At 47.7% G+C, this 70,184-nt stretch overlaps 2 protein-coding genes and 1 long non-coding RNA gene across 11 annotated transcripts; 2 read left to right on the top strand and 1 right to left on the bottom strand.

The window, feature by feature from the left end:
• Positions 1–3,816: 3,816 nt before the first annotated feature.
• Positions 3,817–15,627, top strand: FAM110A (family with sequence similarity 110 member A). Of its 5 annotated transcripts, XR_005653028.1 has the most exons (5): positions 3,817–4,084; positions 10,615–10,740; positions 10,890–11,025; positions 11,391–11,501; positions 11,583–12,413. XR_005653028.1 is itself a non-coding variant. In XM_039863957.1 (4 exons), exon 4 carries the CDS (start codon positions 14,149–14,151, stop codon positions 15,034–15,036), a length of 888 nt encoding a protein of 295 aa, XP_039719891.1. In that variant the 5' UTR covers positions 3,835–4,084; positions 10,615–10,740; positions 11,391–11,501; positions 14,052–14,148; the 3' UTR covers positions 15,037–15,627. The 5 variants fall into 5 exon arrangements, 4 of the variants coding, with proteins under 4 accessions (XP_039719891.1, XP_039719890.1, XP_039719889.1 ...); XM_039863957.1 differs by lacking the exons at positions 10,890–11,025; positions 11,583–12,413 and adding an exon at positions 14,052–15,627 and having other exon boundaries at positions 3,835–4,084; XM_039863956.1 differs by lacking the exons at positions 11,391–11,501; positions 11,583–12,413 and adding an exon at positions 14,052–15,627 and having other exon boundaries at positions 3,835–4,084.
• An 18,390-nt stretch (positions 15,628–34,017) lies between these two features.
• ANGPT4 (angiopoietin 4) lies at positions 34,018–65,675 on the bottom strand. 5 transcript variants are annotated; one of them, XM_039863949.1, is made up of 10 exons: positions 64,852–65,674; positions 57,794–57,949; positions 57,111–57,232; positions 54,250–54,482; positions 50,437–50,552; positions 48,232–48,333; positions 46,748–46,914; positions 46,144–46,182; positions 41,441–41,571; positions 34,018–40,723 (listed from the first exon to the last, which is right to left on the bottom strand). In XM_039863949.1, the coding sequence occupies exons 1-10, from the start codon at positions 65,158–65,160 to the stop codon at positions 40,563–40,565; spliced, it is 1,536 nt and encodes a 511-aa protein (XP_039719883.1). In that variant the 5' UTR covers positions 65,161–65,674; the 3' UTR covers positions 34,018–40,562. The 5 variants fall into 5 exon arrangements, with proteins under 5 accessions (XP_039719883.1, XP_039719884.1, XP_039719887.1 ...); XM_039863951.1 differs by lacking the exon at positions 34,018–40,723 and adding an exon at positions 43,005–43,117 and having other exon boundaries at positions 64,852–65,675; XM_039863950.1 differs by lacking the exon at positions 46,144–46,182 and having other exon boundaries at positions 64,852–65,672.
• LOC120603493 (uncharacterized) lies at positions 52,395–54,282 on the top strand. Its single transcript, XR_005653027.1, has 3 exons — positions 52,395–52,918; positions 53,564–53,645; positions 54,171–54,282. It is a non-coding gene; the product is annotated as an uncharacterized LOC120603493 (long non-coding RNA).
• Positions 65,676–70,184: the final 4,509 nt, after the last annotated feature.

The raw sequence follows: 70,184 nt of genomic DNA, 5'->3' as shown, positions 1-70,184 counted from the left end.
AGGGTCAGTCAGGGTGCCGTGCCTCTCATAAGCCTGGTTAAATCCCATTTTACAGGTAAGGAAACTGAAGCTCAGAAAGATGTGCTTGCATCTACATAGTAGATCTCAAAAATATTTCTGGAACAAATAAATGAATTGAGAGATACCATTATTAAAACACAATATTAAAAAAACCTTTCCCTATCACTTAATATTTTTCAACAACATCATTTTAATGGCTGTATAGTATTCCATTCCACTGCCATGTATCATTGCCCTGTTGCCAGGAAATTGGGTCATGGTTGTTTCCTTTTTTTTTGGCTATTCATAGCGATGCTGTAGTAAATATTCTCTTTAAATCTTTCTGAATCTCCATTATATAGTTAGGGTCAATTTCTAAAAAGATACAGCACAAAATGTCTCCAAAGTTTTAAAGAAATGTGACTGTTTTCTTCCTAAAAAAGTATTCCAGTTGGCCTTCTCACCTGCCATATTTGAAGGGACATATTTGGGCTGAGTTGTCTTTGAATTCACTGCCTCATTTTGTTCTTGCATAGAATATCCTTAAAAGTGTTATTTATTTTTTAAAATAGATAATACACTTATAATGTAAAGAATCCAAAGCTACAAAAAATATTTTCTAAAAAGCTTTTCTTCTTCCCCTGTTCCTCAGTCAGCCCAATGGCCACCACTGAGACTGGCTTCTGGTAGGTCCTTCCAGAAAAGTTCAGATGCAAGCAAATACGTAGAGAGAAAATATCCTTTAAATGAAATGAAACAAAATAATAAAGCCATGGTATGCACAGAAGATAGGGAACTGACATCTGAAGCTGATTTCATCTTGGTTTCGAGCTGAGTGCAGAAAACATTGTCAAGGTCAAGGTGCTGGAGGAGGCACTGAAACAGCCTCAGGCCTGTGTACAGGGTGAGACGTTATTGTTGCTCATGTGCTGAGTCAGGAAAGGTCATAAGGATTGCCCAGCCCTCTCTGATGTGGGCACACTAATGAAAACTTGTCCACTTTCTTCTCCTCCTCTTCCTCCTCCTCCTCTTCCTCCTCCTCCTCCTCCTCTCCTCCTCCTTTTGATTAGTTATTTATTGATCAACGTTTGGGCTATTTCCAAGTTTTTAAAAAAGGGTGCAACAAATACTTGAGTTCATCACTCCGTTTAGGATTAATTTCTAGAAGTAGAAGTTCTGGGTCCAAACCAAGAATATTTTGAATTTTAATTGATATTGCTAACTTACACTCTAAAAAGTTTGTACCAATTTACAAGGCCCATCTACTTATTCTTATGGGCTCTCCCTCCCCACCCTTATACGGTGAGGAAGAGAAGTGACTAAGATGCTTTCAATTACTCTAAATTGATTGGTATCAGGTACTTATAACCCTTGAAAATAAGGGACATCACCAATATGCTTTGGCAGGTGAAGATTCTCTGAGTTCTATAATCTGAATGTGTGCCCAAATGATTTCTCTTCATGTGGCCTCATTTGGAGTCCAGAGGAAGTTCCTTCTGCCCTCTGCCTCACTTTTCTAATCTGAAATGAGGCTCAGGGTTTTTATGTCATTTTGTTTTAAACTCTAGGGCATGCAGGGCAGAGGAGAGCTTTGAAGACTTAAGGATCAACAGGCCCTTTACCCAGGCATCTCAAATATCTGGCCCCTCAACCCCACAGGTGTAGATCTCAGAGAAGAATCTGACCACTGTGCTGCTGTCGTCATTCTTGACATTAACGTGGAGAAGCTGATGTCTGAGAGGCACCCTAGCAATGTGTTCTCATGGTCATATGCTTCTGCAAACTCTACTAAATCAAGGTATTTTAATTGCGCTGTTAAAACCACCATCTCCTTCCACTCTTACTTCCCATTGTGTCAGACAATGATGAAGTAAGGGTTAGCATTTTGGGGATCTGGCTAAGAGGACCTTGACATTTAGTTTGGGTTTAGTGGTTTTAATTATGTTGTTTCCAGTCACCTTTGTGAATAAATTATTACCAACTGACCTGGTATAAGGAATGGCTTCCAGAAACACTCCTACCTAGCACACTGAGCTGGCTCCACTGGCACAGAGATGTGAAGATGTAGACTCACAGGTCATGTCTCAATAGTTATAGGGGTCTTACTTGCTTGCGAAAAGTATTATGGAGGTATGTCAAACAGAAAATTCATAAAAGTAATTTTATTTTTCTGAATTTTGTAACATTTGTGGAACTTGTCATTTGTTGTGTTTTTAATCTTTCTAACCCAGAAAATTTTATTTTTATTACCTAATTTTGTAGTTCTTTTCTTAAATAAGTCTCCCTAAATTGTATAAGCCTCAGGAAGTACAAAGTCTTCATCTGCTGCTGTTGAGCTTTCTCTGTGTCTTTTAGGATGACAGACTCCTCCTTGCCTTTCCTCACTGCTACTGCCAAACGGGTCTTATACATTTACATGGGGATATGACAGAGTGGTTGAGAGGACTCCTGCTGGATCCAGACAAACCTTTGTTTTCTCATCTATAAAATAGGAATATTAGAATCTCTCTTCTCAGATAGTAATGAAGTCAATGAGAAAATGTCTGTAAGGCCTTGAGCACAATCTAGCAGAGGACACAGTTAGTGACAGGTTTGATATTTAGCTGGCCCTTGCAGATATAACCAGACTCCCTGTTCATGACAGTGTCTGTTCTGATTTGGTTGGTGCCCATGTCAGATGCACAGTCATTATTAGCTATTGATATATTATTAGTCTCCCTCCCCATCTGCCCAAGGCATGTACATAGTAAGTGCTTAATCACTGGCAATCCAATCCAAGAATTTTAAAAACACTAGATGAATACAAAACAGAGGCTGGTTCTAAACTGAGCAATGTCCTAGACCCAAACAGTGACTCACAGTGATGAAATTTCCTCATATCAAAGAGCCCTCCAAGTTAATTTATTCTAATCCTCTTAAAGAATGATTTTTTTCCTGACATGTTTAAATATTGGAAATCTGGAAAATCCACAAAAGCACAATACAAAAATTAACTGCTGTTATTATAAATGATTATAGATATACATGTGATGTTATAATTATGTATTTAATACATATTTGTTGTACATAGTGTATTGAAACACACTTTAAAAAATCTAATACTTCCTAAGCATTTCTCCCATACTTTAAATATCTTTTAACTGTCATTTTTAATGGCTACATAATATTCCTCAACTGAAAGTGGGGATAAATAAAGGTACCATCTCAAAGGGATATACCATGAGCAATGACAAGAATTATGTCATGTAAAGCTGCCTAGCATGTAAAAAGCTCAGTAAATTTAGCTCCTACACAGAATAGATTTATATAATCAATCCCTTTTCGCTGGGCATTGAGGCTATTTCCATAATTTTGCTATGATAAATAACACTAGGTTATATTAATCTTTGCTCATATCTTCGATCATTTCCTTAGTAAATTTCGGGACTGCTGGATAGGCACATTTTAAAACTAACCCACTCATCGTTGTGCTGTTAGGGGAATAGAGAGGCAAGGGGGCTTGCCCGGGCTTATATAGCGAGTTAGCTGCGAAGTCGGGACTAGGAACCGTCCCAGTGACCCTAAGTGGTGGCTCACCAGCTGGGGACTGAGAGAAAAGTCCTGGCTGACTAAACTGGGCACCGGGACTAAAGCGGTCTCCGCAAGAACAGGAGGCCTGCGCGAAGGGGCGGGGCGGGGCGGGACAGAGCGAGGCGGCCAAACAGCGGCGTCCATCCGCTGCGCTCACCTGCGGAACCAAAGCTAAACGGTCGCCTGGCAACCCGGGCGGCGCGGCATTCGAACGGAAGCGAGGAACCAATCAGGATGTCCGGGGCAAACCATCCCAATGACGGGGGGGAAGTGCATGCCCACTTCCCCTTCCTCTTTGCCCCGGGACCTTCACTCCGGTGGAGGCCTTGGGACAGTCAGATACCCCCGCTCAACTCGGGTGCGGAGGGCAGCTCTGAAAATGTCTCTGCGGGTTCTTACGTGGGGCTGAGCCCCCCGAGTGGCGTTGGGCGCGGCCATTCCTTGCTCGGGTCAGAGCTGTCAGCCTCTCCAAGACCCGCAGCGGAGGAACCAGGACTGGCCTAGCAGGCTCCAGGTGAGGGCGCGGCTGGTCTGGGGCGCGAGCCCTGGTCTGGGTGGGAGGGCGATGAGGGGTATGTTAATCGACCGCCTGCGGTGTGCGTCCTCCACGGTCGTACCTCTGAGGAGGCGGTGTTACTACATGTCACAGATGAGAATGCTGAGATCTGAGAGGCAAGTGTCAGCCTGGCGAGGTCTGACAGAAAATCCAATTCAAGCCTTTCTGCTCCACCTCGCGGTCTCTAATCTAGGTAGATCTAGATTTGCCTTAGAGGCTTAGTTAGGCAACTGGTAGTCACTTTTTCAGCCTCCCAGCAGCAGGGACATGGCCCATGGAGCCTTGGCTGGATCACCTCCGTTCTCCCCCTCCCCGACACCGCCCTCCTGGTGCCCTTTCTGCCTCTGTCCTCTCTTCTTCAGAATGCTAAGAGTTGGACTCAGAGCTCATTTGGAGTCCTTCTGACTACGGGGTTCTGAATTGCAGTGCTGTCTCTCTCAGAGGGCCGCTCTCGGGGGATCGGGCTGGACTGACATTTCTGGGCTAGATGCCAGGTGGGCAACAGGTGCTCTGATTCCTGGAGTCGCTGTTGGACTTTTGAGAATCTGGCCCAGGTTGGGGGAAAGAATAGAGGCAGCCCTTCAGCGGAAGCCACAAGAGACGGGAGTTGCTGGTGGGATGGGGAATCCTCCTGGTGGAGCATCTGACCTAGACCAGGCCCTGCCTCCTGCTGATGGCTCCTTCTTCCCTCCAACCCCTCAACTTTCTCTTGTTGGTTTCCTTCTGTTGGTGGGGAAATTGAGATTCTAAGAAGATAAGACCCTTGCCCCAAATCACACAGTCAGACTTGGCACTGCTGGGGTTGGCTCCCAGTCAGTCTGGCTTCACTCTTAGAATCCTAGACACTCAGAATCCATAGCATCTGAGAATCTTGGATTTCTTCAAGGGGAGTTACTTATCTTCTTTCCTGGGAATCCGCCTCCTGGCTCTGGGGAGAGGAGCTCTGGGAACTCAGAAAGAAAACAACTCTTTCTTTCATTCTTTCAACAAATATTTACTGACTTCATATGCCTTGCCCTCTCCCTTGTCTATTTTGTTTTTCTCAGTAGCATTTACCCCATCAGTATATTTTACTTCTTATGAGTTTATTATCTTCCCCAACTGGAATGTGACACAAGGAGGGGCTAAGATGTGGTATTCACCTCCAGTGTAAAATTGAGGGGCTCCAAAACCATCTGTAATTGAATTAACTAAAGTTGACATTTATTGACCATTTGCAGTGTGTTCTGCTGGTGGAAGATCAACTCATATGGCCTCTGTGGAGCCCAGTCCCCACCAGTAGTTACTTAGTAGGAGCCGATGAGCTCTTTATATACTGAGGTGGCACAACATATATTAGTCAATAGCATATATTATTAAATATATTAGTAACATATTACAATTAATAATATATTAATGACATGTTATTGAGAACAACATGTATTATTGAATAAAAAGAGTAAGGTGAAAACAACACAATCATTTTGCCTTATGTATAAAAACTAGGAAGCATATGTTGCTTGTATCTGCCTAAAATCTCCCTGATAAAACCCACAACTGTCTGGTTACAGTGGTGCCTGCAGGGAGGGGAACTGGGTGGCAAGGAACAAGAGTGGGAAGTTTATTTTTACTTCATTCTGTTTATAACTCTTGAATTTTGAGCCATATGCAAATATCACCTGGTTGAAAAATTAGCTGCCTTAAGGTTTATCCAGGGCATTGGTGGCCATGACAACATTTCTGCACAAAAATTTTTAGATGCTGTGAAGCAGACTGAAGATAACATGCTTTTCTATACCATATTCTGTTTTTTTGAGCAGCAAAACCAGCGTTTGTGAGGGAACCCTAATTTCACACCAGGAGAACACTGTGAAGAACATGTTGCTTTTTTCAAACAGGTTTTTGGAGACCAAGCTCTAATGAGACCTACGACGTTCTGAAATCACTCGCTCGTTTTTTTATACATAAAAAATATGTACAAAGTTAGTTTATTGCATTAACAAAGCTCTTTAAACTACAAAAAAGAAAAATTATGTATATTAGATTATATATATAATTATATATAATATATATATATATTAGATTATATATTTAATCAAAAGACTACTACCCTGTCCGATCTATAACTGACTTGCTATGTTACATTGGGCAAGTTTCTTCACATCTCTGGGCCAAGATAGGAAGCCATGATGGTGAGCTCAGGCCTGAGCAGAGGGCAATCCAGGACAGGAAGTAGACTTGGTTGTAGGTCTCCCACAACCCCCACCTTCCCCATCTTGTGTGCCAGACCCTAAAGCTTTGCATGTGGCATCTCTCACAATCTCTACTGCAAGCCCCTTGTCCCTATTTTGCAACCTCAGGTGCAAACGGAGGCCCAGAGAATTGAGTTGGTGGGGGTGGGCCTTCCTTTGGCCAAATAAGAGGTTGTTTATTTGGTGTCTGCCTCACATCCCTCCTGCAGCCTACTTACCTCTCCCTTCCTGAGGTTTGTGCAAGGCTACCCTGGGCAGGGCTAACTCTGGGTAAGGCTGATGGCAGGCAGGCCAGGGCAAGTCTAGGGAGACTCCAGAAATAGCATGGGGCTTGGTGTGTCCCTAAAGGATGCCCAGCTGGGTGTCTCTGACCTGGACAGCTGAGTTGAAATCGAGCTGGGGCTACCCTACTGGCTAGCCCCCTCCCCACTGGCTGGAGCCTTCCTGATCCTCCTCCGGGGCAGGTGAGGGCCTCCCCGTCTCTACCCAAGTCTGGATACTAAATAGAAGGAGAGAAGCAGGTGGAAGGAAGGAGTGAGGGTGAGGGTGTAGAATGTCCTGAAAATTATATAAACATCAGAAACCATACCTTCTGCCCTCTCAACAAAGAATGAAAATCACTAACGCATCTTGAGCACTCACTGTGTGCTAAATACTTTATAAGTATGAACTCATTTAATTTCCTCAATATTATGATGTAAGGTAGTTACCACTATTATCATTTCCAACTTACAAAGGGAAACCGAGGACAAGAGAGCTTTAGTAACTTGTACAAGTTCACCTAGAGCTGGAATTCGAATCAATGGAGTCTAGCTCCAGACTCTATTCTCCCTCTTTTTCTTTTTGCTTTTGGTAAAATGTATATAAAATAAAATTACTATTTTAACCATTTTAAGTGTGCAGTTCAATGATGTTAAGTACATTCACATTGTTGTACAACCATCACCACCATCTCTTTCTAGAACTTTTTCATCTTCCCAAATGGAAACTCCATACCCACGAAACACTAACTCCCTATACTCCCTTCCCCCAGCCCCTAGTATCCACAAGTCTACTGTCTCTATGACTTTGACTACGCTAGGTATCTGATATAAGTGTAATCATACAATTTTTGTTCTTTTGTGACTCGCTTATTTCACTTAGCATAATGCCTTCAAGCTTCGCTTATGTTGTAACATGTATCAGAATTTCCTTTCTTTAAGGCTCAATAATATTCCATTGTATGTTTGTACCACATTCACTTATTCATCCATTAATGGACTCTTGGTTTATTCCCACCTTTTTGCTATTGTGAATAATGCTACTGTGAACATGGGTATACAAATATTTGGTCAAGTCCCTGCTTTCAGTTATTTTGGGTATATACCCAGAAGTGGAATTCCTGAATCTTATGGTAATTCCATTAAAATTTTTTTGCATAACTGCCATACTCTTTCCATGGTGGCTGTACCATTTTATATTCCCAACAGGGTACAAGGGTTCTAATTTTTCCATACCCTCACCAACACTTGTTATTATTTATTTATTTGATAATGCCCATCTTAATGACATGGTATCTCATTGTGGTTTTGATTTATATGTCCCTAACGATTAGTAATGTTGAGTATTTTTTCATGTGCTTATTTTCCATTCGCAAATCTTCTTTGGAGAAATGTCTATTCAAGTGACTCTTGAATGTTCCCTGAGAAGCGGAACTTCACAGCTCACACTTTGGTGGCATTTGTCATGCATAGGCCTCATGCTGGGAGGGAGGCACTGTCAAGAACCCTGTTTTACAGTTGAGAAAACCAAGGCATGGAGAAGTTGAGTATCTTACTCAAGGTCTCATAGCTGATCACTGGTGGAGCTGAGATTTGAACCCAGCAAGGTCAATTTCACAGTCCATGCTACAGCGGTGGCCAGGGAGATAGAGTGGAAAAGGGCATAGAGGTGCTAATGTGTACAGAGGTTTAGATGTGGCATCTGGAGGTTTGGAGACAGAACAGGGCTCAGCAGGAGGTAGCTGGAGCCCAGCTTAGAGGGGTGCGACTTGAGGCTGGAGGAGGAGTGGAGCAGGTTGGGGAAGTCCTGGGGCAGGATCAGGGGTTGGGAGGAGGCTTGGTGCTAAGGGGCCTTGGCTTTTGAGGTGGCCTAATTCCAGTCCTTCTACTTGGTCAGTAGTGTCCCCTCTTTTGTTTGGTCCCTGGAGGAAAAAATATGGAAGAGCGCGAGTTCCCAGCCCAGTGGGGAGATAGGAAACAAGTGACAGATAAGTGAATATCTGAAATGACAGGGTGTGATGAATGCTTGGAAGGGAACACATTTGGTGAGATAGTGGGCAGGAGCCTCAGAGTATTCAGGGAGGCCTCTCTGAGTAGGTGACATTTGAAATGAGACCTGAAGGAGGTGAGGGAAGGGGTTCCAGGCAGGAAACAGATAGTACAAAGGCCCTGAGGCAGGACAGATGGTGTTTCAGGAACAGCAGAGAGGGCTATGTGGCTAGAACAGAAAAGGTTGGAGATGAGGTGGGAGAGGAGGGTAGGGGCTGGATCCTGGAGGGTCTGAAGGCTGAGTGGAGAGTCTGGATTTTATTTTAAAGTGTTGGGGAGCCACAATGGTGAGACCTGGTTTCTGTTGGGAAAATATTGCCATCATTGCCCCCATTTTGTAACTGAGGAAACTGAGATCCAGAACCATAGCCAGGGAGTGCTATCTGGCTGATCTCCCTCTGGAGTCAAGAAAAGGAGGCTGTAGATTCCTGAGGAATCCCCTGGTGAGTGGCCAAAGCCCAACACTGGAAACTTGATCCCATGTTCCCCTCCCTGCCCTATGCCTGTATTCAGATCTTGGCTCTGCCATTTATTAGCTGTGTGACTTCTGGCAAGTGGCCCCAACTCTCTGTGCCTCAGTTTTCTCAACTATAAAGTAGGCATAATAGTAGTACCTACCTCAAAGGTTGGGTGTGAGGGTTAAATGAGTTAACATATATAAAGATCTTAGAACATGCCAGGTACAAAGAAAGCACTCAAGAGTTCTTACCTATTTTATTATGAAAATTGTTATTGTTGCTTTACTTGTACTACTCTTAGTGCCTAACAGAGTCTCCCCCTCCCCGTTCCCCCAACCCCTGCCCATTGTTGCCTCAGGTGGGGACCCAGCAGGCCACTGTGGAGAATGATGGTCTTGTAGCCTACCTCATTCCCATAAAATCAGGCCCCAGGGCCTGGAGGAGGCCTCAAGGTTGACTCACTCCCAAGGGGAAGAGAGCTGTTCTGAGTCACTTCCTGTTTCCTCATGCCCTCCATCCCAATCCTGATGTAGCCCCCACCAGACACTGACATGGAAGTGGGCCCTCTTCAGCCTCTCTAGGGTCTAAAGCTGGGAGTGCTTCCTTCTCTGGGCCTCAGGATCCTGGTGGAAACTGACCTAATCAAATGTGCCACCTGAAGTAACATACCAAGGGTTGGGGTGGCAGAGGAGACAATCAGCATCCTCTTGGGAATTCTCTCCTCATAAATGGGGATTAAATAGTTCCTCTCTTGGAGGTGGGAGTCCAGAGATTTCAATAAGTACAGAGCCTGGCACTTAAAAATTGTAGGTATTATTATTACTATTATTGCTGTTGTTACTAATGTTTACAGCTTGCTCAAAGCTTCTACAGGCACTCTCAGGCCCTAAGTACTCACACTGACCTGGTCTGGAAGGTAGGATGCTTTTCACTTGACAGAGTAGAGAGCCAGAGAAGTTCAGCAAGCTGCTCAGGGACACACAGCTAGAAAGCAGTGGCATTAAGGCTTGGTTAGGAGGGAAAGTGCTCAGTTTGGATTCCTCAGGGTGACTTTGGTTAACTGACTCAGCCTGTCCTAGCCTCAATATTCCATTAGTCAAGGGATAATAATAGAGCTTACCTCATAGGGGTCGTTGGGAATATTAAAATGGATTAATTAATACCAGGAAAAGCACTTTCTCATGCCTGACACAGTGAACATTAACTGGTAGTCATTGTGCCTGTGAGGGACATGGACTCAGTTTTCCCATCTCCAAGATGGGTGCACTTGCCAGAGTGGGCCACGGGGACTCCATGCACCAGATGTGGCGGGTGCGGCTGTGGAATGGAACCGCCGTGTCTCGCGGAAGAGCTTCGTGGGGTGGGGCGGCGGGGTGGGGGTGGGGCGATCGCGGTAAGGACGGCTGGGTCAGGGTCTTGGCGTTGTTGTGCCGACTGCCAGCTCATCTGGGCTCGGGTGCTGGCTGCTGCCTTATTTTCGTTCTTTTCAGGTAATACCTGGGCCAGCGGGTTCACCTGCCTGCAGCCAGCCGCCGGAAATTACGCAAACGCGTGTTACCTGAGCCCCAGGTGGGCCGGGCCAGAGGAGTTCAGCGTAGCGGCGCGGGCGCGGCCAGGTATGTGAGGGCCCGGGTCAGGGGCGCCTGGCCTGGTTGGGGGGCGGCCTGGGCACCCCTCCTTCCCCGGGGAGGCGGGGACGGGGTAGGGGCTCACCTTCCAGCCTGGATGAGGCCGCATGAGTATTGCTGTCAGCCCCCTCATTTAGGGGCCAAGCCAACGCGGGCTCAGAGAGGGGCGGCGAGCAGCCAAAATCACACAGCGTAACGCCAGGCTTGCGGCCTCCTCTGCGCTTGGGAGTCCCCAAGATTGCCCCGAAGTGGAGAAGGGCAGAAAGCAGACCGGTAATCCGAGCTGCCCTTACTCCCTCTCAGCCTCCAGAAGCTGCCTCCAGGGAAGCCGGTGGGGAGGGGCAAGGTGGGACTGCAGGCCCTCGGGATGCCAAAGAGAAAGGCCCAACGGGAAAGGGCCCCCGCATTTGGGGCCATTTGTGGGCAGCGTTTGAAATTCATGGGTGGGGCATTGGGTGATGAAAAGAGGCTGCAAAGACAGAGAGGACGAATCCCACCTGGGGACTGGGACCCTGATTTCAACTCGCAGAAGCTGCCGCACCTCCGTTTGTCCACCTTGAAATGGAGCTTGTTTAGATCAGCTACCCGATTAAGCCTCTCTCCTGTGCCTCTTTTGTCCACGGCCTCGGCTCAGACAGACCCTTCCGGAGAGTGCTTAGAGACCCCTGCCAGGGGCACGGTCTGCGGAGTTGTGTCAAAGTCCTAAGATAAACAAGGAGCCCTTTTCATGGAGCGCTGCCTTTTGCCAGGTGCTGAAGAATATCCTCGACCTGTTTTCTCTCTCCATCCTTTCGATGACCTGGAGGCTCAGGGAGGTCTATTTTTAACAGCATTTCACAGATAAGGAAACGGAATCTGGAAGAGGCGCGGCTGCTTGTACAAGGCGCACAGCGGGCGGGTGGGCGAGTCCCAGGCAGGTGGGCCAGAGGCTCCAAAACCCGGCACCGCTCCTCACATCTGTCTCGGGAGACCCTGGGACCTGCAGGTCGGGCCAGAGGGGTTAGGGGCCCGACCTGGGGGCGCGCGGGGCTTTTGCCCTGGCCCTGCCCATCTGACCTTCTTCCTCTCAGTTTCCCCGGATGGTGCCTGGGAGGGAACAACCTCTGTCAACGGGTTGGACTGGTTTGGGAGGCGGCGGCCCCGGGGGTGTGGCAGAGTCTAGCTACCTCGATAAGGCTCAGCAGGACTGCCTTTCCTGCCAGACCCTTCCCTCCTGAGGTCTCCTGGGGGTCGGCTCTGAATGGGGCTGCCTTCCTTTCCCACCTCCTCCATCACTTCTACCTTTAGAGCAGCTCTGGCTCTTGTCCAGTAGCCCCCAAGTTTCTGTTCTCAACTTGCCATTGCAGCAGAGGTCTCAAACTGGGGCTAGGGGCCAGATAGATGGAGGGGAGGGTATGGCAGGTATGTTTGCAAACATGTTTTGTTTGCCCCATACATGTAGTGTTTTTAAAATTATTATTACTGAATATGCTAACATTTAAGAATCTAGAGTTTTCCTGCTCTTCTGGATTTGCAGCTTCCTAGAATATTCTACACTTACTACCTTGGACCTATTGCCTGCAGTAGGCTGGGTGTGCCCTTCTCCAATTTATCCCAGGTCTGCCCATTCACGTTTGGCCCCCATAGGCATTTCAAATCAATAAAAATATATTGAATACTTATTATGTGTTAAGAGCAATATCTTGAAACTGAGATACAGTGAACAAACCAGACACCTCCCCCTCGCCCCCCCACCGGGGAGCTGATATTTTAGAGGAATGGGAACAACAAAGAGTAAAACTACTATAAACATAGTAGATGAGTGAATTATTTATCTGCTCTGGGACCTAGGTTGGTCACTTCTCTGAGCCTGTTTCTCCACCTGTAAAATGAGGACAAGGATCCATCTCAAGGGCTTGTTGGAAGATTACAGGAGAGGATGGTGTCAAATGTCTAGCACACAGTAGAGATCTCTGCCTCCCTACCCCAATCTAGATGCTCCCTACTGGAATTCCAGATTTCTAGGTGGGACTCTCCAGGATAGCTTTCTGCTTATGGATGGAGATGCGCTAATCTGTGCTGCCTATATTAGTGACCACTAGCCTCAATGTGGCTATCAAGCACTTGAAATGTGGCTAGTGTGATTCAGAAACTGAACTGTAAGTTTTTGTTTAATTTGAATTTAAAGCTAAGTTTGTGGCTAGTGGCTATTAAATTAGACAACACAGCTCTAGATGGCCTGTACTACAAGTCCTCTTGGGGATGAAGTCTTCCTTCCCCAGTTAATACAAATGAGAAAGTTCAGGACTTGGTCTACAGGATTTTTTCTGGCCCATCTCTAGGGAGACTTGCAGGGGCACTTTGTGGCCCCAGCCCTTCCTTGGAGAAAAGGACAGGGGTGGCCTGGTGCCTGGGGCACCAGGCCCTGATGCCTTGGTGACCATGTGGATAGATGGGCACCCAATCCCATGTTATGGCTTCTGGCAGATCCAGAGTCTGCTGGATGCCCCCAAACAAGGCTGTGTGATCTTGGGCGTTTTCGGCTGCTCTCGGAGCAGCATAGCTGAGGGCTGATGTTTCCCTGTGACAGGCATCCATGGATCACTGTGGGCCTGGCATAGGAGACCCATACTGGAAGCTGATGGTGTCTGGACTCCACTGGGGTGGGGGTGGTGATTTTCTACACTCCTCCTCCACAAAGCTGTGCTGCTGTGCCTGGGGCCTGGCATGTCTAAACGGGTGGATGGCACAGGGCAGCTTCCTGCCATGGTGGATGAGGGATCGAGGTGGTACCAGATTCCATGTGGGCAATCAGAGTGGAATTGGAGCTTTTTCTCTTAGTCACTTAACCCTAAGACCCCTGTACCAGCATCTCCTTGCTTGGAGGCAAGGAACAGAGCTACCAACTTGCTAAATTAGCTTAATTAAGTTTGTTTCCTCCCTGGGTTTCAGTTTCCCCGTCTGTAAAGTGGAGCTGTTGAGAGGACCCACTGAAGTTGAGCCACCTGGTGCCCAGCACACAGCTCGGAGCCCGCTTTGCTTCCTTTAAAGTGCCTTGCCCGGTCTTCCGCTCAGGCTGCTCGTGTCTTTCTTTGACACCTTTTTTTCTCTGCCTTAGCTGAGCTGGGTCCTCGAAGGGGCGGGGATGTGAGCAGAGCCACAAGCCCTTCAGCTGGCGCTTTCTGCCTTCTGATTGGCTCCCTGTGAATCAGGGGCGTGGCCTTCACTTTTAATAGGAAGGGCGTCTTCAGCTTCTTCCAGTCTTTGCTGAGCCTTTGTCTGAGAGTGTTCAGCTCCTCTCTTTCTTTCCTCCCCTGCAGCCGTTGCCTGCGTCCAGCTGCCAACTTTCTGCCTGGATCTCTGTCTCCTCATTTCTCCAGTCTCCTCATACAGAAGCCTTTGGGGTATGTAACAGCCATGCCTGTGGACACACTGTCTCCTGGAGCCAGGGACACCCCTTCCCTACCTTTCCGCTTGCGGACCAAGGTCCCGGGCTATCTGCTACGGAGACCAGCAGATGGTGGAGCTCGGAAACCTAGTGCTGTGGAGCGCCTGGAGGCAGACAAGGCCAAGTATGTCAAGAGCCTGCATGTGGCCAACACACGTCAGGAACCTGTGCAACCCCTGCTGTCCAAGCAGCCACTCTTCAGCCCCGGGACTCGCCGCACAGTGCTCACTTCTAGCCGTCGAGCCCTGCCTGGCCCTGGCCGACGGCCCCAACTGGACCTGGACATCCTTAGCAGCCTCATCGACTTGTGTGATAGTCCTGTGTCTCCTGCCGAGGCCAGCCGTACCACTGGACGGGCAGAGGGAGCTCTCCAGGCCTCCCCAGCCACCCCTCCACGCCCACCGCCCAGTACAACTGCAGTCCGCCGAGTGGATGTCCGTCCCCTACCGGCCTCACCTGCCCAGCCCTGCCCATCACCAGGCATTGCTACCGCCTCCAGTCCTGCCCGGCCCTCTGGTTTGCAACGCTCCAAGTCGGACCTGAGTGAGCGTTTCTCACGGGCAGCGGCTGACTTGGAGCGATTTTTTAACTTCTGTGGCCTGGACCCAGAGGAGGCACGGGGCTTGGGTGTGGCCCACCTGGCACGGGCCAGCTCAGACATCGTGTCCCTGGCAGGGCCCAGTGCTGGGCCAGGCAGCTCCGAGGGGGAATGTTCCCGTCGCAGCTCTGCCACTGTTGAGGAGCGGGCCCGGGAGCGCATCCCCTATGGTGTGTCCGTGGTGGAGCGCAACGCCCGTGTGATCAAGTGGCTGTATGGGTTGCGGCAAGCACGGGAGACCCCAGCGGCTGAGGGCTAGTCCTTCACTGGACTCAGCACTCCTCACTGGACTCAGCACTCCTCAGCAACTGGCCCCTCGGCCCCTCCTGCATCCATTCCCTGGTTTGGGGTAGACTAGAGGCTACTGCCTGTGTGAGCTTGGTATGGAGGCAAAGCCTCAGAGGCTGGACCAGGATGGATCTGGCAAGGACTGACCTTGGAGAGAGTTGCCTCTTGACCTTGAACCACTCCCTACTCCTCATATGTAGGGGTTTTTCAGCATGAGTGTACCTCTGCTTGGTTCCTCTCATGGGTTTGGGTATTTGGCCCTCCCCACTGAGAATGAAGGGCCAAGGATCTCACCAGGTCTGTCTACCCAGTAGCTCTATTTCTTTCTTCCTTCTTTGGCCTCTGTCCTTTGCTGACTTCCTCTTCCTTACCCAGTGGGCCCTAGTTCCCTGGGAACTCACCTTGGGGTGGGGAAAGGGAAGAGTGGTCTATGCACTGTTCTTCCCAGGTCTTGACAGCCTGGCCTAGGTGGGTAGACTACTGGAGGGACTGGTAGGAGTTTGCACTGCTCTCTCTGACTTACCTCCCTTTGATTAATAAACACAAATGCTTGTTTTTCAAGGCTTGGGTCATCAGACTCTTCTATGTTCATAATGGAAAGAGATGGGAAAAGTCTTGGGGTGGGACCTTCCAAACCTAGTAATTGTTCACCTGAGGATCTCGTGGGGGCATGAGGACAGTGGTTGTTCTGGCCTGAGGGATCCTCACAACCCCTCTGGGAGACCAGTAGGCCTCTTTCATAGAGGAGGAAACTGAGTCCAGTCACCAAATGAGTCGGGATAGAGCTGGGACTGGGGCCTTTCCCCTGAGTCAGGAAGGGGAACTGCAGGGGAAAGACTGGACCCTCCTGATCATGAGTGTTCTGATCTCCCCAACCCCTAGCCCAGTTCCCAAGGGGGCAGGAAGCTCAGAGAGGGCAAACCCTGAACTTGAGGTCACATAGACCATAGAGTGGGGTGTTGGAAGTCTGAGTTCTTTGAGGAAGAGGTACTTGGGGTGGACAGCACAAAATGAGTGGACTTGCCTCCAAGTCAGGGTGACCCTGGACAAGGCAGTCTCCCTCTCTGGGCCTCAGTGGATGGGTTGGACAGCACAGTCCTCTTTGGGCTGGGGGAAGGGGAAGGAGACGGTTGACACTGGGCTTTGAGGTCTCAACTCCTTCGCATCTCCTTCCAGGTTAGTTACCTGCTACGAGACCCTACTTTGGCTGGTGGAGCAGCCAGTACTAGGGCTGGGGACACAAAGGGTGAAAGCCTGGGTGGCCTCTGCTGGCTCCTGGGTTTGGAGGGGGAAGGGCTGGGTGGTGTTTCCTTTCTGAAGGCTGCCTTGGCTGCAGCACTCAGAAACAGGAAGCCCTAATGGGGGCCCTGGTGACAGGTTTGATGTAGGTTTTATTTTAAGCATAAAGAGGAGATTTCCGTTGGGCTGTTGACAAACATCCAGGTCAGCCCAGCTGTCTGTCTGTCTGACAGTCTACAACCAGCCCCCAGGGGATTGGGCTAGGCCTGGACAGTTCAGGAAAAAAAGGTGAAATTGGGTTATAGAATAGGATGCTATTTGAGCCCATGATAATGAAATTCACACCTTTGTGATACAGGTGAAGAACAGAGAGGGCAATGACCTGTGCACTGGCACCCAGGAGCTGGACCTCCTGGTCCCCATGTTAAAGGAGTGATAGGGTCAGAAGGATAATCTGGGTAGGCTCTGCAGAGGTGGTGTCCTCTGAGGTGTCAAAGACCAGCCCTTCTGGGCAACCTGACCAGAATTCTATGCTAAGTGTTGCTCCTTTCCAAGACCTGCCAGCCTGCAGAAACAAGAAGGTAGATGTGTTGGCCGCATTTGACATGTGAAAAAATTGAGGTTCAGGACATAGGACTGATGATGGGTGATGGGCTGGAAGGCCCTCTGTTCCTGGAGGAGTCTTAAGTGCTGGGCTCAGATCCTTCACACTCGTCCCATCATTGAATCCTCAAGGTGATCTTTTGAGGGTCACTAGAAAATCTTTTGTCTTAGAGCAGGAGGGGTAGTGGCTTGTGGGCCGTCCCAGAGCAGATCTGCCCTCCAGCTTGGGGTCATACCCTGGACTGTGGACACCCCAAACTCAGCAGCACTCTGGCTCCCTTGTTATCCTGACACATGCCTCACCTCTTCCTCATCCTGGTGAACTTTCCTCCTGGTTACTTTATTGAGCATCTATCTACTGGATGCCTAGCCAGTCATGGGCCCTGCCCTAGTCTTGGGGTAAGGAGAAGATAAGCAGCTAAGCAGGAAGCACATAGTCATATAATGTGGAGCAGATATGTTTAGGGACTTCAGCCCGAAGATCAGAGCTATTCCAGAAGCAGGGCTTGGGGTAGCAGAGAAGGGTATTGGTAGGATCTGTTGGAAAGAGAGCAGGGAGGCATTCTTAAAAGTGAGGATGGTTCCAGTCTGAGCCTTGACTTCTCCAAAAGAAGTTTCCTCATTCAGAAGGGCTTCCCCTCTGGCAGGATTTTGCAGTTTACCATAATCTCATGTGGAGATCTGTGGACTGAGTGGTTGGGGGCTTCTGCCACTCCCCCTTACCAGCCTGCCAGCCTCTGGGATCTGCAGAACAGCCCCTCTATTGTTCTGCTTCCAGTTGGAGTATGAGGGGCAGTGAGTGGCAGCCTCTGTGTTTCAGCCCTTCTGAGGGCCTGCAGCTGCTGCCCTGTCCCCTGGGGCTGCCTGGCCCCTATAGCAGCTCTCTCAGGCCAGACTGGCCCCAGCTGCCTAGGCCCTAATTAGGCAGAGATGAGATCTGCCCCCTGATCTGTTTCCCACTAGCTAATTATATACATGCGGGCTTGGGAGATCAGCAAACTGGCTGCTCACTTCTGTGATGAAGGTGTGATGGGCCCCTGGGAAAGGCACCTGACTTACCAGCCAGTCTCCAGTTTACCATCTTGGAAGAGGATGGGATGTAGCTAGAAGGCCCTGTTTCTGTCCCTAGTGAAATGGTTTTGGTTTGGCTACTGAGGCATTCAAGGGGACCAGGGGTAGGAGACCCCCATTTTGCCTGACATCCAGGGGGAGCTGGGAGAGACTGAAAAATTAGGCTATAGATCCTTTTGATTATAGGATCCCAGGATAGGGTGGAGACATAGATGAGATCATGGTGACAACTGTCACCGAGATAGATGTGCACACAGGAGGGCTTAAGAGTTGTGTGGGTCCATCCAGGCCCAAGACAAAACCCCATTTAGGTTTTAAAAAATGTATTATTTTTCAGATAATAGTCATATTTCCTCCAACACTTTATTAAGAAAAATTTCAAACTTAAAATTTGAAAGAATTATACAGTGAACACATATACCTACCTACTAGATGCACAATTCTTAATATTTTGCTAGATTTGCTTTATCGGGCATCTATTCATCTATCCATCCCTTTATCCATCTATTAAGACAGCTTATTTTTGGTAAGATTTTCAAAATAAATTACAAACATCAGTGCACTTCCCCTTAAAGGCATTTTAGCATGCATATCCTTAGCTTTAGTTTAATTAGCTATAGTTCAATACTATTTGTTCGCAGTTCTTTTTCTTTTTTGTTTAGGAGGGGGAGGTAAAATTTACACACAGTGAAATACACAGATCTTAAAGATACCCTTGGCTGAGTTCAGATAAGTGCATACTGTACCTCAAACCCCAATCAGGAAATAGTGCATCACCATCTATACCGAAAGTTCCCTCATGTTTCTTCCTTGCCAATTCCTGTCCCCACCTCATGGGTATATCTCTATATCTATATAAATTAAATAATACTAATAAGCATTCTCTTGCCTTGTCCTTCTCTCTCTCAACCCTGTTCCCCAAAAGCAGCCATACTCAACTCTTTTAACTATTTCTTCTGGTACTTCTCTCCACATTTCTAAGTAGCATGCTTTTCCTGCCGGTTGCTTGATTAATTTTAGACAAATGTTGACCAACTTTCCAGTCTGATGTCTTCACAGTGTGGCTTCTGCAGCCTGACTGCCTGGGTTCGAATCCCAGCCCTTGCCCTGATTGACCATACGACCTTGGGCAAGTGACTTAAACTTCTTATGCCTCGGCTTCCTCATTTGTAAAATGAGAGTAATAAGACATTTAAATTGTTGGATTGTTGTGAGGATTCAACATGTAAAGTGCCTGGAATAATGCACATTACCCAGTGAGTGGTCAAAACTTTAAAAAAAATTATTATTAGCAAGGAAGATTTAACTGTTCTCACCCTCCTCTCCTTTTAATCTACATTTATCACAATTTTCCATTAAATGAATATTCAGTATTATTTATATTACAACTATATCAGATTTGTTTCCTGCCAAGCCAAATGTTATGGTTACATTTCCTTTCTTATGAAACTTTTTTTCTGTTTCCTGGAATTACTACCGGCTTTGTTTTTCATTCCCTTAGTTTCCTCTTAACTCATCCTACTTCTCAGACATTTTAAATTTCCCCATAGTTACACATAGAGGATAATTTATTGGAAACAAACAAACAGTGGAACCAATTCTAAAAATAGATCTCAAGCACAAGTACAATTTGTAAGATAAGCATTTGTGAGCTTCCATGGTATGTCCCTGCCCACATGGGTCTCCAAGGAGGATAAAACCTGAAGGTATGGCCCCTACTGCCAAGCCTGTCCATTTGCCATGGGAAACCCTCAGCACCATCTGCTCACTGGTGCCAACCTTTGGCCCATTCTGTGCCCTTTGCTTTATTCATCCATTTATTCAACAAAAGTCAGCTGGGTCCTTTTCCATGCCCTGCACTGTGCTGGCCAGTGCCAGGGACATAGAGCTTGGGCCATGTCAACCCACCCATCTCCCAGTTGGCATTTTTATTAACATGTTAGCAGCCAGGAGAGTGGTTTGAATTGAGGCGTGTGTGGGGTTAGGTGATGGCTGGTGTATGTGTATGTGACTGTAAGGGGCATGTGAGCGTGCGTTGGTGCTGACAGATTTTCGATGGAAGGCCTTTTGTGTACATCTATGTGCATTGCATAAGTTAATAGGTATTGTCTGCACAGTGTGTATTCCCTAGGCATGTGTATCAGTCTTTGCTTGTGTAACAAACCATACTTAACCCAGTGGCCTAAAACAACAACTTATTATTCTATGAAATGGCAATCTGGGCTCGGCTGGGCAGTTCTTTTGGTCTTACCTAGGCTCACTCACGTAGTTGTAGTCAGTGCAGCCCGGGTAGTCTTGGAGGGCCCCCTCACATGTCTGGCAGTTGTCAGGCTGTTTGTTGGGGTGCTTCTGTTCATTTCCCAGAAGCTAGCCTGGGCTCATGCACATGGAAATCGTAGGGTTCCATGTTCGGTAAGAGAGGACCAGCTCCAATGCCTCTGCTTATGTCATGATCACTAATGTCCCAGACAGAGTAATATGGCTGAGTCAGATTCAAGGGATGGAGAAATAGCCTCTGTCTCTTAGTCACATTGCAAAAGGGCAAGAGTATAGGCATAGAGAAATTATTGCAGCCGGTTTCCGATTGACCACAGCCTGTGTGTGCCAGGAAAAGTATTGGGGAAAAGTCCCAGCTTTGAAATCAGAAAAACCTGGACCTCTTGGTACTACCACTTACTTGCTGTTTGACCTTAGTCAAGTTGCCTCACCTCTGTGTGCTTTGTAAACTGGATAACATTGAAAGAAATGAGACAATCTTTATAAAGTGCCTATGATGTTCATTAATGCAACACATTTATTAGGGCCTACTGTGTGTCAAGCACTAGCCACACCCTGGGGATATAGGAGTGAACCAAAAGAACTAAAACACCTGCCCTTGGGAAGCTCAATCCAGGTTGTAGATAGACATTAATCGATCATCTCAATTTTGTGGTCCCTAAGATTGGGTCCTGATAAAAAGGTAGTGTTGCTGATCTGGCCAGGGAGGTCTGGAAGCCTGAGATATCTGAGCTAAGATATGACGGATAGGTAGACGTTAACCAGGAGAAGAGGGGATAGAAGTGGAAAAAGATATTAAATTAATGGAACAGCATGTGCAAAGATCCTGTGGTGGGAGGAGCAGATTCTAGGAACAGAGAGAAGATAGGTGGGGCCAAGTCCATAAGGGCTAGACCATGTGAGGTTATGGGAACCTCTGAACAATGTGAGGATCTATCTTGCCAGGCAACCTGAACTAAAACCCAAAGGTTTAACTGCTCTGTGAGGCCCTGATGACCTGGATCCCTATTACTCCTCCCACCTCACCTTTACCTACACTGCTACAACCATGCTGCTTCTTTAATGTTCCAGGAACATACCAAATGCATTTCTACCTCAGTGCCTTTGCACTGGCTATTTCCATTGCCAGTATCTAGATATCCACAAGACCCATTCTCTCTCTTCATTTAGGTCTCTGCCTACATGTCACCTCCTCAAAGAGGTCTTCTCTGATCCACCCATTCACTGCCCTCCCCAGCTAACCCATCCAACAGTCACTAGTTTCCTACCCTGATTTATATTTCTTGCTAGAAAAATACACGTCACCCCCTGGCTTACAGTAAACAGAGACTGCATTTCTGTTTCTTGCCTTTGTTTCTCACTAGAATGCAGCTCCAGTAGGTAGGGACTTGACTTTGCTCTAGGCTGTGTCCCATCCCTTGGAGAATAGTAGATGTTCCATAGCATTTGTTGGATGAAGGAATAAGTGAAAATGAGTGAGCAAATGGCATGCTGGAAGGAACTGTCTCCTGGAAATTGGAAGGACTGGGTTCAAGCCCCAGCTGGGCCACCTAGATAAATTGTTTGCCTTTCTGTTCCTTGTTTTCCACAGCTGAGGCATCTTTGGTCTCTAGATTGGTTCTGGATTTGGAAAGGAAGATTCCAGCCTGTAAAGGAGACAGTTCTGTCTCCTCCAGGGAGGAAGGGAGCTGGGGCCCTGTCTTTGACCCTCCTGGGGATGAAAATAGCCTAGCCCAGGCCCTAGGTAGGCCCCCACCTCACTGTGGCATCCAGCTGGAGCCAGGGGGCTCTGTCTGGAGCCTGCCAGCCTGGCGCTGGGTTGGGATAGAGGTCACCTGACAGCTGGGCCTGGCAGCCCTGGGAAGTACTTAAGGGCAAACTGGGCCGGTCGGATGTCCCTATCCTCCCTCTCAACCTATTCCTCCTCCCTCAGTGTTGTCCACTGGTGATATAAATCCCTTAATCCCCTACATGCCCATAGCCTTTGCAGCTTGCAAAGCTCTTTCTCAGTCCGTGTCTAATTTCACCCTGCATGGTAGCTGCTTTACTGGCTGGGACACTGAAGCTCAGAGAGGACAGTTGCCTTATTGGAAGTTACACAGCTAGGACATATACATATATACTGTAGTTACTACTGGAACCCAGGTCTAGCCCAGGCCTGCCCTGCCCGTGTGTGTGTGTGTGTGTGTGTGTGTGTGTGTGTGTGAGGTGTAAACCTCAAACCTCCTACTACCAATGCCCTCCCTTTACTGCCAACCCTCTGAATCTCTGGTCCCACCTAGTAGCACCTAGAACCAGGCTACCTGGGTTCAAATCCCACCTTTGTTGCTTCCTAACTGGGTGGACTGTTGGGTACCCATTGTCTCTCCATCTCTGTGTCTGCCTATAGGACAAATCCCTTAATCTTGGACATTATTAATAAGGTGAAGCCATGTGCCCAATGTCACACCTCCAGAGACGACAGAAGCAGGGAAGGAGGTGAGTTTTGGGGTGGCTGAGACCCTAGCACTCACCCCTCTGGGCTCCTTGAGACCCAGTGGCATTTATACAAGCAGGTGTGTCACTCCCTGTCTGCGTCTAGGTGTCTCTCCTAGCAAACAGGGTGGGCAGTGGTGAATGGAGAGGGCTTGCCTGGCTCAAGGGGCAGTGGGAGCCCTGTCTCAGCCAATCCTCCCAGGATTGTGGGCTCAGTGGGGCCAAAGCTTATGAGTTCTTAGGAGAATAAAGATCTTGAAAAAAGTTTAGTATGTTATTCTCACTGTTTAAATGTAGGCAAGTAATTGTTTAATGTAAAAATACCCCCATGTGAAGAGTATAATGTTATTTATTACACCATTGATTGTAATAGCAAAAGGTTGTAAATGTCCATCCCTGAGAAGTGGTTAAGTCAACTCCAGCCCTATCATGCAATGGAATTCCACGTAGCCATTGAAAAGACACCCTGTGTGTGGTTGATGTGGAATGGCATCCACGGTGTGCTATGTGGAAACGGGAATCTATGTCCATATACATTTTTCCCCACTAAGGGGAAGGTAGGGAGAGATGGGAATGGGAGGAGGGGAATGAAACAGTCAGAGAACCCCTTGTTTCAGCTTTAAGTTTGGGTAACCCATGTGTTGCCTATTCATAAAACAACCCTTCCCCCAACCATCTGCAGTGTGGGGCCTGCACTTTTTTTTTTTTTTTAAATTTTTATAAGAGTTTATATGAGTCAAACTGACGACATATGCTGGGAAGCAAGATCTCAAATACTCCCCATACGCTCTTGTTTGGCAAAAAATCCTGTAGAGGGAATAGCCAGCTGGAGCCAGGGGTGTGAGGGAGACTCCTTACTTTTTGTACCTTTTGAGTTTTGAAACATGTGACTATATTATCTGTGAAGAAAAAATAAAAATAAATGTAAAATAAAGTGAAATAAATAGACCATAAGAAATCTGAAACAGACAAATACTAGGCCTGTAGTCCCAGTCAGCCCTCCCCCCTCCCCAACCCTTGGGGCAACCACAGGCCACATTCTGGGTTTTTGTCTAGCTTGTTTTTGTGGTTCCACCCTCTACGGTAATATTTTGGTTTTCACACGCACAGTACCCATGGGAAACCCCAGCCAATGTGGGTCAGGTTCCTGGCTGGGCTGCCTGCCAAGGTTGGTGGTGGGCATGACACAGCCCCAGGAATGGCGTTGTTCAAATGCCTGAGTGATGACGCAGCCTCTGGATGGAATGATGACACTTCCCACAGTCTCACAGGCCCTGCTGGTCTGGTGTTTGTCTTGCAACCTCCAGGTAGGTCTATAAACACTTCAGTCATCCCATAAACTAGCTCTGAGCCTTCAGGTACTGAACCCATCCATCCATTCATCCATCCATCCATCCATCCATCCATCCAATCCATCCATCCATCCATCCATCCATCCATCCATCCATCCATCCAGTATCCATTAAGTACCTACTATGTGCCTTCTGTTCAGGTTTCAAATTCTCAGGAGAGACTCTTGCCCGCCCAACCTACAGTCAGGTGTTTGTTAACACCAGTGAATCAGCTACGGTCAGAGGATAGCATGCATAAGTCAAACATAGTCAGAGGGGACGTTGTAGTGATGCTTATCCCAGTTTGTGTCTGACACACATTCCCACCTCCAGGTGTTTGCACAAGCTATTGCCCTCCCTGTAGAGAAAAATGGGAGGTAGTTCCTAGACCTGGGAACAGAAATAAATGTTCTACACTAAATTAATGTAGGCCAAGGGTGGTTGGAGATGTGTCATCCCCGGCAAGTACCTTAGAGAGGACAGCCATAGGCTCTGAGCCCTCAGAGACTCCCGAGGTGTACTCATGCTGGGGGTTTGCTCTTCTCCCATCCTGAGAACCCTTTCCCATAAATCCACTGCTGGACTCATAGGTTAGTCATTTTCTGGTGTCTGCCATCCAACTCCCATTGGCTGATGTGATGACTGGGGGAACAGAGCATTGTTGGGGGTTGAGGGCAGACTGTGGAATGGAGTGGTGGCCCCTCTGGTCCACAAAGGCAGCTGTGGGGTTCTTCTGCGCAGAAAGCACGTTGGACTTGGAGTCTGGTTCTCTATGACTTATTATCTGTGTGACCTTGAGCAAGTCATTGAACCTCTTTGTGTGGTTCAGTGGGATGGAATCAGGGGTTCCTCAATGAGCAGATGGGAAACTGAGGCTGTGATGAGGCCTTTACTTAAAATCACATGGCAGGTTTAGGATAGACTCTGGAGAGCTCCTGGGTCTCTTAAATCCCAGCCCCGAGGGGGCGGTTCCTGGAGTAGGAAGTACATTTCTAATTAGTAGCAAAGCGTTTCCCCCAGATGAACCCTAGGTCTTTGTGAACTTCACAGATCACAAATTCCTTTCCCAAACAATTGTCGTGTTTGGCCTGGTAATAGTATCACAGTCATATTTTGGAGTTGAGCAAACTGGACTCAGAGAGGGACAGGGACTTGTCCGTCATACCACAAGTTCATAGCAGAACTGGATGGAATTCGTGCCGGATCTGAAAAGCCTGTGCTTTTCAAAATAGGTTTCTTAAACTGATATCTAAGGATAAATTGGGGGTGGAGGTTAATGAGTTTTCTATAAAAATTTTAAAATTGTTTGCTTTCATTTTTATAATAACCCTAAGAAAGTAACTCAAACATACTATGAATCATCTGCATGACCCCATGTGAGTCCTACCTGAGCTTGTATTTGGACTTGGGATCATACAAAGAATAACATTATTGAGAACTAAGTGTGGGCCAGGCATTGTTCATTAACTCTCACGAAAACCCTGTAATATAGGTGCTGTTATATTATAGGGTTCTCATCCCCATTTCACAGATCAGGAAGTTGAGGCACAGAGACGTTAATTAACCTGCAACAAGGTCAACAATGAGTAAGGGTTGTAGCCAAGATTTTGAACTCAGGCTGCCTCCAGGGCCTGCGATCTTGACCACTATGTGTTACCGCTGTAACTATCTCTGAGTGGTGAGAAAAGGGCAGAGGTGGCCTTGATAAGTAAAGATTAATTCCTGCTGTGTAAAGGCCAAGTGATGCAGAAGTAGAGGGTGGGAAGAAAGTGTCTCCATGGGTGAAATAGAGCCAAGTGGTGGGAGAAAAAAGTCATCAGAGCACAGCGTTGGGTGGGAGTGTGAGATAAACCTGAAAGAGATGGCAGCACAGCTGAGTGCCCCACATTCACACTGCTAGTGACTATGCAGGTTAGCAAAGCAACATCATGCATATCAATAAATTAATGTTGTTACATTGATGCTATGGCAGCATATTTTAGTAGTTAGGGCCATAGGTTTAAGAGTCATGATTTCTGAGTTCAAATCCATCTTCCTTTTTGCCTAGTCTTTAGGTTATGGGCAAGTCACTCAATCTCCTTGAGCCTTAGTTTTTCTAAAATGGACTAAAATAGCACCTGAATGACTGCTAGTTGCCTAACAATTTCCCTCTTTAACTTTTTGGACCAGATCCTGGTTTTTTTTCCTTCGTGGTAATGTACCTAGCTAAACAAACAAACATTCTCGGCCTCTCTTGTGGAGACTGGTAGCCAGTGAATGGCAGTTGTTAGGTGAGGTTTCTGGGAAATATCCTGAGAAGACATTAATACAGCTGGGAGGAAAGCCAATTTGCCATTTTCCTTCTACATGGGACTCTCTCATTAAGGCTGGAGTCCAGCAGCCATCTTGGATCAACAAATGACCTTGACAATGAAGCCACATAGTAAGTACAAAGCAACATGAAGCTAGAAGGAGCCTGAGACATTGATGACACCATGGAGACTATACAAGCCCTGGCCCAGACTGATCTTTCCAGACTTTTTTTAAATAAACTTTTTATTTTAGAACAGTTTGAAATTTACAAAATTATTGCCAAGATAGTACAGAGAGTTCCTATATACCCCACACCCAGTTTCTTGTATTATTAACATCTTATGTTAGTATGATAAATTTATTACAATTAATGAACCAATGTTGTCCTGTTATTATTAACTAAAAAGTCCATACTTCATTCAGATTTCCTGTTTTTTATGAATGTCCCTTTTGTGTTCTATAATTCCATGTAGGACACCACATTACATTTAGTAGTCATGTCTCTTTAGGCTTCTCTTGGCTGTGACAGTTTCTCGGATATTTCTTGTTTTTGATGACCTTGATAGTTTTAAGGGTTTACCAGTTAGGTATTTTGTAAAACATCCTTCAATTGGAATTTGTCTGATGATTTTCTTATGATTAAGAAACATTAAGGCACTGTGTTTTGGGGAGAAGGCCACAGAGGGAAAGTGGCATTCTCCTTACATATTGACAGTAGATACTATCAACATGACTTATCAGTATGGATGCGAACTTTGATCACTATCAGTTTCTCCATTATAAAGTTCTTTCTTTTTTCTCCCTTTCCATGCTTTGCTCTTTGGCATAAGGTCATCATGCACAGCCCACACTTAAGGAGTGAGGAGTTATGTTCTCCTCTTCAAGGGGGGAGTATCTACATAAATTATTTGGAATTATTCTGCAGGGCATATTTATCTCTTCTATTTATCGCTTTTATTTATCTCTTTATGTATTTATTTATTCACTTATTTATTTATATAAGTATGGATTCATGGATGTTTATTTTATTCTTTGGGTTATAGTCCAGGACAACTTAATTTTTTTTTCTCAAATTGTTCCACCTTTGGCTATTGAGGGCTCTTTTGGTTGGCTTCCCAGACTTCTTAACACAAGAGAAAAAGAAACCCAGGTAGATATTTTGCAACTATGGCTTAAATTCCTCCCATTCCTGTATGTCCAACCATTTGCAGTATAACTGTGGCTTCTCTCATCAAGACTTGAATCTCTTTCTCCATCCCTGGAATCTGGGCTGGGCCATGTGTCTTGCTTTGGCCAATGGGAAAAGGCCAAAGTTTGAAAAGGGCTTGTACGTGCGGCTTGCTGCACTTGGGGCCCTGACACCGCCACATGAGCCAGCATTGGCTAGCCTGCCAAAGAATATGGCCATGTAGCCCTCTTACCTCCACTACTCTTGCTACAGCCAGATAACAGTCATGCACATGGGGCCTTCGACCATAGTTGACTGCAGATGAATGATGGACCCAGAGACAAGTGGTTTCCACTGAGCCCAGTTCAAACTGCCAATCCACAGAGTCCTGAGCAAAAATCAATTGTTAGTTTAAGCTACTAAATTGCAAGGTAGTTTGTTAGGTAGCAAAAGCTAACTGCTACACAAGCCACTTTCTTTTGCAAGTCTGTTATTTGAGTTTTCTGTTACATGAAGTCAAACCTAATCCTAAACAGATACAGAATTTATTTGACAGGGAGGCTGTGAAAAGTGAATAAGGGAGGTAGGGACAGTACATATAGTGCCTGGGTGGATTACTTATTAATAATTAGTAATTATATTATTTATAACAATAATATTATTACTTTTATAGTATATTAATATTTAATTTGTAGTTTTGTTTCAGTTTTTGGTTGTTTGAAAACGATAAGCTTAAGCAGCTGAGGCCTCGTTTTATAAGCATATACAAATAAGTAATTTTCTGTCCATGCCCTCCAGCCTAAGACCACTAGGACCACACCTGTAGTTAATGAAGTTGGGTTCATTACTCACTGCAGTGAGGGAATGCAGGCCGTGGGGAAACCTGGGTGTCTCAGTAAGAGGGTGTTAGAAAGGGCTTTTTATAGGATTTGGGTTTGTGTTAGGTGATTTTGAGGAGAGTTCACAGAAGTGGGGTTTTTCTCTAGAATGGATGCTGTCAGGCAGTGGAAGTAATTATATGATTGGGATCTTGGTAAATCTTCTCTACAGAGAAGGCAGACCAGAGTAAGGCTAAGCTGGTAAGTGGTAGAGAAGCAGCAGTCACTGTATGAGCCAGGACAGGAGGTGTTTGTTATTTTTGTGGCCTGAAAAATTCTTGTTTTGTATTCAGACACAATTACAGAGTGGTCTTTTTTTTTGTTTTGATTCATGAGTCACAGAGCGTTTTGTCTGACATTGGTGTTCTACGAAATTGTTTATGTTCAACAGGACATCGCCTATTACCTGTGTCAGACAATTGGTAGCAACACCCAGGCCTAGCTGCTCAGTATCCAGGCAACTCCTGTACAACAGGGCTGATTTTCTCTTTCTCAATTTAAGTTAACACTGGTAGGTCTGGGAAGATTCCTTCCACTTTTTAAAGATCTCAAGATACTACTCAAGTTGGAGCAACAAGCTCGATGTGTCTCAAATCGGGCAGGCATCTTTATGTGCTTTTCTTCTCCCATAAGTTTTTCTTTCTCATTTACATATTATAGTAACAAGATCCTAATCAGATTGTTATAGTTTTAATTATACATAAATAGATTATATTACTAATAAGATCTATTAATCATAATATTTATCTAGAACTTGCTATGTGCCAGATACTGTTCTAAGCATTTTATATGTATTAATTTAAGGAGTCTTAACCTGGGTCTTACTGGGGTTCCTGGATGGAATTTATCTTCACCCACCATTAATTAAATTCAGTACTTCCTTCAGTTATGAACGTAGGGCACAAGCCACTGTGGTATCAGCAGTGCCTGGAACTTTGTCACCATTAGAAATCATAGCTACTTTCATAGTCTATCAGTGGTTATAGATATCTCAATATATTAACACTCATCATTACTTTGAAATTACAGTACTTAATGAGATCCACCACTAGATCTCGTTATTTCAGTGTTAACAAAGAAGCATATGTATTACTGTATCACAAATGTGTTCTTTAAAAATATTTTGATGACCATGTTTTAAATATAATTTGTTTCTCTCATAATCCAATGCATTTTATGTCAAGCATTTAAAAATATCATTCTGAGAAGAGCCCCATAACTTACCTAGATGCCAAAGGGATGCATGGCACAACAAATATTGAGTCCTCCAGTGACCCTATAAGCCGCTCTTATACCAGCTTGTTACAGAAGGGACATGAGGCACAGAAGGGTGTGTAGTTAGTGTATAGTTAGGTATCGAATGGTCGTGCCTTAACTCTGTCAGCTGTCTTTTGGCCTGTGGGCTGCTGTGAGCAGCTTCTCTGTATTATGCATATGCATGTGAATATCACCAGGCAGGTGTGAGGCATACGAATGCATGGATCTCTGTTTCTGGGTGTGGGTATGTGTGGTGCACATGTGAAGGAAAGGGAACCACAGCCCTTGTCCTCTGTGGGTCTCTGTCTGACTTCCTCGATCACTTTAATTAACTGCATCCTGACATCCCTTGGGCACTGGGGATTCAGGGCTCAGCTGGGGAGAAAGAAGAGGCCAGGCAGGGGTGAGGGGGCAGCAGGATAAGGAGTGGTGGGAGGGCAAGCATAACCTCAGGGCTCAGCCTCTGGCCTGAGGCTAGATGTGTGACCTGGGACAGCTTGAGAGGAAGGGGAATCTGGAGGATAGAGAATGCAGTTCCCAAATTGCACCCTTCCCCCGGGGACTTGTGAATGAAGAATATCTGATAGCACAGTCCCTGGGCCAGGCTGCCTGTAGTGGGTGGGAGTGTTATGGGAGTAGGGAGGTTAGGAGGTGAGAGATGGGGGGGTGGGAACTGTCAATAAAAAACTCTGGGAGCTCATCTACTCTCAATACCCCACTACAACAGTACACATTTCACTTCTGAGGCCACAATGTGGGTGTGCCACACATTAAGCAGTTCTGCAACACAGACATCGGCTGGGTGTCCTATGATTGAACTCAGTTCGAAATCTATTTAACCGGAGTTAGTGTCAGGTACCACAAGACTGAGTTCCCTTCACTATAGACACCAGTCTCAAGTCCAGGTCATCACCTGTACTTCTGACAACCGGCTATAAGTAGGAGGTTCCCATGATCGCCCTTCTCAGATTTGATTTATGTGCTGGAACTGCTCACAGAATCAGGAATACAGTTTACATACTAGGTCGCTGGTTTATGATAAAAGAGTACAACGCAGGAACAGCCAGATGGAGAGACGCACAGGGCAAGGTGTGTGGGAAGGGGCGTGGAGCGTCCATGCTCTCTCTGAGTGCACCACTCTTCCCTCATCTCCCCGTGTTCATCAATCCAGATTCTCTCCGAAAGCCTGTCCATTTGGGGTTTTATGGAGGCTTCATTGCCTGGGCATGATTGATGAACTCAATGTCTATTGATGATTGATTCAACCTCCAACCTGTCTTCCTGCCCCGGAAGTTATGAGGTGAGGCTGGAAATTCCAGTCCTTTAATCACAGGTTACCAGTACTGGTTACCATCCTTTGGGGCTTCCAAAAAATCACCCCTATTTACATAAACTCAGGTGCATAACAAGACATTTCTTTCTCCTTTATGGCTCTTGAGCATTTTCAGGAACTAATAACAAAAGACCAAATACAACAAAAGATGCTCTCATTGCTCCTTTTGCTTAGGAAATTCCAAGGATTTTGGGAGCTCTGGGCCAGAAAGGGGGATGAAGACCATATCTATATATTTCTTATTACAAATCGCACTACCACAGGAGCCTAGAAAAGTCTGGCCCCTTCCCACACAGGGTCCTGGGGGTCCATATCCTGAGGAGAGTGAGTCCCCAGAGTCTTTGGATGTGGGTCACCCACCGAGCTAAAGGCTCTTCCTACCACATGGCCACTGGGACAGGAGTGCCCCAGAAGAGTCCTTTGATGGCAACTCCCCTCTTCCTGAATATACCCTCCTTCTCCCCAGGTGTGCCTCTTAATATATTCTTCCAAAATGCCAAGTCTGGTTAATTGTTGTTTTCTTCACCAAGGTTAAGCGATATCGATAATAAAATACATATCCATCACATGAATTATTTGTGGGTATTTGCTAGTCCTCATACCTGTGTCACACTAGATCATATATTACGGGTTTGTGATGTGCTTTATAAGGAGCAGGGGCAGAATGGAAGTGACAGTAATCACTTCATCTCATTTCTCATTTAAAGAACAGGGACAATTACTCACTGGGTTGTGAGGGTTTAATAAAATATTGTATTTCCTCAATTCCAATTGGTAGACTCTATGTCTTGTTGAACCTATGTCTGAGGAAATTTGGGCATGAAGAGAAAATGATGATTTGTATATTATTTGTCTAATTTAGTAACTTTTTTGTTTTATTTAAACAGCTTTATTGAAGTAAAATTGATATGCGATAAACCACATATTTAAGATGAACCATATGATAAGTTTTAACCTACATATAACCTGCAAAACCATTACCACAGTCAAGATAATAAACATGTTCATCACCCCATAAACATTTCCACCTGTATAATTTAGAGGAGGGCAGGGCTCTGGGAGCTCTTGTTTATCTGTGATTTTTGGAAAAGATGAGAATAGTTGTCCAGTACATGTCACCACATCATGGCTCCATTGCTAAGCCTAGAAAAGACCACGTCAGACACCTGGGCATCTTCTGATGACTTCTGAAACCCCTTACAACCATGCCCTCATTCTATTTGGGCTTCTTTAACTCGCAGGTGACAGAAACCTAACTCAAAGTTGTTGGATCGAAACAGAACTTTTATTGATTCAAGGATCTGAAAAGTCCACAGTGAATCTGGCTTCAGGTGCAGCTCAATTCAGGCCTCCAGACCTCATCTCTAGGTCCTGCTTTTCTCTTTGTCCGTACACATGCTCAGGCTCTCTACAGGAAAACAAAAGGGCAGCAGCAGTCCCAAGCAAGGTGTGAGCTGAAGCTGGAAAGATAGGGAAGGGTCAGCCCCCTGGGGCTTTCCTGTTTACTCTGGAGTCAAGTGGCAGTGGGCAGCCTTGGAAAGGATTGTCAGCATGAGAATGACCTGGTTAGAGTTCTGAGAAGATCACACCAGCCAAGGTGCAGAGCCAGAATGGTAATTTAAAAAAATTCTTGCTTTAAAAATCCTTTCTTTTAAAAGAATCCCAGTAGAGTTAGCACCAGGCAGCATTCTGGACACCTTTCTTGGGATCTCTTGTCCTTGCACAAGTCCCTGAGAAAAATGTGTATCAGTTAAGATTTTCAGTCCCGAACAACAGTGTCTTAAATAAGATAAAAGTTTACATCTCTCTTGTTTGAGGTGGTCCAGGGCTGGTGTAGCAGCTCCATGATCAAAAGAAACCCAGGCTCCTTTTATTGTCCTGCCCCACCAGCCCAGTTCGTGGCTTCAGTCCTCAAGCTCATCTCATGGTCCAAGCTGCTGGTGCTTCAATGATCATACCTGTACCTCAGGTAAAAGACAGGAGGAGGGCAAAGAGGTCCACCTCCTGGTCTGGTCAGCTTTCCCATTTTCCTGACATGATATTTCTTTTTACGCATCATTGCCTAGAACCTGGTCACATACCATACCTTAATATCAAGTAAGTCTGGGAAATGTGACCTTTATATAGCCACATTACCACCCAAATGGTGTGTGTGTGTGTGTGTGTGTGTGTGTGTGGTTTTTAAAAGGCTGCATATTCTTTGACATCTTCCCATCAACAGGTAGGGGTCTATCAACTATTCCTTTCCCCCTTCCCTCCATCCTCCCAAGTCTGGGCTGGGGCTCTATGAATTCTGTGGGCTGGAACTCAGTAGAATAGGGTGGAAGTGAAGCTTCTATACTGTGATTTTCCATGCTAGGTTATAAAAGGCCATGCGGTTTCTGTCTGTTTGGCTTGGAACTAGGACCAGCTTCATGGGCATGTAACCTATTTACCTGCATAGTGCCCTATGCTCAGAAGGGTCATTTACTTATTTGAATACTCTCCTAAGTCTTGAAATTCTTAATGATTTTATCTTTGAACTTGTGTTTTGTAAGAGAAGTCTAATAGGACAATGGAGCATGTGCCTATAAAGAGGATATATGCCTACTAGTTTCTTGCCACCCTATTAGTGTATGTGCTTGCAATGCCTGCTACATGGCTTCCATTAACATGCTTACCTTGTATGCCGGGCCCATGCTCAGAAGAGCTTCTTTCATGTCATAATGATCTGCTACCAGTATTTTGAAGTTCTTAATTTTATCTTTGAACTTGTGTACTGAAAGTGAAGTCTGATGGGACAATGGATCACGCATGTGAGCATCACATAGTGTTCATAATGCCCCATGAATATAGAATCCTGGTGAATCCACAATGCATGGACATTCAGAGACACTCAAAGTGAATACAAGGGAAGAATGTGATGTCTGTGATTAAGCTGGGGCACAGCCCAAAGAGGCCATGCTTTTTGTTCAAACAAAAAACTTCTATTAGAAGACCTTTGATCACAGAAAAAGGCAGTTGCATTTTAAGAAACAGACAACCAAGGAATCTTACCAAATCCTTTATTATTCATGTTACTTCCTTGTATTAGTCAACCACTTACACCGAAAATGGTGACACAGAAAAAAGAAAGGGAAAGATAGTGCATCCCATTGTTCCCCTTCCTTTCCTTTCAGTCTTCCTTACTCATCAGTAAGCAGGAAGTGGCAGAATGTATGCATATGAGGAAGTGAAATAAAAACAATTCAGTTAGTTTGGTGCAACATTTCCACTGTCCTGTAAGAATGAAATACACACACATGGACGAGCTAAGAAATACCAATGGTGTAATTTCAGTGATTCCACATATGAGTCAAACGCTCTTACATTTGAAATTAAAGCCAATCATTGCACAATATAAAAATGAGTGGTAAAATTCATGCAAATAATTTGAATTTTTAATTTTTCTTTACTTAGAACATTTAGTAGTAAATAAAAAACCATGACACGCACGCGAGAGAGACTAGAAGAAGGGAAAAAGTTTTGTATTTTAGTATCCCCACTGTCATATTTTCTGTACTTTTTGAACAAGGGGTCCCACATTTTTATTTTGCCCTGAGCCCTGAAAATTATGTTACTGCCCTGTTGGAGACGCTTGCTGTCAGGATGCTTCTTCTCAGAACCCAGCTGCCACGTCGTGCAAGGAAGCCCTAGCCAAATGGAGAGGGCACGGGTAGGTGGTCCAGTCAACAGTCCTACCCAAGCCCAACCTTTGAGTCCTCCCAGCCCAGGTGACAGAAATAAAACCTCCAGATGATTCCATTCTCACCTCTCCCAGCCTTCCTCCAACCACACTCCAATTTCCAGACACCTTGATCCATCTGGGTCTTCCAGCCGAGACCCAGCTCTCATAGAGTAGAGACAAGCCATCCCCACAGTTCCTGACCTACAGAATCCATGAGCAAAATTAAATACGTGGTGGTTGTTTTTTTTGCCACTATGATTGTGTAGTTTGATATGCAGAAATAAATGTACCATACTTTATTTATTTGGTTTGATCCCCTTCTTTTGTTAATACAGATGAAGCTGCGATGAATAACTTTGTGTATATTATGTATATTCAGGGCAGATTTCTAGAAATGAGGATTACTGTGTCAAAGGGTAAATAAATGTTGGGCCCTGTGTTCCATGCCATAGGGACATAAAGATCAAGTAGAAATGGGCAATTCTTCCAGGACAACTGGCCATCTGGGACCCTTTTTTCAGAAGGAATGTTTCAGGCCTGAAGACTCTGAACTCTGGTTTAAGAACCCGTGGAGCAGAGGAGGAGCTGGAGAAGGACTGAGCTAGGTGAAGAACCCTGATTGCAAGCTGGGTGTTAGATTTATGCTCAGGATACTGGGGAGCCACTGAAGGCTTTAGGCAGGGCAAGTAACTTGACTGTAGGTCCAGAGAGAGCAAACCTGAATCTTGAGGCTGCTGGGATCTTCCAGGTGAAGTGAAGTGAGGGTGAGAGGAGGGTGCTGGAAGGGAAGCAGCGCTGGGTGCCTTGTTTCCTTCTATGCCAGCTGGGAAATGGCACATTTGGGTACAGCTTGCCCCAGAAAGGGAAGCTGTTCTTGCCCCAGAAAGGGAAGCTGTGGTTGAGGATGGCAGAGCCACCCATCAGCCGTGGACTGCTCAGCTCCAGACTTACATGGAAGAGAAATATTTAACCCACTGAGTTTTGGGGTTGTTTAGCTATAGCAACTTAGCTTGTACCCTAAGTCACTGTGTGACCTTAGGCAAGGCACTTTACTTCTCTGTGCCTCTGTTTCCACATTTGTAAAATGGGGTAATGATAGAACCCACTAGGATTCAGAGATGGTGCCTGCTGAACTAGCTTGGAGGAGGCATACAGTCAATATCCAAGTAACCCAGGCTGACCTTGTGTAGGAGACACTCCGAACTCCCCATTTAGCCTGAGGGCAAGATTCTTCCTTTGTCTGACTCCTCTGATGGCACCCAGCTCGGGCAGTGGACATGACACAGTCCTGGACCCAGAGTTATACACTAATAGGATCTGGATGACTTTCAGACAGAGGCGATCCCTCTCCTACATTTTACTGATTAAAAAACGGAGGTTTAGAGAGGAGCGGGAATTTGTTCCACCTCCACAGGGACTCAGGCAGCGTGGTGGCCAGATCCAGCCTTTACTGTGGGGAGTCAATCCCTAATGTGGGTGCTTCGAGGGCGCATTCTCCCACCACGTTTCCCCTTGCTCTTAGCCACGCTGCTTTCCTTGTAGCTCCTCATGACTACCTCAGGGCTTTTGCACTTGCTGTTCCTCTAGTGGGCCTACTCTTCCCTCAGCTCTTCTCCTGGCTGCTCCTTTCACACCTTATTTGTCCTCAATTGAAGCATCACTTCTGAGAGGCTTTCCCTAATCACCCTGTTAGACCCTCCGTAATCTCTTATCTCTACTTCCTGTTTATTTTCCTCATTTGCAAAATATTGATTTGTTAATTTGTTAAAAAAAATTGATTTGGGCCAGTCTCTTCCTCTAGCCTGTTAAGCTCTATGAGTACAGGACTGTGGATGTGCATCTTGTTCACTGCTCCTTCCCTGTCACCCAGCCATGCCTTGGCCCAGGCTGGTACTCAATACATACTTGTTATTTGAATAAATGAATGCGTGTATGAATGACTGTCAGGCTTGGATGTCCACTATCACATTGAACTTGCACAACTTCCCTGTGAACGAGATCCCAGTCTCCTTATTGTACAGACACGGAAAGGAAGGCTCAGAGTGGTCTCATCTGGTAGGGCAGGAATGTGTTGTACATGAAAGGTCTTTGGACTTCCCTGCTTTCAGAAAACGAGAATATCAGCTGCACTTTCCCACATTAGTCTAATACAAGAAGGTAACCCATTGATGCTAAACATGGCCTGGACCAGACACCATGCTCCGAAGGCCTGCTCCACCAAAAGATGATGCTACTTTCTGTAGCATCTTTAAATGGGAGGTGAATTCTCACACAGACACTGAAAGGAAGGAAAATCTGGAAAAAAGGGTCAAATCCCCCAGCCACCAAGACAATTCATGCTTTTGCTGGCTGCTCCCCTGCTCCCTGCAAAGGGCCACCTTCTACCTTGCCTATGACTGTCATCTCTGGAGTGAACTCTCTCCCTTGGCATGGAAATTGCTTTTGCTGGGAACATGCAGAGATCTCTGGAAAAATATGTTTGTCTATCTGGTTTTATCAGGACCTACCAGATGCCAGTGGGAAAGACAGACAGGTCTTGGAGAGCTTTCCAGAAACTTCCTTCAGCCTTTGATATTGGTGGAGGGGATATTATTCCCAAGACGCCTCTAGAAGCTCTGGGCTAGGGAGACAGCTTCCAGATGCAAGTACACTGGAAGTGGTGTTTTGCTGTGCTTCCTTAGATAAAATTCTTTCCCTCTCTGAGCTCTAATTTCTTCATCATTAAAATGGAGAGAACACTGGTCTGATGTAGGGAGAGGTGACAAGGATTCTGTATAGGAACCTACAAATACAAGTATCCCAGAAGCCAGTTGCTATGAGCAGTGGCCCCCAGGAGACTTGGCCAGGGCCAAGTCACACCAGTCATGCATCCCACAAGGCCTGGTGCTGCTCACAGCCCTACGGCTGGTCTTGCCTGCAGTCATCATGAGTCAGTGTCATTGTTCTAGGATAGATGCAGTACTGTGAACCAGGGTCTGACATCTCCTGGGCAGAAAGCAGCTGTATCCTTGATAGTCTAGGGCAGCCTGGGGATGGGCTAGAGCATGGGGCCAGACCTTGGGGGCAGGGAGGCTGGGAAAGGGTTAGAGATGGAGGGAAAAAAGATGGAAGTCAGAGAGATGGGTGGAGAAAAAGCGATCACCGATTCTTGCTTGCCCAGCATCGATGCTTCCTGAAACAGTGCCTGTTTCCCACTGCTCTTCCACATGGCTCGGGTGGGACTGACCACACCCCCTGGTTCCAAGCATGATCATTCGACCCACATCTGGTCAATCAGAATCACAGTGATAAGTGCAGGGATGGACATAGGACCAGTCCTAGCTGGAGAGAATCATGCCTTTGCTGGAATCACCGGGACTGGGGAGCTCTCTGTCTTAGGGATGTTGAGCTGGGAGTAATGATCTGGGGCTGGTGGCGCCATCTTGTCAGAAGAGAACATGATTGAGAATTAAGTCAACATAGTGGATGGCAGGGCTGAGAGATGGAGAGGAACATCATTTGAGCCCCTGGATCACCTGAATTTACTTCGAGACTTCCTGGTATGTGAGCCAATCCATTCCTCAGGATAGGGTTTCTATGCCTTGTGCTGGAGAGTCCTGGCATGGAGGAGGCAGGAAGGTAAGAGGGAAGGGTGAATATTTAAGAATAGGTGTCTTAGGGTAACCCAAATCAGCTTCTTGGCCTTTTTAGAGAACTGAAGTATACACAAAGATTTGGGCCTTAACCCCACCCAGGAATCTGCTCCTGGGGCTCACAGCTTTGCCCTCCTCCTCTCCAGCAGCATAAAAATTAATGCTGTGGGTCCAATAATAAATGCTTACCTTACCTGGGTCCAGGAGAAGTAGTGGCATGCACTGGGGGTCAATTTCCCACCCCATTCACCTCTTTGGGAACTAACATTTATTAGGCACCTGCTTTTTGCCAGGTTCTGTTCAGAAGCAGACATACATGGTCTCATCTCCTTGTGAGGTGGGAGTGTCATCTCCATTTCACAGATAAGACAATTGAAGGCTTGAGAGGCTGAGCCACTGGCCTCAAGTTCAAGTCAGATTTGTCTGACTCCAAGCCCTGCCCATGGTGCCACACTGCACACAGTAGGTGCTAAATAAAGGCCTGCTGAGCAAATGCAGTGTGAGGCTATGTTAGCCTTTGGGCAGCAATCTGTCCCTAAGTACTTCCCCCTCCTGCCTGCAATGCCACCATTAGCAACCACAGCCTTTGGTTTCCCGAAGATCTGTGTTAATCCCTTCTAGGCTTACTCAGGGGACAGACTAAGAATGGGGCTCTGAGGCTGGGTGGAGCAAGGTGGGATGAAGATGCCCGTTTCCACTGCCCCAGCCTTATCCAGAAGAAAACATTCTGAAGACAGAGGCACATCCTGGGCAGCTCGTTCTTAGCTGGACCTGGGTGTTGCTGATGACAGGACTGTGGTGGCCTCACTGGGACTGAGGAGCGTGACACAGTGATGGGGGGTGGATAGCTAAGTGTCTGTGGCCTTTCTTTGACCCTGTCTCCTGAAAGCTCATGAGGAGCCCATTTTTCTCAGACTCAGAAAGACTCTGTCTCCCAGAAGCCCAGCTGTAGCATCATGTTGGGTGGGGCAGGAGGAGGGGCTAGGGGTTCCTTAGACCTAGAAGGATCTGGACATGGGGATTGGTGTCCTGCCCAAGGCATGGACAGTCCCCAGCAGTCCCTGTACTTGAGCTAGGGTGAGTTGGGCTTACAGGGAGTGCTGAGGGCAGCCCCAGGCAAAAACCTGGCTTCCTGGGGCCAGAAGGAGCCTTGGAGGACACTGGCCCATAGCACGGACAGGTAACTTAGTTCTAGAACTTTCTTCAGGGATGGTGTGTATCTATTTTAACCCAAAGTTTCCTTCCAGTCGTTTTTAAAGGCTGTTTGAGATCTTCACTGTGGCTTTTGTAGCCAGAAAGGGTGAGTGCAGCTAGGGGTGAGGGATGGGGCTCTGGGGCTCCTCCTCATGACACTTAAGGACCAGCTTTTTCCAAGGGCACCCACAGTCCCCGTTTTCAAATAAGCAAATTTGGAGAAAGCTGCCCACTTTAGCCCTTCATGGGCAGTCACAAAGCACATTAAAGGCTCTGACAAGTCCTGCAGCTAAGAATGCCTGCTCTCATTGATTTAGCCTGGTGCTTCCTTCTCTCAATTGACCATAGGTACTTTGAGAGGGGAGTCTGAGTTACTTTTTGTGGAACACATTCTGGGACCTACTGGTGGACAAGAAATCTGTCTTGGATCTCCTGAAGAGACCATGTCTGAGCTGCAGAAGCTGAGGCCTAGGAGCAGTAGACAGCGTGGGATGGAAATAATGATTCCTATTTTTGGGTGGATGTAGCCCCTTCAGCCTTGAACAAGAAGGTCAAGGACATCTAAAAGCTGAGAAAGCTTGGAACAGGAGATGATCTTCCCACCAACCCTGGGGGCAGAATCTGGGTCTCCATCTGAGCAGTTTCCTGCCTGAAAATACCTTCCCACATGCCTGAAATTCCACCATTAGCCAGGTATTCCTTTGAGGAGCCAAGTTCAGTCTGTTCTCAGCTCATTCAGGGTGTTGTAACCCTCAAGTTGGCGGGGATGGGGGGAGGGGGGCAGCAGGAGACTGGAAGAAAGAGGAAAGAGGAATACTACAGAGGCAGGAACTCTCAAAAGCCCACCCACCATTTCACAACTTGAGGAGAACAGGAAGGCAGCTGACTCTTTGGAATTCTTGGGCCAAGGAGGGCTGGCTCAGGAGACCCAGGTGTCCAGGACCAGGCCCTGGCACTGTGTCCTTCGTTTGGGTCCAGTTTGTCCAGGGAATACCAAGTCCTGTCTCCTCCTGTGGGTCCAGGCTCCAGGCGTGGCTGCTGTTAGATGCCCACGGGACGCATCATCATGCGAGTGGCACGCAGCGAGTAGCCGGGGCCCTGGAAGTAGTGCCAGCGGATGCCATTGAGCTTGCGCACGTGGTGGCGAGCTGGGTAGTAGATGCCATTGAGGTTTGAGAGGCCGCAGGCGTCAAACCACCACCCTGGAGGAGGGGAGGAGGAGGCTGTAATGAGCTGGAGGTCCACCAGTAGAGTGAGGGCAGAGCACTACCCCAAAAATGAATCAGGTTTTGCCTCCTCCAGGAAGCCAGCTCACGGGAGATGGGGCTGAGTAGGAGTGGGCATGGGGGGTAGGAATGGGCATAGCGGGTGGGAGGGAGACTCCTAGACTGTCTGCTCAGCCTGGGGCCTCTGGAGGGTTGGACTGGGCTCAGGCTGCCCTTGGCACCCCACCTCCTGACCCTCTCCCCACCTCCGTCCTGTCTCCCTCCGTCACTGTCCTCTTTCCTGCTGCCTCACAAACCTCCATCTCCCTCTCTCCATGGTTTCTAATGCTCCATCATTCGGAGTCTCTCACACCCAGGGTTGTCTCTTTCTCTTTCTGTCGGTCTCTGTGCTTGTCGGTCACTTTGCGTGTCTCTCTGAAACTGTGCCCATTTCTTTCTGATGGTCTCTGTCTCTGTCTTTCTGGGTCTCTCTTTCTCTCACACACTGTGTTACTCTGTCTTTCCCCGGTCTGCATTTCCCTCTCCATTGCTCCTTTTGGACTTCTGTCCCCATGTGGCTCTCGGTCTCCATCGCTCTGTCTCTCTGTGAGCTCCAGTATTTCTGTCTCTATCTGTTCCTGTCTCTGTGTCTCAGGAGGTCTCTTCAATCTCCTGCTTGTGGGTGGGTGGGACTTCAGCCCACCCCGCACCCACCTGCGGACAGCATCTGGGCACATTTGCAGAGGCAGTTGTCGTTGTCTGCATCGCGGGTGCTGAAGTTGGTGCCCTGGAGGACCAGGCTGCTCTGGTGCCCCGCCGACCCGCTGTACCCACTCAGAGAAAGCCTGGAGGCCACCCGGAGGTGGTGATGGGAGAGAGGCCCAGAGTCAGGTTGGGGCTGGTTGAGGAAGGGGCTCTGCTCTGGCTGTTCTGGGAGGGGGAGCCCCAGCCTGGGGTACTTGGGCCATCTCCCCTCCTGGATTGCTCTCCCTGTCTGCTCCCTCTCAGGGACCAAGCACCCACTGTGTGCCACGTCTCCCTCATTTCGCTGAGCCTGTCTTGCAGAAGAGTGAGCATGATCGTGATAATAACAACAGTGAGGACAATGGCTAACATTTTTAAAAACATCTACTATGAGCGAGGCATTGTTCAAAGAGCTTTACTTGGATTAACTCATCTTGTCTAATCCTCACAACATCCAATTATTCCCATTTTACGGATGAGGAAACGGAGATCCCGAGAACCAAAGGAGCATGCCCAAGGCCTCAGAATGAATAGGGGTGAGAGCCAGATCCCAGCCCAGGGAGTCTGACTTGGGAGCTGTGTGCATTTTCCTCCCCAGCTGACCATCTGCAACCCCAGCCTCATCACACCTCAAATCCACCTATCTCCTCCGGGAAGCCTTCCCTGACCATCCCAGCCCACTTGGATCTGTGTTCGGGTGACCCCCAGCCCTGTGACATACATATCTGTAGCTAGCAGGGGAGGGTGGATATTTTTCTGCCAGGTTGTAAGGCCCTGGTGGGCACGTCCAAGCCTGTTAGGAGACTGTGACCATGAGCTCTTGGAGCAGACCACCCAGATTGTTAAACCCCAGCTTTGCCACTCGTCAGCTGCGTGAACTTAGGGAGACTGGTTCACTTCTCAGCCTCAGTTTCTTCCTCTGTTAAAAAGGTAACCATAGTATATGAACAGTGATGACTAGGTTTGGCTATTTAGATTTGATGACTTCTGCATGTGCAGTGTTGGCATATGGTAAATGCTCAGCACAGGTAGTGCTGCTTGTTATTTGTCCCTGTGTTCCTAGTCCTTGGCATGTGGCTGGAACAGGCTTCTGGTGAGCCTGGTTGGAGAGTATTGAGTGCTTGTAGCAGGGGAGGAGCTGCACTGGTGGCTGAGGTGGGGAGCCAGTTCGGGAGCAATTATGAAGGTCCTATGGGTTGAGGCATAGATACCAAATGCAGCCAGGGCAGCTTGGGGAAGCTCAGGTTCTGCCAGGACAGGACTTGGGAGATGCTCTCAGTAAAGTCATTTGGGAATGTGGGGCCTGGGTATGTGGCCTGGCTAGGTCCCTGCACCTCCCACCGATGGGTTCTGTCTGTGGCAAGGCAGGGGCATGGCCCTCAGGTCCAAATGGCTGTGGCCAGCTATAAAACTTTAACCGTGCCCTTAAACATGCCCTCCAAGCTCTCGTGACTGGTCCTGCAAACTGCCCTGCTAAGAGGCCCATCTGGCCAGGGGTACCCTGTGTTGGAGATAAGGTGGCTAGCCCACCTACCTATATGGTCCCAGCTTCTCCTTGTCGTCATTGAAGGCTCCCCTGGAGGGCTCAGTGATATTAATTTGAGGCTGGGCTCTGGGCTCAGGCTGAGGTTTGAGGTCACTTTCAGTCTGGGGGTGCACAGAATCAGGATTAGACAAAGGCAGTTGGTCTCCTGGGGTCACTTCAGTGGCACTGGCTCTTCTACTGTCCCCAAGTCCTCAGCTCAGGCTCTGCCTCTCATCTTCTCCACTTTGAGAGCCTGAATGGGGATCTGTGACCTCTGGGGGATCCCCAAGTCATGAACCAGGAAACTCCACTTGACTGATTGTTCAGATGTATTTTGAACATGTTCATGGCTCAGGCTTGGGGACCTAAACAAACACACGAGTCTCTGGGGATCCCCAAGTTAGACACACAAGATGTGTCTTCCATGTGTCTGTGGATCTGTGTGAGTCCATGTGTCTGTAGTGTGACATTTGGATACCATCTTCCTGCCTATGTGTGCACATGTGTTTTTTGAGTTTGTGCTAGAATATCTATTTTGAGTCCAAGGGTGTGCTCTGAAATTGGCTTTTGTCCCTGGGATTGTGTATGTTTGCCTGTGAGGAATCCTGTGAGGACTCCTGTGAGGGAGGTTTGCACGCATGTCTGGGTGTGTGTCTGTGCTTGTTTGTGTAGCTATGCACTTGTGTGAGTTCTTGCTCTGCATGTACCCCAGGAGAGTGCCGAGCCCCTCCACATGGGCACATGTGTCTGTGTATTTTGCATTGAGTGTGTGGGAGCCTCTAGGAGGCAAATGCCTGGTATCTGTGTGTGCCTGGTGTCTTGACTGTGCCTCTCCCATCCCTGCCTGTGGGCCACTCCCTCTGCAGGCTTATGCACGCACCCTAGTAGGGCTCCAGAGGCTCCCATTATTGTGGCTAATATAAGGAGTGCCCCTCCCACCTCTGACGCTCTTACCCCAGCTGCTGACTGCCCACCATTGCCACCTCTAGACTTCTCTATGGGGATTCTCCCAACCTCATCAAACTCCTGTATGGTTCAGGGACCAGGGTGTGTTCTGTCACTTTTTCCCTGGCTTTCCTTTGACAGTTTCCAGGCCCCACTGTGTTTTCCAGGATCTCCATTCCTAGCTACCTCACTTCTCCTGAATGAGTGGGGACTCTTCCTCATGATCCCAGCAGCCCTTGAAAGAGGCTTGCTCAAGTTTCAGTTATCTGTGCCCAGCTGAATGTCAATTCTCTCTCTGCCTTTTTTTTCCAGAACATTCCTGCTTCCTAGGATGTCCTTCCTATCCTCTTTGTCTGGAGAACGCCCACACATTACAGGTTTCACCTCCTCCAGAGAGCCCTCTCTGATTGCACAAGCATTTCTATGCTCCTATGTTTTCTCTTTGGGTAGCTTTTGTCTCTTCAAAGGTGTGGGATTGCATGTGGACATGCTGACCCCCATACACACACAACACATTGGACTATGAACAATTATGAGGAGGTGGGGCCTAGGTCTGATTCATCCCCAAATGACCAGTGCCAGCCCATGTCTGGCACAGGGCAAGTGTTCGGTATATTGTCTTTAGTATTTAGGGCTCTGCAGAAGGTCAAGTAAATCTGGGCCCTTTAAGGCCTAGGCCTAGGGGTCTGAATCTGTGGGCAGGGAGCTTTCCATGGCTCAGATAAAAAGCCAGTGGCAGCACATCAAATGCACATAGGAGAGCAGGGCAAAGGGTTCTTAATTTGACACACATATATATTTGCATAATTAGACCCAGATAACAGAGATATATACAGAGATGCAAAAATACTGTATTTCTGTCTCTGAAAATATTGTTTGTACATCTCTAACATTTATAAACACTTATGAAATGTAGGGTGTCTTTGTACACCCTACATTTCATAAGTGTTTATAATTGACCCTTGTACTCAATTATGACATAAATGCTATACTTTACTGATGAGGAAACAGAGGCACAGAGAGATCTAAGGTCATGAAGCCAATAAGTGATAGAAATTCAAACCCAGGTGGTCTGGCTCCAGGGCCGTGTTCTTAGTGTAATGAGATACTTCTCCCAATATTTCTTCTCCAAGAAAAATGCGAATCCTGGACTTAGGGCCATAGAAGTTGCTGCTCAAAAATTGGGCCAGGGAGATCAGGCTTAACTGCCACGTGTGTAGGAAAGACTTGGGGGACTCTCCCAGCTTCCCCCTTATGCACTTACCATGTACCAGACACTGGGGATGGAGATAGCAGTGAACAAAATGGGCCTGGTTCCCACTCACACAGAGTGGAACTGTCATAGGCGTGAAAGGCTGCCTTGGGGACAGCGATTATATTATTTACGGAACACTTACTTGGTGCCCAGCACTGTGTTAATTCTCTATGCGCAGTATCTCATTCAAGCGTCAACACACCCAGAATAGGGTAGGTACACATAGGGCACCCATTTTACAATGAGAAGATGGAAGAACTTGCTTGGGGTCACTCTCAGAGATAGGGTTGGAGTCAGAACTTTGGTAGCCAGTGGTTTAAATAGGAGTCAGCAGGGTGTTGTGGCTACGATGACTCAGGTTTGCCTAGCCCAGACCCAGGGGATGTTTCATTTAGCTCTGGACCTTTAAGGAGGAATATTATCAGATAGGGCTGGGTTCCAAAGAAGGAATATCAGAAAAATCTAGCTGGAGAAACCAGGGGCATTTAATAATAAGAGAGGGGGTGGGGGCATATCATTGAAAAGCTCTCAGAGAAAGAATTAGAAATAAAGTATAAGGGGACAGAGAGTCATTAGAGATCCCTTGGGAGGAAGTAACCTCCTCATCAGTGGAGGCAATCCAGCTCAGCTGGATGATGACTGTGGCTGTGAAGGGGATTCTAGCGTCATAGGAAGAACCAGATGACATGTGAGGTCCTTTGCATCATGTGAACGTGAGTCTGTGAATTCAATTCTGTCTTGATTCAAAGATAGCCAAGACTCAGGCTTATCTTCAAGATCCCTGAGTTTCTCAGAGAGGCAACATCATGTAGTGGGAACACCATGAGTTTTGGCAGCAGGCAGACCTGAGTTCAAATCCAGGTTCTACCTAACTTGTAACTTTAGGTATGAGTCATAAGCTTAGTGCCTCATTTTCCACATCACTGAAACAGATACAGCAATGCTTACCTTAGAGTGTTGTGGGGAGGATTAAATAGAGTATTGTGCCTGGAACACAATAAATGCTCAATAAATGCTAATTCCTTTTCTTAAACAGAGCCAAGAGCCAGGCTGAGGGAAGGGTGAGAGACATTGCCAATTTTATAACATGCTCATCTATAAGCTTATCTTGCTGTTAAGAAGCAGAAGTATAGAGAAGCCAGAGCCTTGACTCACCCAAGTTCATAAAGTTAGCTGAAGCAGAGACAGAATGAGCCCAGGTCTCCTGATTCCCAGCCCAGGGACCTTTCTACCTTACCCTGCAGCATAGAACAGGCTGAGGAAGTCACCACCCCCTTCCGGGCTTCTGTAAAATGACTGCCTTGGGGGGATTGACCTTGGAAGGCCCCTTCCTATTTCCCAGGATGGAAGCATCAGCAACATTCTCTCCACCCCACCCAGTGGCCAAGAGGTGCTGAGTGCTAACCAGCTGCCTCCAGATCCCATGACGTGCGCCCAAATGGTGGACAGATGGTAGAAAGAGGAGACGCCCAGGGACTGACCCTTGGTGCAGACTCTGTATCCACTAGCCCAGGGACCCCAGCCCACCCACCAGCTGGGGCCCCAAGCTCACCTATACAGCTGCCCCTCGCTGCCCAGCTGGAAATGCTCATACTGGGCGTAGGCCTCATTGCCTTCCCAGTCTTGCAGCTCCACACGCAGAGAGTAGGCCGCCCTGCTGGTCAGCTGATGTACCACCTCGTTGCCCAGCCAGTGCTCCCCAGCTGGGTCACCGAAGCCCTATGGCGGAGGGGAGAGTGAGGGTGGGCTGCACGCCGAGGAGGGAGGCATGCCCCTGGTGGAGGAGCTGGGGTGGTTCAGGGACTGGGGCCACTCATCCAAAACCATTTTGCCTAATGATCAAGTTCATAAAATACAGAGTGGGCAGGCTGGGGAGAGAGGAGCTCCATCTCCTAGAGCAAAAAGACTAAGACTTTTGCAACTATAAAAGCCTTTTTCAATAACTAAATTACATTTCTATGAAGCTCAAGAATAGGCAAAACTAATGTGTGTTGATAGAAGTCATAATAGTGACCTCCTTGGTGAAGTATTGACCGGGAGGGGCACAAGGAGGGCACCTGCGGTGCTGGAAGTGTCTTATATTTAGCTCTAAATAGTGGTCAGATGGGTGTATACATATGTAAAAATTAACTGGGTCTTACAGTTAAGATCTGTGCACTTAGTGCTTGTATGTTAAATCTCAATTTTAACATTAAAGATTTTAATCAGTTGCATAAATGGTAGAGGAAACTTTAATGACATGGAAACCACTGCAAAATTTCAGCAGCATAGAAACGTAAAGCTAAGAGCATTGAGAGTCACTGGTGTCTTCTGCTGACAAGATTATCAACGCCCGCGGCCAGAACAATAATTCAGCACCAAGGACAGGGTCACACCTAAGCCCCGCTACCCATTTCAGTCATGCTGAGCTGCTGATAAACTTAATGGTTAATATTTGGCTCTCTTTAGTGTAGCATCTGAGCACCTTACATCTCTTTGCTATTTTAACGATTGTTTTTAAACCCAATTGGCTCAAGGACACTCCTAGCTTAATTTGGTATTTATTTTTAAGTATATTTATCAAATGGACAGCAAGGAGACACGGAAAAGAAGACAATAGGGCCCTATTTCTCATCTTGTAGAATGAACATGGTCTTTGAGACGGCAACTCCACATTGAAGAATCTCTGCTGCAGATGCAGCCACATATGTGTGCAAATGCAAGGAATTTCATTTAAACAATGCATCAGGGGTTGATGGGGGAGATTACTTATTTTCTGTTTCTTGAAAATTTTAAACGATATCTTCTAAAAATTAAAACAAAAATAAAGTTAAGTTTTTATCTTAGAGTATAGGTCAGAACTTGTAAAAAGGAAGGTTCAATTTTAGAGGATGGAGTCCCTAAAGTAAATATGCATTGGGCAAATTGAAAGTGGTTGGTTTGGGTGGGCTGATCTTTTTCTAGGAAGGATTGATGGTAAACTAGTCTCCTGTGCATGACCTGCCTTCTGACTAGGTTTCAGGGCTGAAAAACTCCTCCACAGGGCAGCAATGTTACCTCTTTATAATCCTTCCAGTTTCGCTGGAAATTTACGCTGCCATTCTCACGGCGCTGGATGAGAGTCCACCCGCCTCCATTGGCCTCCATGTCACAGAAAACCTGAAGGAATTGGTGGGAGGGGGGCGGGGTGAGCTGGCAGCCCTTGGAAGCAACCAGAGCCAGGTCTGTGCCATCCTAAGTGTGATCTGACTGACAGAACCTCACAGAATAACAGGTGAGCCTGGTGGTCAAGGGCATCCGAAAGATCTAGGTTCAAATTCCCCACTCATTGTCATCTTTTTTTCCTAAAGTGGTGGCAAATGATGCCCTCTCTGCCTTCAATTCCTTCAATTTCAAATCATGTATAAGATGGGGATGTTAATACCTTAACCTCCTTATGCATTGCGTTCTTATCTGCAAACTGGGTTTGTTGTGAGAATTAAATGAGATGAGTCTTCTAAAGAACAGAGCCTGGCACATACTAGGAACTAAATAAATCTAGGCTTACCACTTGCTATTACTGCAGGATTGCTGTATGGGTTAAATGACTCTAGGTGTAAAGTGCTTGGCACACAGTGTAAACTCAGGAAATGCTATTCCATTTAGTGGACAAATGTTTTATATGTGCCAGACTCTATTTGAGGCACTGGGGAAACTAATAAGGATAAAACAGAGTTCTTTCTCTCAAAGAGCTTATAACCATCACAATCACATCTTTCAGGCTAACCTTTGTTCACATATTATTTTTCCAGCTAGTTCATTACATATTCAATGTTCAATGAGGACAAACTTGGTCTGGCCCTGGCTGAGAAGAGTCAGAGACAAATCAGAGATAAATCAACCTTTGGGGCCGATTTGGAAGAGGCTATGATGGTGTAAGCCGATGACTGATTATGAATATATGGGTAGCTACAAGGAGAGCCCCCAAGACAGAGCCACTGGGAAACCCTGGGAGGCTTCCCAGAGGAAGTGGCATTGGAACAGTGCCTTGGTCGATGATGTGCCTGCCTGGTAGAGATGAGTGGGAATGGCATTTCTAGTGGTGGGAGCAGTAGGAGTAGAGGCTCTGAGATGGTAAAGGCCTGCTCAGTGAAAGAAGACAGTGGCATCTGTTGAGAGGGTAGGAGATGGTGCAGGAAGGGAAACTGAGGCCCAGAGAGGGGAAGGGACTTACTTAAGGCACGTGAGTCTAGAGTAAAGCTGAGGTTTGAGTCCAGATCTACTGACTCCTGGGCCAGCTCTTCCTTCTTTATCAGTGTTCCCAAATTTAAGCCATTAGCAAACCTTCTTGAATTCTACCATAGCTGAATTTACTTAACAGAGAATATTTACTTTAAAAATGGTATCCTCATTTTTTTATTTCAATACTTAAACTAAATGTACTTTAAAAGGGCATCTTATCAGTAACATAAGTGGAAAACTAATAACACTAGCCTTTATTTAGATAATTATAAAACTAAATATAATAAAAACAAAATAGTATTATGAAATTCTAGCTAAAAATGGAAAACTTGATCTCTCTTTGTTAAAAGGGGAGTTTGGCAGGTGTGTGAGAAGTGTTAAAGATAATCTGGAAACAGACTGAGACATCCTCCTCAATATATTCAGAAGGGTTGAAAGGAAATTGAAAAGGGAAGTATGAAGTGGGAAGACTGGCTATTTGTTCCCCATACCCTTCAGCGTCTGGATCTGGGCCTCAAATTCTCACTCCTGACATCTGCACTTTCCCTTGATTCTCCTTCCCATCTGAAAACTGGACCTCGGAACTCAGGGCAACCTTGGGACCACTCACTGAAGATGGTGTGGCCTCCGTCAGCCCCGGTCCCTAATTTCCCACGTGGAGCAAAGCCTCTACACCTGCCTTCAACCAGACTACTGTAAACTAGAAATACATTTCTTTGTGTTAAACTTCTGGAATTTCAGGGTTTATTTGTTATATCAGCTACCATTACCTTAAACAATATAGAACTGTTTCCTGCTATTCCAATCTAAAGGCATCTCTGGACAAGATGGCAGGGAAGGTGCAATTCCAACTTTGGGAACTTCTCCCTTAACCCTATGATCTTTCTCCTGTTTGGGTTGGGACTCCAGAAGGTAAGGCTATCCCTTCTTTGGAATCTCAAATGTTGAACAAGGCAAGAAGCTAATGAGGGTAGGGATTTGTCTGCAAAGGCCTTGGCTCAGGACCCTCTGAAAGCCTCAGCCCTCATGGAGCCTCCTAACCTTCCTGGGCTCTGTCATATTGGCCACATGGATGGTGTAGACGCCACTGGTATTGGCCCCAAAGCGCTGGATCTCTGCACAGTCCTGGAACACCTGCTCAGATGACCTCATGGAGGCTACAATGACAAAAAACAAAAAACAAAAAACAAAAAACTGGAAGTGAGCTAGGGAGAAAAGGGCCAGGTAGGCATTCCTGCCTTCTCTGTGCCAGGTTCTGATGGGGAGGTGTTGCAGACAGGAAGATGAATCAGATCTGGGAAGCTTTCCTAGAGGATGTGATAGTGAGCTGGAACCTGGATAAGGCACAGAAGTTGCCCAGGTGGAGAAAGGGGAAGGTGTTCCAGGCAGAAGGAACAGCATATGCAAAGGCTCTGAGGTGAGAACAGTCCAGGTGTGTGCAGGGAACAGGGTGAGGTGACAGAAACTGACTGAGGCCAGGAGGGGAAATGACTCACACCATGAAAACAAGATTGAGGCCAGAGAGAGCTCTAGCTGTTTGATGAACCTGAGAGGAGTAGGGCAAGACTATCTCAGAGAGGGTTACCAATGAGGGACACATGAAGTTGAGATTTCAGCAGAGGCCAGGTCAGCCTTGAATGTCAGGCTGTGGAGCTCAGACTATGCTGAGGAAGAGCACTCTGGCCAGATTGTGGAACAGAGACTAGAGGGGATAAGACTCAAATCAGGGAGGCCAGACATAAGGCTGCTAGAGTCTTCTGGGGGAGGGTCATTGGGGCCTGAACTCCATGAGGTACTCCCTTATCCCAGAAAACAGGCCCAAGAGTGAGGTAAGTGGATCAAGGGCACACAGCTGGGGTGACAGAGACTTCCCTCTCTCCAGCGATTTGTCCATGGAGCTGGGGACCAGAGTCTTCTCCACAGCCCACCCCTCCAGCTGCACATCCCTGCAGCCCTGGAGGTGGACCCTCATTATGTCCCTACTAGGAGCTGACCACTGGCCTTAAGAGCCCATGTTTCTTCCTTTGGGAGAATATTAATTACCGAATCCCAGGGACATGGGAGCCTCCAGGCCTGGCCTGAAAAAGCGACTATTGACAAATAAACTATAGGAGTTTCAAATTCCCACGCTGGCTCCTTTTAGTGGGATCCAATTAGAGGTTTGAGCAGTGAGTTCACCAGAATCCAATCTCTAGGAAGGTCGTTATTCAAGAATGGAGCAAAGTTCTAGATGGATAGTTCTCTTCCCCAATGAGGAACCAGGAGGCTACCAGGTGGGCAGGACTTCCTGTATTGGCCTCATACTTGAACCTGGATCCCAGGTCCTGAAACTTAGGCACCTGTTGGTAGGAAGCTGTTGTTCCCAGATCATAAATGAAGTGACTAAGGCTCCCAATCCATCCGAGCTCATCCACAAACCCTCCCTGGACAGTCTCCATGACTCCAGCTGTCAGCTCCCTTGTCCTTGGGGGAACTGCTAAGCCTGGGGAAAGTGCTGGCCTAGATGTGAGCAGGGACAGGCCCAACTTTACCTGGCCAGGTGAAGGTGGAGCTGGGAGTTGGTCTTAGATTTCCAGCCAGCCTTCCCAAGGCTCTGTCCACTATTGCTTTCCTCAGGCAGCAACATAGCGATAATAAGAACAGCAGTAATAACAATAAAAATGAACTATCCACCATGTATTGTATGTTTCACAGCTAGGTGCTGCCAGGAGCAGTTTGGGGCCAGGAAAAACATCTTTTGGGGGCTTAACTGTAAGGATGGACTGGTATTGATAAGTAACAGTTTGGCCCCGACCTGGGCCCCCTCTGAATTCCTGGGCTGGTGATCCCCTCTGAATTCCTGGGCTGGTGATTTGTATAGCTTTGTCACCTTTTGGCCACAGGCGCTGTGCTCAGCTCCTTCATGGACATGAACTTTTCTGGTCCTCTGTGCAGGAACTCTGTGAGATAGGTGCTATTATTATTTTCATTATATAGGTGAGGAACATTGAGGTTCTGAAATGTTAAATGACTTGGGCACAGTCCCAGTGCCAGTAGTTAAGAAGCCAGAGCTTGAACTCTCATCCATCTGACTACAAAGCCCGTGCCCTTCCTACTACCCACATCCCCTTGGGTCTCCACCACTGGGCTTATATAAGGCTGAGCAAACAGACCATGCTAACGAATGTCACTCCTGCTATTGTGCACGGGCTAGGTTTTCTCCACCTGTGTCCCTGTCCTTCTAACCTTCTGAACTCCCTGAGTTCTCCATCCATTGCCAGCCTCTATCTGCCTCAATGAGAAAGCAATGCAGTGAAGGGTGCAGGCTTCCTGGTAAGCCTTAAGGATGCCTGGTTCCTGTGCCTGTCTTTGTCTAATCTTATTCTATATCTGGTGACAAATCCTCTTTCAGTTTCTCCGTCTAGACAGGGAGGAGAAAGAACTTCGTACCATCCTTCCTTGGTGATAATGTGGCAGGAAGACAGGGTCTTTGGGCAAAGCGTGCCTAAAGTGAAATGTCCAACACAACCTCCCACCCAAAATGGTGAGTTGACATTGGGCCACAGCTGGAGAATGGGTTAGGGTGAGCCTGTGGGGAGAGGCATCATGCCAGGGCCCCATGGACTGGGCTGAACTATAAGAAATCCACACATGGGATTAATTTAGGCAGCTTCCCCATTGGGCAATGCACCAGCCGGTGATGGGTTTGGGTCACGCTGCATCTCATGGTTTGAAATGCATCTACCTCTCCTGCCCATGGCTTCCTTGGGCCTTAAACCCCTACTCTGCAGGGTCTGCTTGACTTAGACGGAGTCGTGGTGCCATCCTCTGTCCCCAAACTGCTGCCAGCCACAGTGCCTGGCATTCATCACCACTGCTTGATTCCTTGCATTGTAAAGGCTTCCCAGCCTCCCCTGTGATGCTCTGCGGCAGTAGGAACCCTTTCTTCAGTCTTCCTTACCAAGCCATCCTTTACACCATGGTTCCAACTGAACTTCCTAAAACCGTTCTACCCTGTTCAAGGCCCCCAAGTGGCTCTCCACTGCCCTCAGGTAAAAGTCCCCTTTCCTTAGTGCAGCCTTTTAGGCCTCCCATGGTCCGGAAACTTCAGGAACAGTCCTAGCAGGGAATCTGGCACACAGCAGGCACTTAACAAATATTCATTTCTATCTCTTTCCCTCTGTGACAGACAGGGAGTTGGGCATTTTTACAGACATGGTCTACAGTGATGCTGTTCATTGCTGTATCCCCAGCACTGGGCCTGACACACAGTGAGTACTCAGTAAATACTTGTTGACTGAGTAATTGAAGCTGGAACCAGGAGTGCTTTGGCCACCCCCAGTGAGCCCCATTAGAAGGAGCCAGTGGGGGCTGGCGAATGGCCCAGGCATTGTTCTCCCTTCTCGGAAGCCAGGGCCAGGAATGCGTCCTCATTTCTGTTTGGCCTATTGGGCTTAAGGGCAAGGGCATTAGGGTGAAAGAACTCTTTGGGGAAACATTGTGTCCAACCTCCCCTTTCTGTAGATGGGGAAGCCGAGGCCCACCAGAGCTTTGGGGCCAGCCCAAACAAATGGAGATGAGGGTGGATCCCTGATCCCAAAATTGTCAGTCTGAGCCAGTAGTGGTCTTGTTACTATCATCACCTCCATTAAACAGATGGAGAAACAGGCCAACAGACGGATAAGGACATGTCCAAGGTCACTCATGGAATCAGGAAGAAGAGTCTGGACTGTCTCCTGTTGGGATTATTGTTGTTACCATTATTATTATTGTTTGTTGTTATTTCTATTTCACAGGTGGTGGGAGGCCTCCAGGCGCCAGAGAGAACAGGAAGGGTCTTCCCCTGCCCCCACCCCGTGCCCTCCGATAGCTCACCTAGGCCCTGGGCCACGATTCGCACCAGACGCTGCACAGACTCCAGCAGCTGGCGCTGCTGGCGCTGCAGGAGACTGGAGTTGCTTCTGGCTGCGCGCAGGCTTCGCTCGAGGCCGGCGAGGGCGCCGCTCTGGCGGCCCAGGAGGCGCCTCAGCCGCTCCTTCTCGCCGCGGAGGCTGGCTCGCTCTGCCTGCTGCTGAGTCTCCAGGGCTTGCACCCTCGTCTCCAGCGCGCTGAGGGGCGGGGCGCACAGAGGTGAGCCCACCGTCCCACAAAGCAGCCACACTTCTACGCTTTCACCCCGGGTGACTCCACGGCACAGACCGGCGCTGAGGCTCAGAGGGGCAGAGCGTCCAGCTCAGGGCTGCACAGTCCAGAGGTCCGTGACACAGAACAAGAAGTGGAGAAAAGAGAAACTCGGCCCTGGAATCTGGTGGATTCTGGTCCAGTAGAGGCAAGAACTGGAGGTGGGAGGACCATGTCAGCAACCAGGTAGCCACGATCAAATCCCAACTGGGCTCCTTTGACCCAGCAGTCCACTCTCAGGAGGTGGCCTCCAGGGAGCACAGGCAAGAATGCCAACTGGGGGATTGGTTGGAATAGGGTAAAAACGAAACAGTCTAAAAGCCCAACAGCTGAATCTTCTGTTGGGTGTCCCTGGAAATGTTCTGGAGCCAGGAATAGGAAGGAGGCAGAGCCATTTGCACAGAATTGGAAAGCTGTCCAGGACGTGGAGTGGAAGGAGCCTGCCACGTCAATGCTTCTAGTCTAACCCCACATGTGGGACGATGAAAAAGAGTGAAAGAAAAAAGGTATTAATGTAAAAGTAGAGAGCTGCCGGTGAACTTGCGGAAAAGGCATGACAAGACACATGGAAGGACGCGGCGGTGCCTGTGTTTGTAGAAAAAGTGGAAGAAAATCCATTACGTGCTGTTACTTCTGCAGAGCAGGTCTCAGTGGATGGAAGAGGGGGCAGGTAAAGGTGACTGACTTGCCCTATCATTTTATACAGGTCTCTGTTGTCTGATGAAATAATAAGCATGAGGCATTTTTGTAATGAGTTAAAGAAAAAGAAGAGATTTTAAAAAGAAAGAAGCTTTTGACTCAGCTCTTTCACGTTTGGCATTTTATCCCACTGATTTGCTCACGTGTGTGTGCAATGAGACATGGAACACCAGTCATCATATTATTGGCTGTAACAGTAAAAAATTGGGAACAACCTCAATACCCACTAATTGGGGATGCAGAAATAAATGTATGGACAGCCATACAACAAACATTATGCAGTTGGGGAAGAGAATGAGCAAGGGTGTCATGCACTTGTAGAACCATTTCTAGGGTGACTGAAAAAAAATCAAGGTGCAGTTGAATACTAAATTTGGGGTTAAAAAGGGCAAAAAGGGGCTATTCATACATGTTTATAAGAAATCTGGAATATCAGCTTATAGAATGTCATCTCCACCAGAACAGGGATTTTTGTCTATTTATTCACTTCTGTTACCCCTGTGTCTATAATAGTGCCTTGACACAGGGTAAGAGCTCAAACACAAATTCCTTCTTTTTTTTTTTAAAAAAAATATTGTTGGTTAATTTGACTGAAAGACTCACAAGAAACTAGGAATAGCAGCTACCTCTGCTGTGGGTGGGTGGTGGCTGATGGAAAGGCATAGGAGGGAGAGATTTTCCTATATGTGGAGGTCGTGCTGATCTATTCTCCAGACTAACAAAGTAAGTCCAACCAGAGTAGGAAGAATGTCCCCTGAACCCCAAATTATGCTGCAGAAGAGAGAACATTTTGGCACATGTGGATCCTAGAATGTTAGCTGTCTCCATGGGCCGAGAACTTACTGATGACATCCTACATCTTCACTGATTTGTAGGCACTTGGTGCCAATTCAGCATGATGGAAAGTGTCCCAGTCCTTGCTCTCCCCTACCCTGGGGATAAGAATGAGAAGGTGACAAACTATCATGAACTGCACCCAGATCAGAAGGGGCTGGGTAATCCCTGTAGCCTTACTTGACCCAGCACATGGGCAACAAGAACATCTCACCCTGTACACAAGCCTGTGGCTGCCTCCATGTGGAGGTTTTGCCTCCTCCGGCTTTAGGAGTGTTTTCTCCACTGAGCTTGAACCTGAGATGAAATCAGCCTTCGATGTCTGTTTTCCTGCCTTAGCTATACCAATGACCCTTTCTTCCTTTGTAATATAAAGGGTGTTCTTCTCATGTGTATTTGCTTATACATGCAAAGACTCTCCACCAGTGCAGACAAGAAACTGGTAACTGTAATTACATCCGGGAAGGAAAATTGGTGGACGAGATCAGATTTATTTATTTACAAATAAGCAAATCAAATTAAAATTTACAGGGCGAATTGTATGGTATGTAACTTGTAGCTCAATAAATCTGTTAAAATTTATAAAATAAATACATGCAGAAAAAAATTTAAAAAAAGAAGAAGGAAGGAAAAAAAAGAAGAAAGGAAGGAAGGGGGAAGGAAAAAATGGGGTGCCTGATCCCTAGGAAAATGCCTCCTCCCTAGGTAGTGCTGGGTAGCCAGGCCCTGTGCCTGCCTGGCCCCCAGCCCCAGTCTCAGCCCAGCCCCAGTGTTCACTTTCAGTCTAAGCTGCAGTGTGGTCTCCAACCCTGATTTTAGTTTTTACCCCTGCTCTGGCCTAGTCCCAGCTTTAGCTCCAGCCCTAGTCCACAAATGTTTCCTCACTCTAGTCCTAATTCAGGCCTTTAGCTGTGTATCAGCCCCTGTCCCAGGCACTAGCACATATCCAGCTTCCCACTTCGGCCCCAGCCTGGCCCTAGCCCCTGTCTCAGCCCAGTGTCAGGGTGCCAGTACTGGCCTACCTGTTGTGGCCCTGCAGCTGGTGGAGCTCATGGCCCTGCAGTAGCAGCTGCTTCTCCAGCTTGTTGGTAGACAGAGAGGTCTCCAGCAGCTGGATCTCCATTCGCGACGTCTGGTTCAGGACCTGCCTCAGAAAGTAGGAAGGGGTGGGGGCTACATAAACCCTGAAAGAGCCCTGCTCAGTAGCCGCCCACCTGCCCACAAGCTCTGCCATTTCAGAAACATGCTGACCTGTTTCTACCCTCCCAGTAGTTAGTTCCTGTGGTTTCTCATTCATTCATTCATTCACTCACTCACTCACTCACTCACTCACTCACTCACTCACAGGCCCTAAACTGAGCTTATGATTGGCTTCCTAAATTTGCTCTTCCCATCACTGCACATGGCAGTTCCATTTCTCCTGCTGCTCAGACTCCAGGAAAAGTCACCCTTGACTCCCACATCCAATCCATCAGCAAGTTTCATCAGCTCTGTCGTCCAGATGGGTACATTTCTACTTCCCTTGCCCTTCACAGCTCCCACTCTGGCCCCATGACAGGGTCATCAGGGAGGGGCCCCAGGGTGATACAGGCTCAGAGGAAGCTATGACCTCACCCAGGGAAGGAGGTCAAGGGAAGATGACCTGGGCTATGAGACAGCCCAGCCGGCCACAGTCCCTCCATTTCGTGTGATCACCCTCTGGTACCTGAGCCTCCAAATCGGTCAGCTTGCGGGTCTGGGTGGTGGTCTGGTTCAAGAGGCTGGTGCCTAGCTCCAGCATGGTGGCCGTCTGGTTCTGGACCATGTGCTGCTGTACCTGCGCCAGCTCCGACCTCAAGTTCATCTGGATGTACCTTTCTAGCTGTGGGGAGACCGTGGGCTAAGGTTATGGGTGGGGGCTGGAGGAAAGCCCCTGTCCTTTCCATGTGTCTCCATGAAGGACATAGAACAACCAGGAGAGGCCTCCCTTCTAGGCCAAGCCACCATCACTACTCGCATGGACTATTCCAGTAGCTTTCTCCCTGGCCTCTCTGCCTCCACTCCTATTCCTCTCTGCCCCGTGCATCCTCCACTCAGCAGCCAGAGGGATCCTGTTAAACCTAAGTCAAATCATATCCTTCCTCTCCTGATTTCCTCTTCTTGTCCTCTCTCCCTCACTCTGCTACAAAGGCACTGGCCTCTATGACATCCCTCCAACACAGCAAGCATGTGCCTACCTCAGGGCCTTTGCACATGCTTGCTCTTCCTTGTGCCCCGAAACTTTCCTCCTCACCGTCCCCATTGGCATGGCTTACTCTCTCATGTCACTTCAGGTCTTTTCCTACCACTTATCAATCCCCGACTTTATATTGCACATTTATCTGTCGATTGTCTGTTTTCTCCTTGCAATGTCAGATCCATGAAACCAGTGACTCGGTCTTGCTCGCCACTTTATGTCCACGTCTAGCACAATGCTTAATTCGCAGTGGGTGCTCAATAGAAAAGCATTCAATGAACTAATGGAAAAAGGAGAACAGCAAATGGTCAGAGCATAACCCCCAAATTCATGCCCATTACCCAGCTTCCTAGAGGAGAGCCAGCAGCTGAGTGTGGCAACATATCTTTCTCGGTATAAGAGTGTGTAGGTCCATCTGCCAAGATGGACTTTTTCTGGCCCTCTCCATCTGCAAAGCAAGGCTGATCTGGTCAGTCTCCAAGGGTTCTCCCAGCTCTAATATTCTGGGACTCTATAAGCTAATGTTTATTTATTTGACAGGGCTGCTTTTTTTCCCAAGAGCGGGAGAAGCTGGTCTGGCAGTGGGACCAGGATCAATTTGCAAAGGTGAACAGTGTGTTCTCAGGGCTCAGTGCCCCTCCTCCACTCCCTCTCCATTCTGTGCACATGCTGGCCTGTCCCCACCACATCTACCCCCTGGCCCTGGCTTCTTCTCTTGCCCTCTTGCTCAGTCTTCCAGGAGGTCCCATAGGGCAGACTGGTGCTCCCCAGGGAGAGGTGGTGACCTTGGCTGAGGGGCCAGGCTCTGTCTGCTTCCTTCTGTGTTTGTTCTCCTCTCTTCCATCTCAACTGTCTGCTTCCACCCCTTCCACCCCAGACTGCTTTTGAAGGGGCACTTCCCATTGTAGTGCAAGGTCAAATCCTGAAGGGGGTGCATGTGAAGGGTGCTGCTATCTATTAAAGCAGTGGTTCTCAAAGTGTGATCCTGGAAGCAGCATCACCAGGAGCTTGTTAATAATGCACATTTCTAGGTCTCACCCTAGACCTACTGAATCAGAAACTCAGGGGTGGTGCCCAGCCCTCCAGGTGAATCTCATGCTCAAATAAGTATGAGAACCTCAGGTGTAGAGGTCACAAAGGGGACCTAGGACCAGGAGCACAAGCACATTCAAGCTTCTCGAGCTTCTGTCCCGTGGCCCCTTCCTTCTTCTCCTGCAACCTCAGCCTCCCACCCACTGTCCCCTGTAACAATGCAAACATGCTCCAATAGCGCTCATCTAAAAATTAAAGAAAAATTACCCTTGACTCCACAGCCCCCTCCAGGGGCATCTCCAATTTCTATGCTTCCCTTCAATAATACAACTTCTTGAACAAGTTGCCTCCATCTTCTCACTTCCATCCCCACCCTCACCTTAAAGAAAATTTAATAACATTATTATGATGTGCTTCACACATACCAAAAAAAGCATAAATAATAATATAATGAAAGCTGTGTATTTTTCACGCTCAAGAAAAAAACATAACCCATCCCAACAAACCCTGTGCACCCTGTTGGTCTGTCTCTCCAGCTCCGGGAGCCCCTTCACTCTTTAATTTGGCCTCCTTGATAAGCCAGGCCAAGGGACACTTCTGTGTTCTCATCTCCATCTCCATCTCCATCTCAGCAGCAGTCAACACAGATGGCCCCTCCCTCTTTCTGGAAGCACTTTCCAGATGCACCTTTTCCTAGTTTTTCTCCTCCCTCCCCCATCACTTCCTCTCTGAGTCCTCCTTAACCAGGATCTTACACAGTGGGGGCTGTCATGGCCCAGTCCTGGGCCCTCATCTCTGTACATTCTTTCCCTAGGTCAAGGGTCCTTATGGGGGACCATAGGGTGTGTGAAGAGAATTCAGGAGGTCCATGAACTTGAGTAAGAAAAAAATTATATCTTCCGTTCACTCTTTTGTAATTAAAGTTTGGCATTTCCTTGAATTCTGAGCACAGGCCAAAAACCAAAGCACGATTCTCCCATCCTGTGACTTCCTTACCAAATAGAAATCCCGCATAATTTCATGTCATAACGCAAGTGTTATAGTGTCTTAAAATACTGTTTTTGCTCATTATGACTGCGGAAGTATGAACATTCTCAAACTCACCACTAGATAATGATACAGCTAAAACGCAGATTTAATTTTAATATTTTGATTATGATTGTAATATCACTGGGTGTTCTTATGTGTTTGTTTTGGTATTTAAAAGCATTATTCTGTAAAGAGATCCAAGAGCTTCACCATATCAAATGTCCGAAGCCCCAAATGCATCGGGGCCCTTCACAGGTGTTCCTAGGACTTTCACACTCCTTTCCATGCTGATGGTGCCATCACCTCTGAATGTCCCACCCACTGGCAACCTCCAAGTGGGTTTCCAACAAGTGTCTCAAGCAAAAGCTTCCAACATGGAACCCTCGATTCCCCAGCTCCCATCGCCCTGGTCCCTGCATGTCCATCCCATTATCCCTCAGTCTTTCTCCTCTCAGTAAATGGCCCCACCCAGTGCTTAAGCCCCAAACCCTTAGCTTTGACTGTTCTTTTTCTCACCTGCTGCTCAATCCACTAGTAAGTTCTGGCCAATATGATTCCAATGGGAGTTTTGATTTAGTTCATTTCCCCCTGCCCTGGGCCATGCTACCATCGCCCCCAATGGTCAGACTCTTTCCCACCACACCTCTGTCAGCTCCCCAGGATTCTAACAATTGGTTGGCCAGTGTGCACCAGGGTGGATAAAGGTAAGCAGAGGTATACTGAGGCCGCTCCTGCACTTTCCCATGAATCATGAACCTCCTGGGACTTGGTTTAAAATGCAGACTCCCAGGCTCCGAGCTTCTGCAGTGAGCCCTTCTCAGGCATCTCCTCCAGGCCTCTCATTTGCAAATGGGCAAACTGAGGTCTAGAAGACTTGCCCAAGATCATGACCAGCTGTGCTAGGTTCTAAGACTCCTTGCTCAGGGGTGTTTCCTTAGGTCTACAGAGCTGGATGGACCCTCAGGGTAGCTTGGGGTCATTCTGAGTGACACGGATGCTCCCTCAGCACCCTCATTGGTCTCTTGTCTTGTGGCTGCAAGTGGCTGGGTGGGGCAAAGGCTACCCACAGCTGGGGCCCATCACCCAATTTGCTACACCCGCCTACTACCACGGGCCCTGGGATGGGTAATCCAGACCAGATGGGCCCAGTATGGCCAGGCTGGGGCTCTGGTGACTAATGGTCTGTGTGGCGGGGGTGGGGTCTAACTGAGGAGCCAGTTAGAAGGGTAGGGGAAGAATCCCAATGGAGAAACCGACCTGGGTTGGGATCTGCCACAGCTTCTCCTCCCCGTCCATTGGACCTGCTCTTTCTCTGTCACTCTCATGCTGGTAAATTATCAGGGCTGAGATGAGTAATGGGGCTCTGGCCTCCCAGTACCCTACCCTTCCAATCTGCAAAGAGACTGATCTTTGGCCCTTGCTTGGGCTGCTCCACTTTCCCCTTAGCCCTGGGTTTGAGTTCTGACTCTACTGCACTCTAGCCGTGGGCCTCTAGTGGTTGAGGGCTACATTTCTTTGAGTCTCACTTACCAATCTGTGACATCTGGGCAGTAAACCTTGCTCTTTGTTGTGGAGAGGGCATTTGAAAAGAGCCTTGAAGGAAAGGGAAGGAGTTCTGACAGCCAGGGGAAGGGGAAGGAAGAAAGGTATTTCAGAAAGACAATAGATGAACATCTATGGATGAGCAGTCTTAGTAGCCAAGGAGCTCTTCGCAAACCTGCTTCTCTCCTGCATTATTTAAATTAAAAAAACTTCAACTGGTGAACAGATAAACAACTTTGATCTATCCATCCAAGGACTCTACTCAGCAATAAAAAGGAACAAACTACTGATGCAGGCAGCAGCATAGATGCATCTCAGATGGATTATGCTGTATGAAAAAAGCAAGACTCAAAAGGCTACATCCTGTAGGATTCATTTACATGACTTTCTGGAAAAGCCAGAATCTGTGGTTGCCAGGGGCTGGGCCAGGGGGAGGGTGGGGACTGATTACAAAAGGACATGAGAATGTGGGGGGTTGTTGGCAATGTTCTATATCGTGACTGTAACGGTGGTTACAGGGCTGTATACGTTTGTCAAAATTCACAGAACTATATGTTAAAGGGTGGATTTCACTCCGTGTGGAATAAAATACAATAAAAAACAAACCTACCAATACAAGGTTTTATGAAGCATTCCAGATATAAATATATGTCATCATAATAAATGTTTCCTCAATCTAATCTCTCACCTTCTGTGCTTCATTCAAGTATTGACTCAAGAATTATTTCTTGAGCACTTACTATGGCCTAGGTGCTGGCCTAGGTGCTGTCCTAGGTACTAGGGAATCAGGAATAAACAAAATTGCCCAGTTATCTGACTCTAGTGCACTTCCGCTAAATCCATCAGTTAAATTCCAATAGTAATGAGTGCTATGAAAAAAAACAAGATAGGGTAATGAGCGGAGTCAAGGGCAAGTTTAGCCAGAGCGATAGTAAAACCCTCCCCAGAGGGGACCATCTGAGCTGAGAGGATGAGAAGGGGCCAGCCGTGGGAAAGTCAAGAGGAAAGAAACTCCCGACAGAGAGAAAGGCAAATGCAAAGGCTCTGAGGCGAGAGTGTGTCTGCTGTATTTGAGTGTGACTCTGACTTCATCTTTCCTGGCCATGTGGTCTTGGGTAAGTCACCTCACCACTTAGTGCCTCAGTTTCCTCAACTATCAATGAGCAAACAGTATTGCTTCATAGGCTCATTGTAAGAATTAAATGCGATAACACCCTCAAGGCACAAGGACAGTGTCTGGCACACAGTAAGTGCTCGGTACATCTGGTTATCTTTATCTTTTGCTCTCTCTGGGAGGCAGAAGAACCAAATGATGCAGGTGACTGCCCAGGGCCCCACAGCTAGTCACTGGCACCACTGGGACATGACCCTTTGTCACCAGCTCAGCCCACCTCAGATTCTACAGCGGGTTCCAGGATCCATTCCAGACATTTCAGAGCTGGCTCTGCGGTTAGGCAAACGCTCAGAGGCTAGAGGTGCAGGCTCAGGGGACAGACCTAGGGCCTGTCTTCTCACATTTCCTGCCCAAAGAGAGAAGGAGAGGGTTTGTGTACATTCCAGCCCAGCCTAGCTCTGGGGCGTGGAAGGAAAAAACCAGAAACACACGCCCCTGCCCCAGTGGGATGGCTGGGCCAAGATGCTTCAACAAATAAACCTGTCCCTCTGGAGGAAGCTTTGTGAGGGGCCTCTGTGGCTGCTGCTCCTGGACCATCGCTAGGCTGAGGACATCTGTGCCAGCCATTTCTAGGCTCTCTTCTTGGAAAAATAACCTTATTTCTCCAAGAAGCAGATGCTGTTCTCACCACCCCATCTCCCAGCCCCAAACAAAAAGCAGCCAGCCATGGGGTTAGGAAATCAAGCCCCAAGAGATTTGGTTCGGCAATGTTTCTTGTTTGGATAACCAAAGGCTGAAAATGCCAAGAATTTACAGGCAGCTTGGGGCAGCAAGGACAGCTGGGAGCCCTGGGCCAGTGTGGGAGGGTCTCAGGCTTGGCCAGAACCCCATGCTGCGCTCCCACTGGATGTGCTTTTGACTCACGTCCAGCCAGGCTAGGCTGAGGAGCCAGGTTATTCTGAGGTTTGATGTCGGGGACCTGGAGCGAACAACAGAGGTTGGGGGCAGAGCTGGGTCGGGAGGCTCCCTCCTAGCCCCTGAACCTTCCCCCTGAAGCTTCGGGTGCAGAAGGGGAAGAAAAAAAGGCTCTAGCCAAGTAGCCTGGCTGAGGAGTGAGCACTGGCCACCAGGGTGGTGTGTCCTCCAGTGTGGACAGAGCACGTGGACATCCAGGGAGGCAGAGGCAGGTGGGTGGGGGAGAGGGTCTAGTGGTTAAAGGAGAACCTGAGATAGTGACAGGAAGAGGCTGAGGGAGATGCCAGCCAGACAGGAGAGAGAATCAGAGAGTGACAGAGACACACACAGTTAGAAATCACAGGGCTACTGTGAGAGCCCCAGGAAAGAGACCCACAAGAGTCAGAGAGACACAGATAGAAAGAGAGGGGCAGAGACAGACAGAGAGGTCCAGCTGGTCACTCCTTGCCTTTTCTCCCCTCCTTCATTTTGCTTCACTATTGGACATAGTAGATTTTTATCGTTCATTTCTTCATGACGCTTGCTCCCTCTAGCCCAGGAGAGAACCTACTGTTCTATTTACTATTGTATCCCCAGCACCTAGGAAGGGCCTGGCCCAAGGTGGCGCTCAATTTCTATCAGATGAATGAATGAATGGCAGTTAGGGAGTCAGATTTCCAGTTCCGACCCCGCCCAATCTTGTTGTGTGGCCTGAGGCCCACTCCTGCCCCTCTCTGGGCCTCATTATCCCAATCTGTACAATTCAGAGACAAAAGTCTCATCAGCTCAGCCCTCTGTGCCCAGGGAAGGCCTCTGGGGTGGATGCTCCAGCTGCCAATCACTGCCCACTACCCACCTCTGCAGGCCCAGCGCTTACCTTCTGCAGCCACTGTGTGTTGTTCTCCAGCACCTTCTCCAGCTGCTGTACCCGCTGGGTGGGCCAGTCCCCCAGGTTCAGTGCAGTGGCCGGTGAGTCCCTCTGCAGGCTGTTGGAGCCCCTGAAAGTCTCAGGCTCTGGCGGGCAGGACTCAGGCTCGGGTAGCACAAAGGTGTAGCTGCACTGGCCATGCTGGACTCGGTGTGCCCGGCGGCGCCCGCCCGCCTCCTGCCCTCTCTGCTGTGCCACAGTCGCTGTGGCCACAGTGATGAGGAGTCCACCCAGCAGCATGGCTGTCCAGAAGAGCATCCAGAGATGTAGCGATGTTGGAGGGTGTCTGGTCAGCGCCCGCAGGAGCTTTGTCTGCCCACCACCCCGCTCCGTGCCCAGGATGTAACTACTGTGGCCAACAGTGGACAGGCCTGCCAGCAGAGCTGCTGCAGCTGCAAAGAACTGTTTGGCCAAGCTCACCGCTAGGCGGCTATTTATACTTGTTCCAGATACCACAGCTGCTCAGCCTCCTCCCATTGCCTCCTGCTCTCATCTCTAGACACCTTTTCACCTCTATTCTTCCCCCTTTCCCTTCCTTTTTCCTCTCTTGCCCATCCGGCCCTGTCCATGCGCTGGCCTTGCTCTGCCTCAGGCCTTAGAGCCCTTTTATTATCCAGTGGGGGCCTGGCCTCGCCACAAGAGGGAGGAAAGAAAACAATGCACACAGACAAGCGCACACACACTCACAGACTCAAACACCACACCCCCAGTGCTGCCTGCTTCGGAAAACCAAACGCAACTGACCTCTCTCTTCCTGTCTCTGTCTCTCTGTCTCTCTCTCTCCACCTTCCCCACCAGCTATGATCTCAAATTTCACACCCCACCTCTGCCACGTTTTCCCCTCTTTCCCCCTCCACCTTCCCCCCCCTCCTCTGGTTCCATTTTAGCACAAGTGAAGTGACCCCTGGAGAGAGCAAAGGGAGGGGGGAGAGGGGTGAAGCTGGGGAGGAAGCAGCCAGTCCAGTCTATTTCAGGAAACAGAAAATCCTTGCAAGGCTGGGGGAAGTAGGCGCCACAGCTGGGAGTTAGCTCCCATCCTCCCTTCTCCCTTGGGGCTTGGTGGGGGGATATTGTGCCCTAGGGTGGCCCTGGCCAGGTCCCTGTGACAGTAATGGGAGGTTGTCCTGTCCTGGGGCAGATCATTCTGGGGCTGCCTTTGGCTGGAGTGGGGAGGCCGAAGGTGGGGAGAAGAGGTGGAGGTGCAGCCCTGGAATCAGAGGTTACTAGCTCTAAATCCCTAGCTGATAAATAAGTTGGAAGGAGTGTGTTGGGCTCCAGGGCCAGGCTGGCAGCTAAGCCTGTTCTCCTTATGCAGTTCCAGGCCATGCATCTCCAGATTTCTTCTTTCTTGGAAGAACTGATCTTTTTGCTCCTAGGAGCAAAGTCCGGGAAAACAGATCATTCCTGGAGGTCACTTGGCAATTTGGAGCTCCTTAAGTATTTGGATCCAAAGAAGAGGATTAAGTCAACAGTCTGAATCTCCCACTCCTGGCCTAGCTCCAGAATCCAGCACTCCAGAACCATACCTCCCCTCCTTTTACAGCTCCCTGCATTTCAATACCCAAGGTGATAAATGAGGGTTGCAAGCTGGGCAGCTTACGCACACACAAAGCCTCTTGATTGTGCTGTTCACATCCCTGAGGACATGACCTGGTCATCTCTCCAGTCCACTGATGGCAATGTAGTGAGGTCCTGGCAGGAAGCTCTGGAATGCTGACAACCTTGGGGATGATCCGTCAGTGTCCCCAGGAGGTTAAGGTGTGAATCTGTGGAGCAAGAATCATTTTATCTCCATACACTTTCCATCTAGACAACAGTCTGTCAATTGTTTCCCTCCTCCATGTTCCTCCACCCCAAACCCAGAGACACAACACAATTGATAGACCATAAGGGACCCAAGGCTGAGTTTTGAGGTCACTCCTATGACCCAGGTCTAGTGATTAAGAGCCCCATACTCCTGACACTGAATCTTGATTTCGCTTTAGTAGATGAGACTCAGTTTCCTCATCTATAAAATGGAGAGAACGGTCCCGCATAAGCAAGGTGTACGGGAGGGTCTTTCAGTTACCAGAGCTGTGTAACAAGGTACTGCAAAACTTAGTGGTTTAAAACATTGGCAACACCTATTTTACCCATAAACGTGCAATTTTGGTCAGGTTCAGTGGGCATGGTTTGACTCGGATCCATTTGGTGTCAGCTGAAGCAGCGTGCAGGCTAGAGAGCCTAGAACCATTCGAAAGCCATCCATTCACATACCTGAGACCTTGGCTGGGGCTGTCAGCCAGAGCGACTACATATGGCCTCTTCATGTGGTCGCGGCTTCCTCATGACATGGTGGCTGCATTCCAAGGGTGAGCATCTCCAGAGAGTCCAGCAAAAGGCATATGACCTTTTATGACCTAGCCTCAAGAGTTACACAGGGTCAACTCTTCTACATCCTATCCATAGAGGCAGTCACAAAGTCCCACCCAAGTTCAGGAGGAGGAGGAATAGACTACCTCTTGATGAGAAGTCGCGAGGTTTCAGAAGAGCATGTGAGATGGGAGATATTGCTAGAAATTACAGTTTCCAGAGGAGGGGAGAATGGGAAAATGCCATTTAAGTATTTAGCATGTCAGTGCTCAATAGTTGGTAGCTGTTATTATTATCTGTATCATTGGAAAGATCTAGTATGTCTTTGTATAAAAATGTCCTTCAGGCCCTCCAATGATAGTTAAAGGTACAGCAGGAAGTGGGGTTGTTTCCATTGGGGCTGCCAGAGAAATTGGCCCAGAGACACTCTGGGACATGTCCAAAGTTACCCAGCATGTTAGCACCCAGTGCATTCTCAGCCAGACAGAGCTCGGACACAGCTGCCCCTGCTAGCAACATTTGTTGCTCTTTCCCAGGCATATCCACCCTGGCCTCATCTTCTCCTCTGAAAAATGGGTGAGTGAGTTCACATGCTGCTGCTCCAGAGGCTGAAGGGACCAGGATGGAGAGCATGTACCCTCTGCTGTACTACTCAGCCTGAGCCACCAGCCATGCTCGTCCTTTCTCAGGCTTCGGGAGCTCAGCTGACTCGGAGCCCACATCTGGCACTCATTCCAGAACATGAAGAATAAACCTGCCAGGTCGGAGGACAGATCTATTTTGGAACCTGGGACCTCGTGGAGGCCCAGAAGACTAACAGGCTCCTCTTTATTTTGTTTGTTTTTATTAAACAAGCATAGCATGCCCGTCATAGAAAAGTCAGAAAAGATACATTAGCAAGAGGGAAAAAATAAATATTGCTTGTGCTCTCATCAGCAGAAGGCAGAATCCACAGCTAATATTTTGGAGTATTTTCTTCCCAATCATTTCCCGCTCTATACGGATGCATATATGTTGGGGTGGGTTTTCTAGAAAAACAGAAAGATTGTTCTCTAAACTTAAACATTTTTACTTATTTCGGATTTACCTTTTGAAGAAAAGGCAACAGAAAGTGCACAGGATAATATAATATAACCTCATACACCCATCACTCCAAATGAGCACACGTCAACATTTTGCATGTTAACGTTTTGTAAATTTGTCCCGGATTTTTAAAGACATGAAATAGTATTAGAGGTAAGGTTGGCATCTCTCACATCCTCCTTTCCAGTCTCATTTTCTATCCCTTCCTGCCCATAGGCCCATATATATATGTAGGTTTCGATAAATAACGTATATTATTTTTGTGTTTACTTAAATATATGCCGCTAAGCTGTAAGCAATGTCCTGCTTGCACAGAATGTTTTTCAGATCTATCCAAATTCCATATATAGATTTTGTGACGAGGATCATTTCCTTTCCACTGCTGTGCAGCATTGCCTCATATACCACTCTTTATCCAGTCCCCAGAGGACGGGCGTTTGTGCTGCTTCCCTTCTTCTATTATTCCTCACAAGGCTGCTGTGGCTGTCTTATACACGTGCCCTTGTGCCCACATCCAGAGTTTTCCCTTGGGTACTAAACGGAGGAGCGGTCCTCCCGGGACGTGGAGTATGTGCCGTGCCAGGCTGAGGATGCCGCCCAGTTGTGCTTCCAAGGGACCAGTTATCTCCCACCATCAGAGCACTGCGTTTCCATTGTTCCATGTCCTGCCGTCCCTAGTATTGTTTGCTTTCCTTTGGTGGCAATTCGATGGCTGTGAAACAGTACATGTATTTTACGGCCCGATTTTTCTACTTCGCACTATATTATGAATTACTTTTCTCAGCAGGAGAGTCTGCTAGAAGCACATGTTTAATGGCGGCAAAAGCCTCTGCTGGGGCCCTGCTGGGATTTTCTTAACTGATTTGCTGTTCTTGGACACTGGGCTTTGTTTCTGCGGTAAATTGCAAAACTGAGCAGGAGAGAAGACGGTCTCAATCCAATTTATACTCTCCCTCCACTTGAATCCATCTATTCATACAAGCCTTCTTCCCTCCTCCCTCCCTTTCTCTCTCTCTCTAGCCCCACCAACCCCCTTGGCACAAGTAGAGGCTGGATCCCTTGGGAGAATGAGGCCCAAGCTTGAATCCACAGGCCCTTGGAATGACATGGCACATTCCTAGATCCTGAAGAGCCTGCGGCATTATGGAGGAAAGGGACAGACAGCCCTGAGAGGCAAGGCCCTCACAGCCCCTGCCCTGCCTCCAACTTGCTGTGTGACCTGGGGCTGGCCACTGTCCACCTATCTCTGGGCCTCTCTTTTTCCTCCATTGGAGGAGGGGGTGCTGGTCTGGCTCCACTTTTTTCCAGCTGTCTGTCCTTTGACAAGTTATTTGACCTCCCTGTGCCTCGATTTCCTCATCTGCATATTGGCACAATGGAGATGTCCCAGTCCCCAGGGTTATGGTGAGAATTACATGGACAGTGACCAGTACTCAGTAACTGCTAGGAATTACTGTTATTATTATTATTTTACCATTCAATTGCTATTGTTATTGTCTTTTCTGGCTTTCAGATTGGTTTGGTTGGTTTGGTTGCCTGTCCCTCCACCCCTCCGCCAGTGTTGAGGGCAGTGTTGACCTACCTGCTGATGCTGTCCAGAGTGGAGGTGGGGAATGGGGCTTAGCTCCCCTCAGGATGGGCCCCACTTCGCCCTTCCTGCTCCAGCCTTGCAGCTCTCCTTGTCCCACTCCCTTCTGCAGGAACCCAAGCTTTACTCCCCTCAAAAAGATCATGTCCACCAGGTGGAGAAGCCAGGACCAGAAATCATCCCTGAGGTCTAAATGGATTTTTTTTTGTTTTTTTGAGAGGGAGAGAGAGAGACACAAGGGAGGAGGAAGGAATGAGGG

This window comes from Pteropus medius, unplaced genomic scaffold (genome assembly GCF_902729225.1).
Source record: "Pteropus medius unplaced genomic scaffold, Ma_sr-lr_union100, whole genome shotgun sequence".
NCBI classification, from domain to species: domain Eukaryota; kingdom Metazoa; phylum Chordata; class Mammalia; order Chiroptera; family Pteropodidae; genus Pteropus; species Pteropus medius.
The sequence above is the reverse complement of the archived record's forward strand: the minus strand, read 5'-3'. Positions and strand labels throughout refer to the sequence as shown.

Bases quoted from the DNA above. Each gene is read 5' to 3' on its own strand.
- ANGPT4 (XM_039863949.1), bottom strand. From the start codon at position 65,160: ATGCTCTTCTGGACAGCCATGCTGCTGGGTGGACTCCTCATCACTGTG. The intron at 57,950-64,851 runs GTAAGCGCTGGG...GTCTCCCCACAG, and splicing joins ACACACAGTGGCTGCAGAAG to CTAGAAAGGTACATCCAGAT. The intron at 46,915-48,231 runs GTAACATTGCTG...CCTCCGCCATAG, and splicing joins ACTGGAAGGATTATAAAGAG to GGCTTCGGTGACCCAGCTGG.
- FAM110A (XM_039863957.1), top strand. From the start codon at position 14,149: ATGCCTGTGGACACACTGTCTCCTGGAGCCAGGGACACCCCTTCCCTA.